This window comes from Hyposmocoma kahamanoa, unplaced genomic scaffold (genome assembly GCF_003589595.1).
Source record: "Hyposmocoma kahamanoa isolate Upper Pololo Valley unplaced genomic scaffold, ASM358959v1 66, whole genome shotgun sequence".
NCBI lineage: Eukaryota > Metazoa > Arthropoda > Insecta > Lepidoptera > Cosmopterigidae > Hyposmocoma > Hyposmocoma kahamanoa.
This window is the reverse complement of record NW_020653854.1, coordinates 19,794,356-19,866,444: the sequence shown is the minus strand read 5'-3', so window position 1 is coordinate 19,866,444 and position 72,089 is coordinate 19,794,356. Positions and strand designations below refer to the sequence as shown.

Here is a 72,089-nt window from a genome sequence, read left to right as displayed (position 1 = left end):
TGTAATGTCAACAGATCATTCTTTTCAGTTACGTCAACGCAATGTAAGTCATAACATTAAAGGTCGTTTTCAGTTGCACAAAATCAAAAACGGTTCATACACACAAGTTGAAAAAAGAATGACTTCAACCGTCTTTTGATAATCGTTCTGGTATATGTGACGAGTGGTTCATATTAACATTGTTATTATATTTCATCGTTTTTAGCGTTCTTCTAGACATGTCTAAGAGTGTACCTAACTAATATCTAACACAAATCCTGTTTCACTCCGCGTCATTCATAATGTTCAAGGGCTAATTTATACGAAATTCGCGTGTAGATCGTGTAAACCACATTCACGTACAATAATTTATAGGCCGTTAAGAGACATCTCTTATGTTATAAGATAGGCTGTTGTGGTAACTCTTTGGGTGTATATGCTTATATAATGACGTCACCGGTGATATGTTTGAAAAGTTGAGAATGATTATAACGGATTCATTTGACACTTTTGCACCGAAACCAACACGCACTTTTATAAATATGAATGAGGGATTATCGTGACAAAGTTTGTGAGCGTGCTAAGCATAGCCAGGTGAGCTCAGTGTATAACCTCCACCGTAATATATACAACGTATATAAAGTTAATATTTTCAAAGTATTTATTTTTGACCTATCACGTTAATGAAATATGCGGCAATTTATATGTTCCTTTCTGGTTAAAAAAAATTCGCACTGTTTACTTAATCAGATCATTGCCACACTTCATCATGAAAGTAAAGTTGTGGTTTTAATCTGTGTTTTACGACAATCATGTATTGACCTACAAATTTATTTGTAAGTCAATGCCTACAAAGGTCAATAGGAATTATGAGTTTATATATCTAATATTATTGCAACTAAGCCATAACCTTGGGACCAGTAAAGAGTCCGAATGCATTTTAGATTTATTTTCTTTTTTTTACTGTTCTGTCCGACTGTCTTTTGTCGACAGATTGCGTTTAGTGTTTGGAATTAAACCGCTACAAAATAGCTGCTAAAATATGGCTTTAGTGTTAATTGATTTTCTCAAACATGCTCGGAAATGTTTGCATTACTTTCAAAAAACGAGCACGGAAAGTTTGTCATTTACGGACCGTGCGACTTCTTTCCGGCCAAGGTCAGCAAAGTAAGTATGAAAATCCAATAATGTTCACTACTCTAAACTTTTAAATCTATCTAATACTAATAATGAACTATATAAACAGGCAAAAGATAAATTCATACAGCCAACTGCCCAGTGTTCGTGATTGCGAGAATTGAAAATACCTGCCTGTACTAATTACTTTTTTTTTTAAAAAAGGCTGTAAATAAACTTAAGTACTTTAGTATTCTTTTCTTTTTTTTTTCATCTTTTTTGTATTTTCGTCGAAAGAATAGTTTTAGTGAGAAGACCGATAACATAAAAATAGTAATTGATTGTGCTCCGCCTAATTTAAAACAACAGGTAATTTTAGCCATGGAAACTTATTACTGGCTATGAGCAAAAATTTACGAAACTTTCATGCACTGGAGATTCAAGCGAATCACATCATCAGAAGTTCAGTAGACTACTATAGACTACTAATACGTGCCTAGAAAAATAACAACATATTCTTTTAGCAAATTGTCCTAACATGTCATAAATTATTTTTATTCTTTACTATTATTCTTCCACCTTGATCTTTTAGTATTTCCACGCATTGTTTAAGAAAAGCACTATTGATGCTCTTTAACGCACACATTCACTTCATATTAATGTACATGACCAGAACCTTTTTCCAATCCGTCCATCATGCGTGAGTAAAGAGGGCGAGATGTTTCTATGGAATAAGACCTGGAATCCTTAATCAACTGAGCTTTAATCAGTTTTCATCAAATAATAATTAATTATAGTACGAATTTAATGCGATTAAAATAGATTTCGTGAGACAGACGATCCGTCGTTAATTTTCGCTGTTGACAGCCACACGTCCATTCGAAAGCGAGTCTCGATCGATCACGGTCGCCGTCTTTCAAAAAAAGAATGACGTTCCGCCAGAGTGACAGTTAAAAGTCACTTTTGTCTGTGGTCGTATTCAAGAAATTGAGTGGCACTGGCTACGCGCCGTCATATATATACATATATATATATATATATATATATATATATATAAATACGTTTCGTCACTCTTTGCACTTTAGGTGTGGCACTATGTACCCATGGATATATTTAGAGAAAGCTTATATATAAAGGTTGAGTTACGATAACATTGTTCATAATCACTGGTGATATGTACCAGAATCAAGAACGTTTGTGACTGTGTGACCTCCTTACACCGTCATCTCACCTCTTTGTATCGCCTCTCTCCGCTTGTATCCTATCATTTTTTATTTTACATGTATTTAAATTTTAAATTTGAATTGTTCCATCCTCCTTCACTTTCTCATTTTGTTTTCGTACCACGGTCACTCCCAGCTCGACCGCCACAACAGTCGGAGCTGTTTCAAATTCCATCGCGAATAATCGCTAATTCTGGTTCTTTGCTACGTTTGTAATCATTTAATAAGCTAAATCACGTGTAATAATTTATAAGTCTACAGCCTTCATGTACCTATATCTGTAATTCAGTTACTCGGCCCATTTAGGGGTTAATAATAAAGTGTAGGGAGTGTTTTATACTGTTGTACGTGTTTTTTTACATTTACCTTTTTATTGTTACAGCCCTTTCTTTAAACTTTACTTCTTTAATAAAATTTTGTTGACCGGAAGTTTCCCGTTTCATTGCCGTGAACCTGTTCACGGCTAGTTAGGATTACAACCCTTTCACGTTTAATCAAAATCAAAAGACGATTGAAGTCGTTCTTTTTCCAAATTTAACGTTCTGGTGTATGTGGCGAGTTTCTCATATGAACATTGGTATCATAATTCACCCTTGTCTAGCGTTCCTTTAAATATGTGCATGAGTGTATATAAGATACGTATTTTAGTATAGTATGTAGGTAATATATACATGTAGTATATATTATATGTATATAATACCCTATATGTAGAAATAATATCACGGGTGAAATTATAATATTTTTATTAACATATTTAATATTTGAATTTTTCGCATCGATTTGTATCAATTATTACATTTGACAAAGGTTGACAGTTTATTTGCTCATTTGTGTGTGCTCTTGAATGAGTACTTATCAAACTTAGTGTTCGAATGATAGCAATAAGGCATTCGTGAGGAATAGGAATGAATGAAAATGGTTCCGGGCACAATTTCTCGTTTATTTCAACTAATACCAGCAAATGAAAATCGAGTCTAAAAGCTTTTAGTATCAAATTATAGTTCGGACATAAAAAAGTGCGGATTGTTATGAGATCATTTCAGATCCCTAATTATTTAGGCCAAACCACTTAGTCGAGCTTTGCGTTCAATATTGGATTTCAAAGCTTAATTTGCCGCGTTGCTTACTGCTGCTAATGCATAACGCCATTCCGAATAGTTGATGATATAACATTTAAATGAAATCCACGTATTAATTGCTGAAACCCTCATCATTCTATTTATCTCTAAAATAGGTAAATATCTTATATTTCAATCCTCTTTTCCTTTCAGCGCACACAATTTAAATTCAATTCGGATGTCACAATATTCTCGTAGTGTAGGTATAAAAAACAAGAGGCTTCGCAAAATTGGTGCATAATTATACCTGTTGTATTATTCATGTGTCCGTGTTACAAAGACCCTTCTTTTCGACAAGTAAACAATTTTTGAAAGGTCCACATTGAATGTTTATTTTCGATCGGGCGGGAGCAAGTATAAATTATGAAAAACACACTTATTTTCGACCTAAACTGTCATTTTTATTGGTTTTTCGTTGGTACATAAGTTATGACGGAAGTTAGAATATTTGGTCTACTATAAATCAATGTGTGTACTACGTAACCCACCAAACCTCCAAAACAGAAAAGTAACCTTGCAGTAAAGTAAAAAGCCTTGGTAACCTAATGGTTTGACCTACCGGCCCTCAAACAGAAGCATTGGGTTCGAACCCGGGGTCGCACCTCTGAGTTTCTCGAAATTTATGTGCGAAATCTAGCTTGAAATTTATCTATTATAAATTGGGTGAAGGTAAACATCTTGATGAAACCTGCACGTCGAAGAAGGTTCACAATCCTCGGAAAACATGTGAAGTCCCCATATAGCGTGGTTAACCATGGCCTAAACCCTGAGGGGAAACCAACATTTCAAACCTTATTTACCTGAAATCAAAATACTATAGCCTTGAAATCATATCCGCCATTAGACGGCCTACATACCCACAATGTCACGTAGCAGTCACGTAGGAACGTACGGCTCAAATAAATTAGACCATTTCTCAGTCCAGTGCCGCTATAGTTTAAAGTGGAAGTCGCAGGTAACCACGTAAAGTATTTGTCACAAAAAGAACTACGTCGCCACGTAACGGTCACTTGAAATCTCAGGACTGTAGAACAGAGCCTTAGATAAAAAGTTGAGAATATATATCGTCAGTTTATATTTAAAACTCACTAGAAAGCCCAAATTCAACAAATTGTAATAAATGTAGAGTTTGCGTTTTACCTGCAAAGGGCTTATACCTTATTTTCTCAAAGTTGTATCTTAAAGCACAAAATTATTGATAAGAAATTTAAAATCAATGAAAAGTTTTGCCATCTCCTGAATAATTACTCTCTATAAGATACGAGTTTGAGAAAGTAAGGCATCGAAATGTCTTTTGTGATTTACTACAGAGATGTGATTTGGAGGACATCGAGACGAGTAGCACTCCTTCACCGACTTGGTTAAAAAAAAGAAACGGAAATTGCGTTCAAAGATACGAATAACGTATCTTTGGCCCACTTGAGGTCAAAACAAAAGTGCTTACGCAAGCTAAACCCAGCTTACACAATGACCCTTCTGCAGGTTCCGATACCTGAAGTAGGCCATTGTGTAAGCTAGGTAAAGTCAATAACACAGGGCTTACATTTAAGTTTTAATTCCACTACATATCACTTACCTTGAAGGTGGTCCAAAGTATAAGGTTTTATATTAAGGGCGCTGGTCCAAAGCATAGGGTTTTTCATTAAGAGCTGGTAGATTTTGACAGTTCATAGCAGCCATGTTGTTGAGGCTGCTTTTGTCAAATATGTTGTTTATTTTTCAGGCACTAAGGACAAATAATTTTAGCAAGTTTCAGCGTCGAGCAATAAGTGCAAATGATAAAAAAATATTATCAAAATTCTATTGTTTATAAAAACCAACGTACCGTCGTCAACTGTTTGCCAACTGTTCGCATATACGAAAATCAAAAGCAAGTTTTTGGCTTTATTATTATTATAGTAACAATGAGGTCAGTACACAGCATACAATATCTAGGAAATATGGAAGATGACGTTAGGCGTGACTATGTCTGACTTGCAGTCAAACGTAGTTTGCATTGCGTTGAATCTAGGTTAGGTTAAATTAATTTTGAATCTAAATTTTTAGCATTGTAATATTGTTATTACAATATTTTATATTATATTCTATTATTGAATAAACTATAGCTAACATAACATACACTATAAATAATAATCTATTAGTTATAGGCCATAAGGCTGGAATCCTAATAAAAAGTAAGGTAGGTAGATGCTCACAGCGCATTAATAACATTTAAAGTAGTGGCTCCACGGTCGAGCTATACCGCGAGTGTATCGTTAATTCGTGCGTGAATGGATAATCACTTTAGTCGCTAAATAGTGAGGATCCTACAATGCTCGTCAAGTATCACAAACGCGTATGCACTCAGCCATACATTTAATAATTTCTATGCAAGCACATGTAGAGTGCATACACTCAGACGCACACACACCCACACACACACGCACTCACTCACTCACTTACTCACTCACTCACTCACTCACTTACTCACTCACTCACTCACTCACTCACTCTCTCTCTCTCTCTCTCTCTCACACACACACACACACACAACACACACGCGCACATGCACACGCACACGCACACAAGAGTATCGTATATGTTGACATAAAACATTTATTTGCTAAATCAGTTACGAACCTCTACAGTGAATTAATTGAATTTGACACCAAACCCTCCAAACGTTTTATTTTCAAGTCTTTAGTGTCTCCTTAAACAGTAAGAGGCATTTAATTAAACATTGAGATGCCTTTTACTTAGTACACGTTCTCACTTAACAGCGTCTATCGGATGACAAAGTAAGTTTACACTTCTTAGATGATGTAGTTTCAATAAACGGGTAAGCAGGTTTGAAAGCATACTATAAATCCTTCGGTGACTCGTTGGTAAAACTATAGATCAAGGTTACTAATTATGTTTACAAGTAGATCATAGTCTAGATTCTTTGTCGGCAGAGTCCTTTAACAATATGCAAATATAACTTAAATTACAATTAAAAAAACGCCTAACACAAAACAGTGTACTCCAAAAAGTCATTATATCGGAAATGTTTTTGTTAGCACGTACGGTCGAGTTTCCTGCTGTGCCTAGAAAGAGTTTCTTCTCTTTATCAGAGAGTGCTAGACACTACTTATAGCTTTCTTTTTGGAATAAATCATGAAATTGCCGTTTCGTACTGAAAAATTAAAACATGTTTTGTAAGTTAAAATATATGTGTTTAAACAAATTATTTACCCTCCTTGTCTATACATCACTGCCATATAATTGAAAGGTCATTTAAACCTTTGCGATAGAACTCTGGGAACCTGGACTCCACAAGCTGTATGAAGGTATTTTGTACTGCTTCCTGGGAAATTTTTTTTTCCGTAAAAAAAATAGTCCAAATCGCCGAAAAAATGGTAGTCGCTTGGGGCGAGGTCCGGCGAGTATGTAGGATGACGGATTCTTAAAGACAAAATTTCGAAAATTGTCGAAAACGCACACAGCATTGACATTACGAGCAGTTTTTGCTCCGTTAACCCCATGAGGTAACTCGTATTCGCAAATTACTCTGATTTTCGCTGTAACCCGTTCATTTTTTATTTTTTTTTATTTATTAAGGCTTTGGCAAAGCCATCAGCCTAAACATGAAGTTTAATTATGTCTCTGTAAATATGGCCGCCACAAAGAGGATAGGCAATTTGAGGCGGTGTGTTTGGATTGACTCGGGATTCCTTAAAACGGGACGATACGGGTATTTTAGTTCGAGATTCGTATAATTTCGCGTTTTAATCTTCGATTAAGGCACAATAGCACTATCCTATTCCACTTTAAACTAGATTTCACAAAATAATTGAAAGTCAAAATAAAAACGACACTTTTCCCTCCAAAAGGTCCAGAGCGAATCTGTAACCCGTTCACGTTAAAAGCTGAATGTGAAAACAATTGAAAGTTGAACAATCAAATTTTAAATTAAGAATGTTTTAATTTTCGTGTAAAGAAAGTTTTACTCTGAAATCTGACACCATGTAGGTTTAATTTTAATTCAAAGTGGCCAGTACGATAAACCGGCAATTTCGTATTAGAACCGCTATTGTATTTATATTGGTATTCTATTTTTTTATAGCTGCTAAAGATCGAATGCCATTCGTCTGTACTGCGACATTGGATGTCAGTCATTAAATACTTATTATATTGGGATTGTTATAAATTGTTAATAAGTTACTTAATTTCTGTTAGATTTGTTATGTCTGAAATAAACATTTATTATTATTATATACTATATTCCATATATAATATTGCATATAATTTCCCAATAAATTACGGTTAAAATCAACGTGCGTGTCCAAGACTCAACTCACACTGGCGAAGAGTCGAAGCGTCGCGACGCGTCATATTTTTCGCCTATAGCTTATTCATCTATATTTTCTCATTATTAAGGTACAAATTTGTGTTTTGCAAATATGGAATCGAGATATCAGAATAAGTCTCTTAAATCTGCCAAAGGCAAAAATAGTCCTATGTAAACAAATACCCATCGAAAAGTTTATCGGGTTTTCAATTTGTTCTTTTATGCTTTCTGTTTGGTCTGTGAGCATTGGCTCTTTGGAACTCCTTTGAAGTAAAATTAATTTGTCCTGGAATAGAATACCCTTTAACCTCTGTAATCTACTCTGTAGAGATGACTCGTACCTAGCAGAAACGTACAGAAATGATGCAGTACACCGTACAGAATCTTATAAGAGGGAGCGTTTGGCATTTCGATTTTCGATTTTCGATTTCGACTACCATATTACAACACGTAAAACGTAGGTCTACAAACCGGAGCGGAAAAGATAGGTTTTACAAGGGTTTTACCAACTAAACAATTGTCACGCGACTGTGTGGCAGCTTCTAAAAATTATCATTTTATAAAAATGATCATTTAAACCAATTGTCTGTTCAAAAATTTACTGTTTTAGCGAATAATAATTAAAAATTATTATTTCTTAAAAGGTTTACATATTAAAATTGTCACTAATATCATCTCAGTACAGAGTACTAAAAAAACCGACCTCAAAAGTACGTGGAATTACGTCTATTTGCTATGTTTTATTGAAATATCCCCTAGTTCGCCACTATACAGGACTTGACACTGGAGATAATAATAATCGATTCTCACTACTCAAAGATATCGAGAGAAAGCGCCTTGCATTGGAGAAATAGCACAATCAACAATTAAAATAATTGCTCCTAAATTAAAGTTAGGCGCTATTTATAAAAATGAATCTTCATGCGTGAACAGCCACCCATAAAGGTGGATGATTTTTTTCAAAATAAAATGGGACCACCATGGCAATACCCCCTTTGCAACAAAAAAAGAATCATGAAAATCGGTTCACAAATACCGGAGTTATCGCGTAACATACATACAAAAAAAAAAATATACAGTCGAATTGAGAACCTCCTCCTTTTTTGAAGTCGGTTAAAAATTGAAATAATTGTTGTCCATTTCTGAACTATATGATGATATCGTTTGCTAATTAACCCGTCACGCATCCAACTGACATAAGTGTGTTCGTAACGATTTTAGTAAAAAACAATTTGTAATGTTTTATATATATTTTTTAATGTGATTGAAAACACAGCGCGTTAGAGGCACAGTGTGGCTTTTGTATGCTACGGTATCAAAAGCGTTAGGTAAACCGTGTATATGTAACGATTGTACACAGTTGCGTGAACAGTTCAAATAAGGAAATACAATTGGTTGTTGAACAGAAGCCCACAGCTCAGCTCGCTTTAGTAAATAATGGGATTTATGGAACTTACTGACATTGCCAAACACGTCTGCCAAGCGTAGCAGGAACTCGCATTTGCATATTTAGTTTGTTCAAAACAAATTCTCGAAAAAATATTGCAAGTAACAATAATTTAGATGACATATTTTTTACTTAAATTATGTTATTTTTGACGTAATACCAGACAATAATATAAACATAACTACGCCTTAAATATATACTATTTTATACAGTTTGGCATAAATCTTAATTTGCGATAATTCGCAAATCTCATTTCAATGAATTTCAGTGTACATAATTACATACATAATATTGCCCGTAGATATTTTATTATATAATTTCATATTATTTTATTGATATATGATAATTTGCTACAATTAATTTGAATTGCGCACTAAAAAATCAAAATTAAGTTATAATTCGACGTAACTTTAAGAAAAAGATAAGGTGAAATCAATTGAAAAAGTTTTAATTAATGACGCGCCTTGAAATTGAAAAAAAATGTAGAAATTTTCAGCTAAACGGTCTTTAATAAAGACTAAGTTAAAAAACTAAAGTAATTAAAAAAAATTACCTCAAATTCAGTCCAAACAGGATAACGAACTTTTAAATACAATTTAAAACAAACAATTTGAAGCACGAGGTTTTGACTAATTAATAATTACATTTACTCTGAATTAACAATAGGCATTGTCAGAATTTGCACTTGATTAATTTTTTTCACTAATCGACAACGTAAACAACAATTGCTTCAGGAAAGCTCCCGACGCGTGCTGAAAGCTCGACTACCTCAGTACGACTGACGCTGGGTTTCAAGCCACCGCGCTTTGTTAAAATGCCACTAAGGTTTCACTCGCTTTTAAGGGTTTACTTTTTAAGCCTCATTTTAAAGTCATCGGATTCTTAAAGCTTTGTTTATACTTAGGGACCTTACCGCAGTTTGAAAAAAATTCAGGGTTCTCTAGGGCCGAAGGATAATGAACCTTTGTTATTCTTGCCTCAAAATGTTTTATCAAATAAAAATCAATTTAAAATCTATTTAAAATCTGAATTTATTACATAAAAGTTTTAATTTTATGTAAATTTAGTTCAAAAAGTTTTCCTAAATTATTTCTTTTTTATTAGTTTTAAAATTATTTTTTACTTTTCCAACTGTGTTTAAACATTTCTTTTTGCGTGAGGTGCTCACCTATAATTAGTTACGCAATTAGACTAAGTTTTTGAAATGTATTACCTACTTGAAATATTGTAGTAACTGTTGGTGTAACTAATAAAAAAAATAAAAATAAAAATAAAGTATGTTTATATACTACATTACGAATGTCGTGTCAAGGAATACTTCGTTAATTCTTAACTTGCCTGTTTTCTTCCATATCCATTCAGTTATCCTCTTACTATATTATTTTCCTGTATCTTTCCTTTATAAGTATATAAGTTATATTACTTATATTGTTCGTAATCTATATTTTTTTTAGCAACACTCACAACCTCGCACTAGGGAAAACCTGTATCGCGGGAGCTATGGACACATATAGACAACCACAAATTACACCCAAACTAACGAGGGAAATAATTGTAGGCCATGTAAATATGTTTTCTGGCCCAGGAATTGTACTCGGAATTTCTACGTGGCAGATCAGCATGGGTGACACGTTCGGCCACGGGGGCATTTATGTACGTAGAGTATTTATTTATTCAACTTACTACTTTTTGTAGCGCCCATGTTGCATTTTCTATTCTATCCCACTTATTGCTTAAGTTTAGCTTTTGGTTTCGTTTATCTAATTGCGTATTAGATAAACGATAATATTAAGCATATTCATATTTATTGGAAGTTTCCTTTGACACAATGACATAGTTTTTTTTTGCTCAAGTTTGCATAGTTTTTTGTTGTTGCTCACAAGATTGTATCGATCGAAATTGGTACTAATTTATTAGAATACCAATTTCTAAAAAAATTCTTTACTTTACGACTTTTACTTGCACGAAAGGAGGTACATCGTCATCGTTATCATTATACAGTTCACTGTTGGACACGGGTCTCCTATAAGGAGGCTTGCCGGTTGGGGCCTTCACGCGTCATTACTTCATCGTGCATGTTTCATCACGATATTTTCCATTATCGTTTGGCGAAAGGTAAAACCATAGTTTATAGAAACGTAGCAGCACGGCATGTGTATGTGCACGCTCACCGCGCGCCTTACATGGACGCACACATTTGCATAATCTCGCAGTGCATTCTCGTTGCATAGCGCGTGTCGTCCCACGCGTCATTCGTTATATAATTGAAGAGTTTGCTCGATGTTTAAAAATTGTATCACAAGATGTAACAAACAAGATTGACTCAAAATCAGACTTGTTCAGCATTTAATTTCTATTTAATAATCATACCCCCAAATTATAAAAAAAGACTTGAAAAGTTCGGGGAATTACATCTATTTGCCAAGTTTTATTGAAAATCGCTTACTGGAAAGTGCGCGAAATCAGATTCATTCTTTAGAGTTGGAATATTTCCTTCAAATTTAAATAGGTACCCTCTTTCTAACGAATAAGAATTATCGAAATCGGTTCACAAATGGGAGTTAATGGGAGTCGCGTAAAATATATGTAAAAAAATTGAACTTAGAACCTCCTCTTGGTTTTTAAAGTCGGTTAAAAAGGTGGACGTGGGCGAGGCACATTGCGCGAATGGACGAGAGGCGCTGGACAAGGTGGTACTTGAGTGAAAACCCAGAGTGGACATCAGAGGGCTCGGCAGACCACTGAGGGCACAAGATCGCCAAGAGTGGACGAAGAGGGAAGAGGCCTGTATCCAAGAATGGATAAGAAAACGGCTGCCATGATGATGATGATGAATCCTACTCCCATAATCGAGATGCCGATCCACAATCCTAGTATAAAAATATCAATACATAAATACTGCATTTAACAAAAGTTATTTATTTATTTATATCAATATAGCACGAAAATACTGTGATGAACAAGTAATTTTTTTAAATTAAGTATATTACAACCTGTAAGTACAACTAAAGTAATGATGTAAGAACCCTAGCTAGGTAGGCATTGCTGCGCTGAACAGACGAGAGTTGCCCTACTTATCTCATTATAATATGATAATTATAGTATTACTGCTAAATCGATACTTCCAATGATCACTACGCCAACCACATTTTTTTTATCATTTTCTGTTATTTTTGTAAAAAGCCATATTTATTTACTAGTCCCCTCCCCGAATTTTGTAAAAAAGGAAACAAAAAACAAAATTCGGAAAAAAAAGCAAAAAAGGAATTTTGTGTAAAAAAAAGAAAAAAAAACAATATGAAAACAGAACAGGACCAAATATTAAGTTCCTAGGACGTATTGCAACATTCGCAAATGTACATCAACTTAGAAATTAAAGTCTTAGGTACATGCCGCGATATTGAGCCATGACTGCCGACATAACGTAAGTGACAATTTTACCTAAACAGCGATTTTTAATGCAAATGATATTTTAAAGTATATGGACAAGGAAGCGTTGACATTTCCCGTTAAAATTACATCAAATAGAAATTATAGCAAAAGTTTATTGTTAGCTCAACTATTTTTTATATTTTAATGTGACCGACAGAATCCATTTAGTATCAGTAGTGCTCCTTGTGAAAGCGTTCATCCAGGGAGTTATTCATACAGAGCCGGCACGAAGTAATGTGAGCATTCCTGTGTTCCGGTTATGAAGGTTAAGGGTGCTGGTGAAATTAAAGACACATGGGATTTGTCAACTTATGGCTCAGAGTGACGGACGCAGTGGCAGTGCCCCTCAGATCATTGTGATTTAAAGCACTAAGCGGTACTGCAACTGTTATGGATAGACGTGTCACTTACCACCAGGCGGGCAACTTGTTCGTCCCGTCACTTGTACTAAAAAAAAATAATTAAAAATATACTTATATACTTACACCACGAAAAACATATTTGCTAAAAAAATTTTCAAGTATGATGGCACACTTTGAATAGGTTTTTAAATGTTAGCAAATTTTAATTGCAAATTCACAAAAATGTTTTCCATCCAAAACGTTTCCACAAAATTCTAGACGTGAAAAAAATTTCGAATTTAGTTTAAACTCATCCAAAGTTTAAAGATGAAACGTAGGTATATTTTTTTAACTAGTAAACAAGTTTAGATCATTTATGTTTATGTTACGTTATTTATTTTCTTAACTTGATATTAGGGGAGAATCTAATAATTATAGTACACAAAAAGTTTTGAAATATTTTATTATTTAAAATCGAGCAAATATTGCAATAAATAAAAATTATGCAAGCGTATAAAAACTCTCATAAAAATTATTCATTGGCTAATCATTCTTAAATTACTATACAAACAAAACCTTAACCTATTATTACCTACTTTTTCTAATTAATGTAAATTGGTCCTTGTTATTAAGTAAAGTAGAATCAAAATGAAGTACTAGAATCAAAGTAATATCTCCAGAAAATGAATACGTATTTCTCAATAATTCAAGAATCCTTAAATAATAACAATAATTAACAGTTAAGCTTCATAGTGCCACTGTTGGGCAAAGGCCTTACATCATGAAGGGTTTGGATAGTAGTTCCCAAGTTAGCTCAATGCTTAACGAGAACTTTACACACGTCCTTGGATTGCTTTGCAGATGTGTGCAGGTTTCTTCACGGTGTTTACTTTAACCGAAAACTTATGGTAACCTTCTAATTATATTTCGCACATAAATTCCGAAAAATTCAAAGGTGCGAAATTCAAAGGCCTGGATCCGAAACCACGACCATCTGCTTGAGAGGCAGTAGGTCAAATCTATAATACTATGCTATCACGGCTTTTTTATGAACTTTTTGTTACGTAGTATAAATTTATGTGTTTATGCATATACCATATTTTATTTTTGTATAAAATTACAGTATTTGGAATTCCACAGTAATACATTTAAGTCATATAATACAACTACAATAGTGTTATCTAAAACAAGTAGTAATAAGATACCTAATGACATTTGGCTTATAATACAATTATTAGAATAAAACAATTCATTCTATTTGCAAACGTAAGGCTAAAGTGATATAAAAAAAGTAGAAACAAAAAATTTTACTATGGCATCTTATAGACAGCAGTCGATATATTTATTACCTATTCTTAAAGTGCTATGTTTATTATACAAAACAATCAAAGATATTTCTTTGATGTTTGTCGATAGCCTTATTCTTATCTCATTTAATTTTTCGCACAATGGTGATAAATTGGTAACCCAACTAATCGACTTTAGTACTCTTCTTAATTTCCAATAATTTCAAAGTATACAAACACCAGAACATAGCAGAAATGACATAGAAGATCTGTAATACGGTGCCGACTCCTGGACTAGTAACACTTCTTGTGAGAAAGGCGAGTGCCGAACAACGAAGGACTTCGAGTACCGGAGCGTGTTTGTTATTGTCGAACAACATTCCGATGATAGTAAGAGAAGCGATGATGTAGAGGACAAAGATTAGCACTGAGATTGGTGTCATGCCCTGAAACATAAAGATATAAACATCATTTCCCGTTATTTACGCGTTTTTAGCACGAGGAAAAAATTACATCGAATAAACATTGTACCGTCAGATACATCTTTCGATATGTAGGTAAATTGTACTATTATCAGCAAATTTGAAGCCTTGCCAGTCCCAAAACTGTTTTATTTGTAAGCGTAGATTGTAACTGAACACTTATTTGTGATATTTTTAAACGCCATTAGTTGACAAGAACAAATAAACTGTGGCCACTAATTGCCGTCGTTGCTGAAATTATAGGTACAATTACTTACAGGCTAAAAGATGTACCTAAAGGTACAATGTTTTTTGGTATATAAACCTGCATAGTTATTCGTAGTCGTTATTAATAGTACTTTGTAGTGTTGTGATAAAACTTTTACAAACAAATCGGTTGTAATTAACTTGTTTGTTCAGACATATTGCACCTTCAACTTAACCTACGAAATTAGCTTTATGCTAATTGAATAATTAATTTCCACGTAAGTACGTACAGTCGCCAACAATAATATTTATTCTTGATAACTATTTTTGTAGCATTATAATGGCCAATGTTCTGTTTTGAACTTTGTAATAGGTATTGTGTGTCTCTAACAGTACAAATAAATCTATATATCTACATCTATATCTCTCTAAAGTATTATTTTATCTTATCTGGTAAGCCTTACTTTTATCATAAATAAAACACAATGGGATAAATAACAATTGACGATTCAAGTTAAACAAGACGTCTTGACAGAAATATCAATAATAGAACAAATAAAGCACAGTCGGCTGAATTTATATGAATACCCGTAAATCCAATGAAGTTATCACCAAAAAATTTATCTAAACGTTCGTTTGTTGCGATGTTTTACCATATAAACTTCTGCCATTTATTATTTGTGAAAAATATGATTTGGTTTCGATAAATTTTACCCATATAGATCGAATTTTAATTTTGCTGAATGTTGACAACATTTTGATGCAGGCGACTGTACTCGTATTATAAAACTTATAGGATTAAAAGTTATTTACTGCTTTATATTTGCAAAATCAATGTTTTTGAATTCATTCTTGCATGATATCTAGTTAAAGTGTATTAGACGGTTTACAAAACATTAATAGTAAACGATAGTACCTATATCATTTCATTCTTTGTCAGATCTTATTGCCAAGAAAATGAGCTTTGCCACTGACCGTAAATCTAATATATTGAATCCAGAAAATGCTCCTATACGCTATACTGGGTCCAAGTAGAAAATTGCATTGTTGTAGCCAAGAAAATGAAGACTGAATTTCTTTGGATGTATGGTGCGATTGTGGTGCGACCACAACTCGAACTCAAAATTTTACATAATTATAGTATTATATTAAAATGTAGGTAGTTAGTAGAAGAAATAGTGTAGTAAAAAAAACATACAAAAAAACACCTTATACTTCTTCACCTACATGTACAGGGAACTATAGGTTTAGTAATATGCTACATACGCAAAATAGGCGCCTTGACGTCGAGTTGCGGACACCAGCCCGTTACACCACGTTTCAAGTAATATGTTACATGTTTTTTTTATTTTATAATTGTAAAAGACTGTTTGTTCCTCAATAAAAAGAAAAAAAAATACAAAATACTATGCGTGGCGTTAATTAGCTGAACAATACTTTATTATAAGTTTTTTCACTAAGTCTTTTGTACGGTATCCAATGTGGTTAACATTGGATACCGTACAAAAAACTTAGTGAAAAAACTTCTTTCTATCGTATCGATGGCATATTATATTATATTATCGCGGCCCAGAACTTAGCCACGCTGATCACGCCACAAGTGGCCGCCACGCTGAACTGTACATGGGATATCTTTGCCATCGTGGTGAAAGATTTGCCAAGTGGCGTGAGGCACTCGTCGATTGTTGCTCAGGGTACGTCAGACGTACTCCGTTCGCACTGTTAGGCGGCGGTGGGACCAGTCTTCAAAAAAACTCACAAAATTTTCTCAAAAAATATTTATTGGGCACTTTCGCTACTAACTTTTACAAAATGTGACCCACGGGATAACGGTACTAATGTCTCTGCTCCTAGTCAACGCGTGTTGCGCGAGTGGTGACTAACTGCCAGGCCACACGGCTGCATTAGGTTTTATTAGAAATGCTAAGCCAGCATAATATGCGGAAGAAAACCTGGTTTTAACTTATGCGTCATTGCGGGGCTTTTTTCGTGCACCCCCTTTAAAAAACATAATAAATAAATAATAAACATAATAAAACATAATAATAAACATAATTATGACTATAATTATTTTACGTTCACATGCCATGAGATAATAAATAAGCTTAAAACAGGAGTCAAAGAGCTCATTGTTGCTTCACAAGACTATAGAATAAACGAATGAAATATTCTTTATTGCACATCAAAAATAAGTAAGTATCATAGAATAAGCTAATGTACAAAGGGCGGCCTTATTGCTAAGTAGCGATTTCTTCTAGGCAACATTAAGATAGAAATTTAAGAGATGGAAAAGGTTCAAAATAAGTACTATAATTTCTTTTCTGGATTTGAAAGTAGAATTTTTTTTACAAATTAACGTAGTAAAATTACATAAAATGTCTGTGTACCGTACAAATATGAATCCATTGTTTTTTATTTCGTCGGGTTTTTTATTACAAATTATATTCCACTCGATTATGCCATCACAATTCACACGAGACCACAATTTCAAATAAGATTCAAGATCACAATTTAAAATAGACATAATAGGAGTTGTGTAGTTATAGGTGAACAGTTAACGTATTAAGCTACAGAGACAAAAACAAACAGTGATAGCCTAGATAGAAGATCAGTTGCTTCTCAACAGAGAAGATGAATGTTCGAATCTCTGTTTATAGTGACATGTTATTGTGACTTTAGTTTTTAAGTTAGGTATGTTAGTATAAAGCCGGATTTACATTTGTCTGACGTGTCGTGTCGTGATGCGTCAGAATGGTATCAGTTTCATATACACAGCACCAGCCGTCACGTCAGATTGCGACACACTAATATACTCCCGGACACATAATCCGAGCCACCTCGCATTTTTGTCGTAAAGGGCTGGAATACAAAAATATTGTTATCATCGAAGAAAAAGTTTTCCCCCGGTTTTGCAAATACAAATTCCCAACAACGACTTATGGAAAAGACGTTTAGTATACTAGTTTCAAATTTGCGTAATAATAGTTTTTGATCAATCAAACATTGTTTTAGCTTATGGCATTATACTGAAAATGCGTTGTGGCTCGAATTATGTGTCCGGAAGTGTATAAATCTAACACATTAAATATTGACCTACCAAGAAATGGACCTCGGGTCAAAAGGCCCATTTAGATGGAGAGAGTTTATCGTCTCGAAGATACGATTATCGAAAGAATATAAAGAACTTTCCTCGTCTAAACATTTGCGATTATCGACCGTCCACGTGAGCCACAATCGCCTCGCCTTTCAATATTGAACGTCTCCGTGTAAACAGAACTCGAAAGCAAAAATCGTATTTCGAGTATCTGTGCCAGCCGTTTCTACCACGAGTGCAGTGCGCGAGGGTGTTTTGATTATCACTGCTTTTCTAAGACAAGAATTAATGAAACGAGAACAAAAAAAAATTTGGATTAAGAAATGTTATAAAATTTGAAAAAAAAATGTATATTTCTCTACAATGCAATTAGGAGATTCTCGCACTCAAAATGATTCCAACCGATTTGTACGATAATGGTATGAACTTGAAAAAATGTCATACGAGATCGTGTTTAGACAAGTCGAAAACTAGTAAGCAAGAATCTCCTTACTACATATTTCTCCGTGTAAACAGTCGAGGAGGCGATTAAGTTGCTTGCGAATCTCGTATGACATAATCGTAGGCGAGATTTTAGTTCTTGCCTGAATGTAAACATTATGATACGATAATGTTATGGCGATTATTGCTTACGATAATCGCCTACGAGTTTTCGTCACGAAGCGTGCGAGAAACTCTCTCCATCTTAATGGGTCTTAAAACAAAAACCACGAAAAAAATGTCCGAAGTTAACCTATATAAACGTAGTGACATGTAACGAAATATAAACAATTAAAACATTTAATTTAAATTGCAACGTCATTGCAGTACTGCCTAATTTAGCTTGCAACAATTTAAGGGCCCAAAAATACCATATTTAGCTTCTACTGGAAACTTAACAAAATGCACCATATTTAGCTTCGACTGAAAATTACTTGAACACAAGAGTAAGAGAGCCTTTCTCGTAAATATTAATTAATTTTTATTATATATTATTATGTCGAATTTTGTACAAATTCACTTAAAGGTATAATAAATAGTTGGGCAGATACATACATACAAATATTACTACAAATGTAAAAATAAGCATATACTATAAGAAATGTACCGATATTCCAACTAAACGTAAACTCAAATATCCGTAATTCCGAAAACCGATTTATAATAAAACCGTTACACTTTCGAGTAAATTTGATGCTTACCACAAAGACAAAATAAGGTTTTGTTTTGTAATCTTCATAAAAAAATACATTTGACATTATGAAAATTCGAGCTAACGTTATTTCGGGCAAATATATGTTCTGACTTCTGATAGGTAATCCCAAGCCGTAAAATGAGTACAACAATATTTTGTTAGTTATTGCTAACGTATAATAAAAAAATCATTTTAAAAGTAGGATTAAAATCATACCGACTCTATAGTTATTTTGTTCTAAATATTTCAATCGCTTGTGGTTCGAACAATTGAAAATGACCAAGAAGTTTATATGACCTTCTTGAAACTGACGTAATGGGTCTCTTTTCATCTTTTGCGCATTCAATATGTAGAAAAAGGTCAGTTAGCTATTTGATTAAATTGTGTGCTTTTTTAAATTAAATAAATACCATAAAACTGTACAAAATAACACTTTTAAATGAGAACTATGATAACACAATATATTTGTTTAGTGAAAATATGATACAAAATCCTGTTTTTAAACTTAACTGCAGTAATTTGTACAAGTTATTATTATTGGTACTGCATGATCCACAACCGCGCTGTTACTCGAATAAACGAAGACTGTTGCGCTATTGACGCTCTGTATGCGATTTTAACGCCCTACAGTTGCGGACACTTTTTAGCGCGAACCCGACGTCCATTTTTTATTAGATCAATGATATTAAATGTATGAAACCGATACCGTTCTGACGCATCACGACAGGACACGTCAGACAAATGTAAATCCGGCAGAAGTAACATCTTTCGCAAAAGGCGTATTCGCTCACCTACACGTGACTTTTAGCGGCGCGTGGCATCACTACACCAACGACTGCACTCCAGTATAACGACTCACTCGATATTCGATGGTCCGTTTAACATGACATAATATTACGTTCTAATTTTATATAAATTCATAGTAAAGCCAAAATTAAATCACTGGACGTGTTAAAATAAACGACTTTGTCGAATAGACCCTACAAAGCCACAGGATTCTGTACGGGGTGAATAAAAACATCATGATTTGCGATAGGTACATCGCACGCGCCAAATAGTAATATTAAATTTATATCAAGTTGATCACGAGTAAAACTTTTATCAAGTTAGGAGATAAAACGGAGGTTGCCATAATCCCAAATGTTATCCTCAGGGTTGGCACTTTAAAAGTTGGAGCATTAACATTTCTATACTCATTTGAGAAGTTTGTTCATAATTTTAACCGTGAAAAGAGCTATTAAAAGTTTTACAGAGTCTAGTAAATGAGATAAATAAGCCGTTCACTAGGTAAATTGGTCTCAGATAATTCTATAGGCAAATAGATAACAGTGCTTCTGTTATGAGTTCATAGTAACAGTTATCGTTAGCGACAGCGTCAAGTATTTGTATATAAAGTGTGACTTCTTCCCGGGACCGCTAGGGGCGCTGTTTAATTTGCCATACAAATTGTCAAACATTTTACAAAGTTTAGCAAGCGACGTCTCTGTAATCTCATGGTACAGGCACTGTTTGCATAAACGGTCAAGTCATTCTTTTACAGTGAACCGAGAGAATACCAATGCCATATCTGATTAGCAAAATATACTAAACTGACCTAGGTCGATTACTAGGTGATTTATTATGTAGGTAGGTAATATTGTAAGATTAGGTTAGTCAGTGATCATAAATGGTAGACAATGTGGATCAACTATTTGATAGAGATTCTCTTTTGTGTGGATCACTAAGGTTTTTTTTTAAATTTATATTGCGGCGGAACGGTATGTAAGCGAATTTTTGTAACGATATTGTACATAGCATAATGAACTTTATGATCAATTGTGTAAAGTACAAACTAGATACGAAACAAAATCTTCCGCGGAAAGCGCGATTATTCTCGAGCATGCGCGAGCATTCTAGCAGTGTAACAAAAACTATATTTTGGTTTGACCGCACACCGGCGACATTCACCATCTAGGCAAATAAATTAGTACTAACAAACTAAACAAATAAAAAACAATAACAATAAAGAAGAAACAAAAATTACTAATTACGCTAACAAAATATTGTAGTTGTATTGCTGGGTGCAATTAAAGATTGGTTTGTATTCAATAATGGTTATTTACTGAAAATGTATTGGTAAGCACAACTTAAGCCGTTTGATCGTAATTTAAATTGCACCGTTTGTTACGAATAATTAATACCGACGACGGCGGAAATTTTCAATTAGCAAATTAAATGCAATTTTAATGATTAGTTAATTAATAAAATTTTGTTTGACGTCAATGTTAATGGATTTTATGGAAGTAACACTTTTTTGATATAATTTATTTAAAACTAGCTGTGCCAGGCGTGCGTTGCTATGTGCACTGAAACGTGTGAAGTCCCCAACCCGTATCGGGTAGCGTGGTTAACCTACTCCTTAGAGGAGGCCTGTGCCCAGCAGTGGAACTAAATTCTATATTATACTAAACTTCCCGCGGGTGTCGTACAAGGCGACTAAGGGAAATCGGGCGATCACCAATACACTAAGTCTGCTTGATTGTGGCAGGCGATCATTCGCTATCATGATCACATGATGCAGCTGGGTAATGCGAAACATCGTGAGGATCTACCAGGATCCATGTAGTGGTTTACGACCTTTGCCGATCGTACTGTGTTCACAGTCCATTGGACCGCAGAGGAAGGGACGTGAGAGTGGATTTGTACATGCGCAATTGCTTATTCACTATAGTAAAACTCACGTGCATAATACCCTAGCTATTTATTCCGGATCTGAGCGTTTAATAGGCCCGTGGCGATGGGTTGTCGGTGGTGGAGTTATTCGGTATGGCGAGTCATATTAGGGTACAGGCTAGGAAATAATCGTAAAGGGTCGCTGTTATACAAATCGATAAGGAGGACTACATTGCCGTCGAATTAATAATAGTGAAATGAATATGGGAGAAACTAAGAAAAAAGTTTCTTTATATTCAGGGCGCCTCATGAAAATTACTTTAAATAATGTAAAATTGGACACATTGTTGTATATTCTCAAATAACATTTCGAATAATACATTCGAAGACTTTTAAGTCCGACCAAATGTGGAAAAAGACATCCTATATTTTTATCTTGCCTTGTCTATAAGGATTATTTGCTTTTTAAATTACATAGTATCTTAACTTAGAGGGAAAGGTTACACAAAATTTAGGAAATTGCACCCGAGGTTTAGTCTAAACAACGATTTAAAACAGAGTTTTTGAGCGGAGGTGTATCTATAACGTACGTGTGTAATAACGTTATTTCCTCGAAATGAACCCAACCTCTACTAAGCCTTGTTATTTCAATTAATAAGGTTTAGCTGCTATATGCGATTTTACACAAGAATTATCTACGGGCTATAAATTGCCTTTGGTATTTATTATTCTTTAGATGAGCATTTGTTTTACTTCATCATGACTGTGGTACGTTAATTCTTTCATGGTTCTTTGGTTCCAGTAATAAAGAACAATAACAAAATCATAATTAAAAGAATTCATTAGCGTCTTCAAATGTTTGAATGAAATAAATTCATTAGGTTTTTTAAATTGCAATAGCGAAATCTTTAATTGCTTATTCTTCAGTTGCGCATATAAGATTAGTAATTGGCGGAATTATAACTTTAAATTATTGAGGGTTTATAGGTTCATATTTATTAATAATTGGGCATGGATTATGTTCTTCTGGGATATTTTGTTTAGCTAATATTAATTATGAACGATTGCACAGACGAAGATTGTTTATCAATAAGGGTATAATAAATTTTATACCTTCAATAAGAATATGGTGATTTTTATTAATATCCTCTAATATAGCAGCGCCACCAACATTAAATTTAATGGGAGAAATTAGATTGATTAATAGATTAGTAATGTGAATTAGTAAGATGATCGTGGGTATCTATAATTATATTAATATTTATATAATATTATGTCCTAGGAAATAAAATCATATTTAAAAGAAATTCTAATGACTAATTAATATATAACCGGACTGATATCTACCTTGCGGCCAAAAAAGGAACTTCAGTACGTACGTATGGATATCATAATCACATTTAGTTCACGTAATAACAAATGTTCTGATTCGATCTATTTGTAATAAGCTAATAAAAGTTTAACTACTTCATTACAAAAAATAGTACAAAAAAGGCGAGAATTTCTTCTCCCAAACGCCACGCGATAAAATGGTAAAACTGACAAAAAAGTTCCCAAATCAAGGAGAGATGGCATGTTTTACTAAAAATAATTTGTGTCCGAGTTACCAGCAATAGTCTGTGGTATGTAATGTAATAAACTCAGTTTTTTTGCTATGGCTTAACTTCAAGCCCTTGATCCATACCATTAGAAAATAATTTCCTCTGAACTTTCGTCACGTCACAAACTCACGACCCTATTCAGCTTGTATTTACTCTGTTTAAGGCTTCTGTACATTGACTTACAATTATATGGACGTCGGGTCCGCGCTAAAAAGTGTCCGCACTTGTAAGGCGCTAAAATCGTATACAGAGCGCGACACTCCGCTTTAGTCTTCATTTGTTCTACGGACAGCGCGATACTGCGATGATATAACAATTTAAATTTCGAATAGGTTGACTTGGGACATTTTTTTCGTGGTTTTTGTATTAGACCCGTCGTCCATTTATTTGTAAGTCAATGCTTCTGTAGCTTATTTTGATATGATAGTACATCGAATATATTTTATTCAATTACGTAACACATAACCTCAAAAACTTCAAACTGGAATATCTTTAATTCCTGACTTCTCAGAATAGTAAACCCAAAACAAAATTGGTTCAGGAATTTCAACTCTATAATTTCAAATATTTTTCATAAACAGACGTATACAAATTATGTCAACACAAATTTGTATGGGAGTTTGCTATTGTCCTTTGTGTTGAAAAGTAAACTCTATTATAATAATAGTTTGGTAACTATCTCAAGGGCTTAATAAAAATTGTGTACTCTTAATATCAGTTACATTTGTACGCTAATCTTTCAACTAACCAAAATTGTAATTTATCAATCAAATTTTATTTATTTTTTATTTATTTCTTAATTAAACATAAAGATAAAATTATTTTGTATTAACATTTAACCTAAATACATGAATCTTATTAAATAACCTTTTATTTACGTATACATATGTGACAGTCTATCGCAAACAGTGAAATTATTATATGTTTACATAACTTTAATGAAGGATCGCAGTGATGCCTAAACTAAGTAAAATTGTTTACTTGTGTCTTAGGTATAATCGGCAGGGAGCAGAGCTGTTTTATCGACATGGACACATTAAAACCACGAATTTGTTGCCGAGACAAATTTTCTCTATATATCTATATAGATAAGATTCTTCACTCGTTTTTCTAGGTGTCTGCGGTGAGGTAAACTAGAGAATTATTGAGACGAATCGGAAGCAATTCGTCTTGCCCCGAAGTTTCGCTAAGAGGATTGGTCGCCCGGACGTACTCTACAGTGTTAATAACTCATGTATGGTAAAGTAGTACTTACAAGGGTGTGTAGCCCCTGTGAGTTTTAATAACGAACGAACAGGAATACTATATAGTGGCTTTACATACTATATACATAGGGCGCACTGTAAGTTTCCGGAACTGGCCACTAACATAAACAATGTTTAAAAAATAATTACAACATTTGAAAATTGAACTCTTTGGCTGTAGAATGCTGTTTGTTTCACCTGACTGTCACTTGTTTTTACAATGTGGCGTCATTTTAGAAATTACTTGTCTACATCACCGTGGATTTAGCTCGTGAAAATGTTCATAGTATGATTTTCTAAGACGTTAAGTGTAATTTAACAGCTCAGCGAAGCTTCGCTCGGCTTCAAACTGCTTTTGGCGATGAAGCACCATGCAAGACGAATGTTTATAGCTGGTTTGCAGAATTTCGTGATGTCCGTCCACTGTTGTGAACAGCAAAGACATCAATGCTGTGCGCCATATGATCAAAACAGACAGGCATGTGACATACCACGAGATTCGGGCATCTTTAGGCATAGGCATGAGTCAAATAAAACAAACAAATGCCAAGCTTACCAGATTCCACGAAGGGGCGTGAAGTTTGGTGTGGGACATAGTAACAGGTGACGAAACATGGATTTATAGTTACGATGATGATGATTTACTATTACGTATGAACCCAACATAATGATTTGCAACAAGCACATAGAAGTTCGTAAGGTCTGTTAACTCGACTACTCAGTTGGTAAGAGTGGTAGCCCGACGTTGATTTGAGCGAAGTCGAAGGAATTGTTCTTTATATTTGTTCGATCTTTGTATCAATAATAATAACAATTTAGTGGAGTATTTTCACAAAAAACGTATGATTTTCATAATAGTTAAAATATCACTTTAACTGCCTCTGTGACCGAACGGTTACCATGCCGGACTGCCACGCAAAGGTCCAAGGTTCGATTCCTGGGCCGGGAGAAATATTTGTATAGCCTACATTTATTTCTCTTGTGAGTTTGGGTGTAATTTGTGGCTGTCTAAGTGTGTGTCCACGGCACCCGTAACACAGGGTTTTCCTAGTACGGAGCTATGTTGAGTGTGTGCATGCTATTGAATCAAATAATTATTATAGTCCATTTCACATAGGACGGGTACTGTGACATTTCAAATTTTTACGTTGCATGCATAATATTTTTAATTAATCAGGTTACAAAAAGAAATAGTAAAGAAGACTGCATGGACAGAGTGCATGGACTTTGCCTGTATAATTTTGCGTTTTATTTTATGCCTAGTTATCAATATATTTTTGTATATTTTTAGAAGTTGGGAATAAAAAAAAATGTAAAATATTGTATTTTAGAATAGATGCAGGAATAAAACGCAACTGATTCAGTTCGATCATAGATTTGGCAGCGTTTTTGTATGCACGTTTCATTTTAAGCATGATTGAATGTTTACCTACCTGAAGTATTGGTTATTTTATAGTACACACATAAAACATTAAAGCTATGAAATACGTAATGAAATAATGATCTATAGTAATGACATAAAGCAAAGAATAAAATACATTGTGACAAAAACATTTAGACATTATTATTAAGTTGCAAAGGAACGTTTTGACAAGAGACCTCTTGCCAATATCAATGTCACATTGATATTGAGAACAGTGTGACCATTTGTGGCAGTTTTCTGCTATTTGGGCACATTTAATTTTTATTCATTTTCATAGCTGCAGAACATGATAAGTCATATCAAATGTGGCACAGTTTGGCAAATTTGGGAATATTAGGAAAGTTCTTTATTATTTTTGGGAACAAACTGAAAACTTGTTCTTAGGTTTTCGCGATTGTTACACATAGGAAATGAAACTATTTTTCCGGATTTATATCGCGTATATATGTTGGGTCATGTTCACGGTTGAGTCAACCGTGACCTGTAAAGGGCCCGAAACGTCGGTTTGTTTGAAAAAACAAATATACGCGATTTAAATCCGGAAAAATAGTTTCATTTCCTATGAAAACTTGTTGTTTTTTTGCTACTACGAACAAAGAGCTGAAGCGAAATACAGGACAATGTTATAAACGTAACCTATATCCACTTTATAACTCCGGCTTCTACAGGCTGTACTCAATTAGCTTTTTTGATGCTTTGATAATGAATCACAAGTATAGGTCTCCTTAATGCACATCGTCAAAAACGCTGGGTCACAAAATGCACGGGATGTCGCCACCCTTCTTTGTTATATTAAATCAAAATCAAACAATATTTGTTTCAATAGTAATTTTAAATAAAAATTACACTACATAAAAAAAAAGAAATTGAAACGATAAATTTGAAAATAAACTACCCTAACTACTTGATGCGTATCTGATTCACCTTGTATGCTTGACGGTTTCCGTTGTTTTGAGCTTTGTGTGACGTTTTTGGGGTAATTGTACAGATTTCGTTTCGTTGCTGTTGGTTTTATGCTTTTTCGTTGACTTTTTTTTGGTTATTGTTGATTTTTTAATTTGTTGTGTAGTCTTTTTAACTGACTTCAAAAAAGGAGGAGGTTTTCGATTCGACTGTATGTTTTTTTGTATGTATGTTACGCGATAACTCCGGTATTTGTGCACCGATTTTCATGATACTTTTTTGTTGGAAAGAGGGTACCTCCATAGTGGCCTCATTTAATTTTGAAGAAAATTATATACCTCTAAGTGTGGCTGTTCACGCATGAAGATTCATTTTTATATATATTTTATATAATAGCGCCTAAATTTTATTACAAGGAGCAATTATTTTAATAGTTGAGTTTGCTATTCTCTTATTCAAGGCGTTTTTCTCTCAATATACTTTGAGTAGTGAGAACCAATTATTATTATTTCCTGTGTCAAGTTCCGTATAGTGGCGAACTAGGGGATGAATCCGGGTTTACGCACTTTCCGGTAACCGATGTCAAAAAAACTTGGCAAATAGATGTAATTGGGCGTACTTTTGAGGTCGGCTTTTTTAGTACTCTGTACTGAGATTATAGTAATTTAATAACATAATAATTGTATACTTAATATTTTGTTTATTAATTGTTCTTAAACTATAGTCTCTAAGTCGATTCTCTCTTCGTTTTAGTTCGTTAAAGATATTTAAATCGATTTTTTTCCATTCGATTATACATCACTACATTTCTCGAAACTTCAAATCTCAAAGGTCACCGTACCCATGCCATGTGAAACGAACTATAATAACTACTTTATTAATATTTAATTTTTCTAAGTTTTCATAAAAAAAGGGCTGAAATAGTTAATACTGGTTTCTAGGGCCAGTTGAAAAATGTTGAAGTTCAATTACGATAACAAAAAATGTTCTATTTCATATTTTTCGTACCTATTCCTCTATTCAGGTTATAATTTTCATAGCTAACTTGACTGTGATACGTGATAACTATCGCCCTAATAACAAACTATCATAAATTTGAAAGTCACAATTAGTTACAATTGATTACCGATAAAAGTTTTGCGATACAACTAAAACTAGTTGTATTATTACGAACATTGACCTACGTCAATGGTTACGAAGTTAAATTTAAAGTATTAGTTAATCACTTCAGTTTTACTTACCAAATATTTAGCAGATAGTTCGAAGAAACCATAGAGAACTATAGCATAGTGAACCACCAAATATGTATTGCACCAAGCGGGAAGACGAACGTCGTAGATTTCCCGAGTTTGGTCCACCTGGAGCAAAAAGAAATAGATGTCATTTTGGTGAATCGAATGCCGTTTTGAGAACATATTGGTTTTGATTTTTTGAGTGCATTTTTTTTTATAATATCAAGTGATGGGACGAACAAATCGTGCGCCTGATGATAAGTTACATGCCTATCCATAACAGTTGCACTGCCACTCATACATTTAAATCGCAAAGATCTGAGGGGTACTGCCACTGGGCCCGTCATTTTGAGACATAAGTCGACAATGACATGTGCCTGTAATTTCACCAGCACCCTTACCTTTCAAAACCGGAACACAGTAATGCTGACATTACTGTTTGGCGGCAGAAATAAGTAAGGTGGCAGTACTTACCTGGACGAACTCTTTCACAAGGAGCTCTACTGCTACTAAATTTTATTAACTCCTCATCATAATATCAGGCCCCAAGTCCGTTAATTTTAAGTCATCTCAGTTGTGTGTCGATAGTGTCAATGGCTGGATTTTGTATGTTTGGTATTCTGCTAAAAGTTAAGAGTCTACCTCAACTCGGATTCAAAAATTTTCCCGTGCTAATTACGGTTCATTTCGCTAGGGTCGAGCGGTAGGGACACTGGCTATATTTCAGAATTATTTTTTTTTCAAAGAAATTAAAGTCATTTGAAAAATGCATATCGTATAGTTTACGTGTACCATTTAGTTCAGTTAAAATAAAAAAAAATGGTGTATGTACAGTAACTATTGAATATAGCGGTTTTCTTGTAAAATTTCGAGGTAAGTTTGTGTTTTTTCTCTATCGTGAAAATTTTTACGAATCGTGTTTTCACACCATATAGTAATCAGTGTACATCCTCAATTGTACTATATATTTTTTTCCAAAGCGATTGATTCAACACTTTCAGTGCGGAAATGCGTTTATGCGGAATCAACCAAAGGCATTTGAGGTAGTACAGACTTTTAGAGTAGGGACTTGTCAATGGCTAGCCACTATTCAACTGCCATTGCATTTTTTGATACATCGATGATGTAGTCTACTTATTATTTGATATAAAAAACACATTTAATTTGAAGATTAAATTGCTCATTAAACGAGATAAAAATTAAGACATGAATGAATGCCGTCACTGCCATCCCACTGACGATGGTCTATTGACACTCAACTCTCATTACAAGTAGATTTTAGCAGAATAACAAATATCATCGTATTCGAACCGACGTCTTCTACCAAATCGTGCTTGACGCTATGCCAACTAAGCCACGGAACGAACTAGCGGATGTCAACCAATTTTTCTATGTGCTTGTCTGTCGGATCTTTGTATTTGGTTTTAAATGACTTTTAGCCGTAGCGCCATCTATGACAAATCTATCAAAGTATTTCTTCACCCACTTAGGTAACTTTACAGCTACCAGCCCTGGTTAGAAATGTCGCTATTAATTGTAATTAAATTTGTATTCAATTATTTTTTGTGAAATTACCACACAAGTTGTTATAATTATTAATACAAATATCAAAAAACACATAGAAAAAGTTCCTTCGACCCGGCCGGTTTCGAACCGACGTCTTCTAGCAAACCGTGTCAGACGCTATACCAACTAAGCCACGGAACGAAATAATAGACCTCAACGAATTTCTTTATGTGCTTGTTCGAAGGATTTTTTCTAAGTGTTCGATCTTTGTATTAATAATTATAACAAACTGGTGGAGTAATTTCACATAAAATTATTGAATATCAATTCAATATAAATTTAAATACCAACGTAATTGCAATTCAATAGAAAGACAATGATCAGTGGTTTCAAGAAAATTATTGGACGTGGGGCCCTAAAAAGTTACAAACATTTCAATGATTTTAATATTTTACTTTGAAAAATTACCCACCGTTACAAACTCACGTATAACTTTTGTGGGTTAAGGTAAAACTGTCGCAAACTTATTCTAAAGCAAACTATTCTAATAGCAAAGTTATGTTCGCGAATTTTCAATAGCGTAAACTCAATAATGGGTTGGAAAGTTCAATCGATAAGTTCCTGGAACTTGTGAAGTGGAAATCCAGTACTCAGAAGAAGAACTAACAGGTATCGACGTTGATTATTTAGCTAACGATATGTTTAAAGCTTCGATTACAAACAGATACCGTTAAGTATAAGCTTAGAAAACTCAACCCGAGTGTATGTGAAGAAACAAAAGCATTTGTGACTGTAAATGGCAGTTAAAATTTGTTTTTTTATTAATAATTATTAATACAAAGATCGAACACTCAGAAAAAATTCCCTCGATCCAGCCGGATTCGAACCGAACGTCTTCCAGCATACCGTGCCAGACGCTATACCAACTAAGCCACGGAACGAACCAGCGGACCTCACGAATTTTTCTGTGTTTATTGTCGTGTCTTTGTCTTTCTTAAAAAGCAACGACTTTTTAGCCATAGCGCCATCTATGAGAAATCTTAAGTATTTCGTCACCCAATCAGATACCTTTACAGCTACCAGCCCTGGCTAGAGACGTCGCTATTCATTGTATTTAAATTTTTATTGAATAGATATTCAATTATTTTTTATGTGAAATTACTATACCAGTTTTTTTTTTTTCTTTAAGTATATACCAGGGGTGCACACGGAAAGAGCTTCTCCGCACGACATAGGTACCATTGCCTATATCCTGGGCAACAATCGGCGAGTCTCTTATGCTGATTGGCAAATCCTTTCACCATGATGGCAAGCATTACAGTGTGTTCCATCAATACGACAAGAAGATCACTGTATTTTTATTTTATAATTTTTCTAGCTAATTAGAAGTAAATAACCACGAAAATCTTAAAATATATACAGTTGACTTGTTCTCAGGTTAACGTGTATTGGGTTGTTAGAAATGTGGGTCCCACTATGTTTTCCTCATCGATGGTTTTCCTATACCTACTGTTACAAAAGGCAATAATAAAATTTATACTTTATCGGTCTTTATTATCTCTTTGTGTGCTTTATTTTTTTTTTTTTGTTTATAATACCAAGTGGCAGGATGAACTAGTCGTGCGCCTGGTGGGAAGCGACACGCCTAACTATAACAGTCGCAGTGCCACTCAGAGCTTTAAATTTCAAAGATCTTAGAGGCACTACCACTACGCTCGTCACCCTGAAACATAAGTTGACAAGTTCCATGTGCCTGTAATTTTACCAGGACCCTTACCCTTCGAAACCGGAACGCATCAATGCTCACATTTACTGCTTGACGGCAGAAATAGTTAATAAGGAGCTCTACTGCTACTAAAATTACGGCGTTATGGTACATTTATACATAGTCTGGTATTATAAATCTTTTCTGATTGCGTTACTTTATTGTAATGTAAAGAAATAAACTGATATTTTAGTCTGGAGATAAATTTATTACCTACATCCTCATCAACCCATTGTTGGGTTTTGTGTGTTTATTCAAATATTCGTATAGGTACCTACATAAATAACTAAACTGAGTAATAGTAATTTGACTTGATGTATACATACATGTAGGTACAACATGTCACTCACACACACGCACAATATCTAGTTAAATATTTGTAAGAATGCATTTGTGAACCAGTCTAAAATAAAAAATCAAACGGAAGGGTGCACTTCTATCATTTACCAAAATTAATTAGGGTTCTGAACTTTATTATCTTAATACCCATTTATATGTTCTGCTGCTGCGCACGGATGTCTTTTCAGGAGAGGGTTTAGGCCATAGTTCGCCACTCTGGCCCAATGCGGGTTGTGGACTTCACACGTTTTCCGAGAATTGTGAACCTTTTACAACGAGAAGGCCTGATCACCATGTTTCCATTCACCGAAAAGCTTATGGTAAATATCAAATTAAAAATAAATTTCGAGAAACTCAGAGGTGCGAGCCCGGATTCGAACCCACGGCCTATTCTTAAGAAGCGGTAGGTCAAACCACGGCTTTCGAATAAAGAAGAATCACTTTGAAATCAGTCCATCCATTTGGGAGCTATGATGCCACAGATAGACATACAGATACACAGACATTAAAGGCTTCAAAATTGTAACTCCCCTTTTTTGCGTCGAGAGTTAAAAATTGTATAAAAGGTTGTTAAGACATTTTTAAAAAAGGTTTATCCTCATGTCGTTAAAGTTTAGTACATATTTATAATAAAAACAGGCACAAGTACAAGCAAAAGATCGCCCATTACAGATAAGTAGAATTACGGGCGATCAGATTAAAGTGCGAATTATGTTAGAAAAGATAATAATGCTTTCTGAATTACAACAAACATTTATTAGCAGTCGTAGAATTAGACAATGAGTCTTAAAGAAATGTACCATAACTTAAAATGATTAATTACATTCATTATAAAATTACTTTAATTCCAAGCATAATTTATTCAAATCAAATGGAATCACTTGTGTAGAAAAACATTTTCATTAAAATGACACGACGAAGACGTGTAGCTTGTAAAGGCTGCTTCCCACGGCCTGTGTTTTTACGGGCCACGTTGCGCGGCGCCAATTTGTACGGACGGCGTGCTGGCTGGCGCCACAGGTCTGTGCGTGCGAGTCCGAGCGAGTTGGCACGAGCTTGCGCGGCGCGGACCGTGAAACCACAGGCCATGGCAAGTCGTAATATACGCAATTTAAATCCGGCAAAATAGAGTCATTTCCTATAAAAAACATTATTATTCTATTGTTTAAACTCTCTCTCTCTCTCTTTCTCTCTCAAGATAACTCTAGTGTTATCCATAAAATTAGAATTATGTATGCATAAGTATCCCTCCAGGAGCCTTGTCTCGGCACGAGTCAGATTTCTGAAGAATATAATATCTCCCTTACTTATCCTACATTAATTAATATAAGAAAATCCTTACATCAACTTTTAAATGTTCGTCTCCAGTGCGGCATTGTCCAGGCTCCCAGCTCGGTCCCCAGAAAATGGCCTTCAGTTTATTCTCCCAACCTTCAAGTCTTCTAAACTTTTCCATCACATAACCATTGTAGAATACCTAAAAATAAATAATAATAAAGCGGTCATCACACATTACAACAATGAATAACACAATTATATCATAGTATAATAAAGCAAGTACTCCAACTCCCGCCTGTTCGGCGCATCAATCTTATTTTAGTCGTACCTACAGGTCCGTCACAGTATTCTCGTGCTATATTGAAATAACCTTTATCAAATACAGCACATACATATCGATATTGTATACCAGCATCGCAGATTGGTATTTCGATTATAGGACTATCATCATGAAATTGAAATGAAATACGAGTTTGCATACATATAAATAACACAACATTTGTAAAATTTGACATAGGAAAACGCTTGACGCTTCAATTCTAAAATATAATCAATGGCGTGTGGAACCTGCGCTATGCAACTCGAGTGCACCGCGAGACTGTGCAAATGGCTATGTTATACAGAGTTATTTTTGAAATGCTAACAACCTCGCAGGACTATATTACTTACATCATTAACAACAACTTTTGTTCCGTAACTTTTCACAAAAGATAATAAATTTAATTAATAGATACAGGCGTTACTTCGCGGAAGTCCATGTTAATATTAAAATGGAAGTAATTTGCTACTCTGCAAACCTAGTGAAGGTTAAATCGTGCAAAATTTATTTAAGTTGAGCTTGTGTTGAATATTTTTTCATGCAGTAAATTTTCCCACCCTCCCTCCGCATAAAATTAATAAAATAAATAAAACAAACGCAACTGCAGTCACAAACACCACCACCAAATATACCCGACACGTGTTTCGCCTCTCCACGAGGCATCCTCAAGGGCTGTTGATTGGTCGACACTCGGCTGAAGAATCAATACATTTTTAAGATTTTCTTGTACTATCCTACACGTTTTAAATCTGCATTTGGTAGTAAGGTAAGTTCAAACGTGCAAGAGTCCACCGTGTCTCCCAAGTAATTATCGTTTAGAGCGATCTATTTAAATATATTTATTTTTGTATGAAAGTAAAATTTTATGAATTATTAAAAGTCATGGAACAAATGTTGTTATTTATGGTATTAGTAATATAGTCCTGCGAGGTTGTTAGTATTTTACAAATAACCCTGTATAGTGAGCAGCGGGCGCGCACACCACTTGTCTTATTATAATACAAGTATACTTTGTAGCGTTAGGGCGCGTTCCCATTATGTCGTGACGACAAATAGCCGTGCAGTTTAGAGTGTCGTGACATGTATATTTAAATGAAGTTGTTCACATATAGTACAATACGATTAACAGTCAGTAACAGGAAAGAGCCAGAACGATTGTCGTCAGACGACAAATAAAACGTCACGATAAAAATGTGACAAATAATCGCAACTTCAAACGATTCTGTCGTGCCGGCATGACAAGGCGGCTGCCGTGAACCGATAAATTGTCGTCACGATCTACTGGAAACAGCTAGACATGATATTCGTTCAATGATATATTAAATGTCCATGATACAGTTATGACAGATAGTAGTGGTACGGGAACAGGTTAGACGCGGAAGTCGTCCAACGTTACGACGTACTGGGATCGCGCAAGGGCGTAAGGACGCCCATCATCATCTTCGTTTGTTTTTGTCTGCACTTGCATTAGAGTAGAAATAAAATTAACCTTTTACTGTGCTTAGTGTACTGTTACTTACTTGTAACTCGAGAGGATTGAACGATGGATTATTGTAGATGAGACCGTAGACGATCTCCACCTTGTCTGTCTCGGGTCTGAAAGTCCCAAATATGCGGTCCCAGATAATTAAGACACCACCGTAATTTACGTCTAAGCAGTATTTGTTACTTCCTGAAATGAAAATACTCAGTTTAATATCACGATGAACGGGAACTTTTTCGATAGGTTTAATCAATAATTTAAACTCGAAGAATAGCTATTTAGAAGTCGAGTAAACAAATATTTTGAAAGGCGAAATTTTCAGGATTTTCTCTTTACAATTACCTTGCTTCACTATTAGGTGCCATCAAATTATGTTATGATACCATTCTACGCATGATATGATGATGAGGAATCAGGTTTATCTCATTCAGAAACCCATCTGATATCGAGACTACCCGATTGTATCGATTCCGCTGTCGCCAAAACCCACACGAACAAATGATAAACACTATGAAATCTTGATAATGATTGGTCGTAGTTTCTAATTTAAAACGAAATAAACCTTCTAGACTGTTAATATAATTTAAAATTGACCCAGTTTCTATATCGTTGAAAGTTCAATACCTGCTTTGCAAGTTACGAAGTTTTGATTGTATATTGAAATTTTATTTAACATGTTGCCATCTTGCGGGCAGTAGTTGGACTACGACGAACGACTAATATCTGAACGAATAGAAAGTAGTATCTTCTTGACCACAGATGTCTTCTTTAACGCAAACATTGAATAATCAATGAATGAATTTATCTCGTTCAATTAAGTTTAAAATTAACAAAACACTCATGAAGCATTTTTTCGGTAAACTTTTGTTCGCTACTAGCGTGGAAAATTCATCATTTTAGCTTTCATAAACAGATAATAAGGTATTTTTCTACGATCTTAGAGAATTTGCGCGAAAGAATTACAAACCGAAAATGGCGAACTGAGCTCAAGTAGGCCTAACTAGGCCTACTGTTGGCACGCGTGCTAAGCGAACTAACCAATTCTACTGCATTTATTGTTCTGTGAGATCATCGAATACATAAAATAAAGTCCAAGTTCTATGAACGACTTTTATTTACGTTTATATATCGAAAGCTAGTTCGCAACAATCTTCTACTTTTGACTTATTGGCGGTACCTTTTTTAAGATTAAAGATCTATCCACACATATCCGGGCCGTGGCCGGGACGTGGACAGGCCGTGCTCCGTCAGGGGCTCAAAGAATATCGTGTATATTTTGTATGAACTCGTTCACACATGTCCGTGTCCGGACCGGGACCGGGACGTACACGCCGTTCATACAAGCTAGCACGCCCCGTCCACGTCCCGTGCACGGCTTGGATATATGTGGATACTCCTTTATTCATTCGGAATTATATGGCGCAAAATTTGGTAAGCGCCAGTCACTCACGCCACATGTCAATGAAATATGGCAATTCAATAAAACCTGCCAATATTCCAACATGGACGAAAGAATTTGAAAAGAAAGCATAAATAGAGATCGATTTGGTTTTTTCAATGTTTACTTATAAAATGTCTGTTCAAACTGGCCAGTGTGAAAATACGCCAATAATTTTATTTTGACATTGTTTTTTTCTCTAGATATGATATAAAGTGACGGGACGAACCGAACAAGTTTTAGTAGTAGTAGAGCACATTATGAAAGAGTTCGTCCAGGAACTGCCACCTTAATTATTTTTGCAGCCATGCAGTAATGTGAGCATTAGTGTAATCCAGTTTTAGTGCTGGGGACATAGGATTTGTCAACTTACATCTCAGAGTGACGGCCGCACTGGTAGTGTCACTCAGTCCTTTCCGATTAATTGCTCTGAGTGGCATTAGCACTGCTAATGGACAAGCGTGTTGCTTGTCGTTAGTGATTGAATGAATAAATGAATGCCATCACTACCGTTGCACTGGCGGCCTAATGAGACTCATCTGCCATTGCAACTATATTTTAGCAGAATAACAAATATCAAGGATATAACCATGAGCTACGTAATAAACACAGGGTTGCACCCGTACAGCATATTCTGTCCAAATCGGGCAAATTATTGGGCTCGACAGTATATACCCGGCTGCCTCTTGAAATTGTTGATTCCGCTTCGGAAAACTTATGTAAATGTAGATTTAAGCGCTGGCCCGTTAAGCCATCAATATATAACTTATCACATTGGTTATATAAGATTTAATTATAATTTTGAATGTAACTACAATAGTAATATAAGAAAATAATAAGAATATGATTTGTAACTTTTTATGACTTGTAAATGTTAATTTTACCAATAAAGAATATATCTATGTCTATATCTACGCCATCGTAATCGAAATATAATGTTGTCTGTCCATAACAGTTGCAGTGCCGCTGAGTGCTTTAAACCGCAAAGATCAGAGGGGCAATACTACTGCACCCGTCATCATGAGATATAAAGATCACAATTTCCATGTGACTGTAGTTTTACCAGCACCAAAATCCTTCAAAATCGTGAAAAATATATGCCTGATTTATGAAGAAGTGAACATATTAATTGTCACTTTTTTGTATGAATTACTGGAGTTCAAAACCCTTGCGAATTATTCTAATAGCATTTTGTTTTCTTCAAACGCGACGATTTAACAATTCAAATAACTTTTTTAAGGCAAAGCACGAAACAAACTTGTCAAGCACAAATTAAGTTAAAAGAAAGCTCTCAATTTAAAAAAAAGCACTTTGCATTAACATGCCTCTTTGAAAATGCCAGTTATTCGTAATTTGATTCGCTGCTAATTTTATTATGAGACTTTTCAATTTTTCATCTCAAATTCACTATACAAAATTGAAATAAAGAAAATATTTAAAACACAGAGGCGAGTTCAACCTTCGGTAATTGTTTTGTAACGTTTAACAATTGCTTAACGTTTCAGATTTGCCATATATATTTATTTTATATGAAATCGTTGGTACATCTGGGCAAGAGCTCGTGAAAGAGCTCGTCCAGGGAAGTACTACGAGTACTTCCGGTTTTGAAGGGTAAAGGTGCTGGTGAAATTACAGGCACTTTTTCAACTTATGTCTCAGGGTGACGGGCGCAGTGGCAGTGCCCCAAAGACCTTTGCGATTTAAAGCTCAGAGTGGCACTGCAACTTGTATGGATAGGCGTGTCGCTTATCATCAGGTGCACGACTTGTTTGTCCCGTTACTTGGTATTATATAAAAAAAAATATTTACAGTATTAAATACATAAAGGGTTAATTTCAGGTTTTGTCTTGACGTATGAAGAGGTTTTACAAAGTCATGTTTTACGTCCATGCGTTTTGTTAAAAAAAAACCTCAGAATGGAGAATAGAAGTTAAACTAGGTTGATTGTAAAGAAGACCTGAAACCCTTCGAAGTAGTTAATTTTCCTGTGAGAAATGGACCTGTATTATGTTACACGGTAGATGCAGATTGTATATTTCTCAAGTCCCAAGCATTATTATTATTATGTAGTCAACCGGCCCGCTGAACTTTCCATGAACCATCTTACTGTACGTTTTTAAAGATGAATTTAAATCTCCAGCACACCTAAGTGAGATGTACTGTACTCAGTACTTATATTTTGACGTGAAAAATATTTTTAGAAGAAAGCTCAAAATTCACAAACCAAAAAAAGATACTGAGAGAATTTGAATAAATTATTTTATTTTGTAAATGAACCTTTCATTCCATTGAAGCTTCCTCCACTTTGCAAAGTGTTTTTGTTTTTGGAAGTGAAAATTACATTTCGCCGCGTAATAGAATTACGGTATTAGAGTGTGTAGAGAAAGGCAGATTTGAAATTAATTTATTGTTTTGTTTTGAATGGTGGTTACACTTACTGAAAATAATTCATGATCATTTGTGTATTGAATAAACATAATATAAACATCATTGTGTTTTTAAACTTTTACACATATTATCGCCTTAAAAGGATGCTTAAAATTTCAGCGTTAATAGGAAATATTGTCGTACTTCTATAAATTTAATATGAATACAATAATCATCCATTACGATACTCATTGATATAACTGACAATAACGAAAATGAATTATTTACATCGCGTGATGGCTTGAATAATTTAAAATAAATAATATTTTCCGTTAATATCGTAAGTTACGTCTATTCACACCGAGGTGGCTATGTAAAGTATTTTTATTGACAATTTTTTCATCACATGAGTGACTGATATACTATAACGAGTTAAAATAACATCCTTAAGAAAACAAAGCTTAAATTTCCTATACTGTACTTTAAATATTCAGTCCCTTCCTTGATTTGAAAATCAAGGAAGGGACTGAATATTTTCAAATAATCTGAGTTCTTTTGGAAACTTTTAAGTACCAAAGAGCTCTAGATTCCCTTACAAGGAATTTCAGGATTCGGAGAAAGGGTGCGTAACAAATAATATTAACGTTGTATTTCCAAGTTTTGCCGACATAATAAGTTTGTCTTCTAAGGTGATTTGGACATCGATTTATTTTATCTGTACAATAAATAAAAAAATAAAAAAGGGTTGACTGATGAATTTTGTAAAAAGAAAGTATTTCGATGACTTTACGATCAGACATTATTCTCCATTACAAATAAGGCGTAGGTAAGGGCGTAGATACTGTAGACAAAGGATGTAAAGTAAAAGCATTAATAATTTAGCATCTACTTTGAAAACTAAAAAACGAAATGCGTACCTTTTCTATTGGATCCTAACATCTCAGGAGGGATATAAATCACAACTTCGTTAGGGCAATTCCTTAGGTGATACTGGGTTCCATGTACCGTGTTACAGTTAAAACTTTCTCCAGTAAGTAACTTTCACAGATTTCAAGGAAAATAATAACAGGCCCTAGAGATTTAAGACGTCTCAAATTAAATCAACTTGTTGAACCACTTTATCTTACCCAGTAATAGCACGATAAATGGCACAGAACAATAAATACAGTAGAAGTGCTTAGTTTGCTTGCCACGAGTGTCAACAGTTCGCGGAATTCCGCAAACTTTAGCTCAGTCTCCTATCTTCGTTTTATACGTTATCAATTATCTCGCACAATCTCTCGAAAATCGTAGAAAATGCCTTATTTCGCTACTTTGGAGTCCAAAAATGATAGTTGCACTTGTAATATTAACTATGATGGCGTTTCGTATCATCATATCATCCAGTCTTATTTTAGTTAATTTTAATAAATTTTCAATTTTCTGTTTATCGTAATCATGTTTTTACAAGATGCGTAAATATCGCAAACAAGTAGTCGCTTCTTGTTTGGAGAACTCAGTAAACATTTCGAATTTGTCGTCGTTCAGCTATTAACCGCTAGATGGCAGCACATTGATTGAAATTTCAATATAAAAATCAAAGCGTCGTAACTTGCAATAACAATAGGTATTGATGGTATTGAGCTTTCAAGGGTAGCCAACAGGGTGAAGTTTAAATTATATTAACAGTCCAGAATTTGTTATTTCTTTTTAAATTTGAAACTACGATTATCACTTATTATCAAGGTTTCATCGTGCTTTAAATTATATATATAATGTGTGAGTATTGGCGACAGCGGTTCCGATAGTAATCGAGACTTAACGCACTTCCATTATTTTTTCTTCCGTAATTAACCACGGGGTCAACATCGTGCGATAGAAAACAATTTTTGGTATTCTCAGAACTTCACAATCGAAACTGGTCGGCACTTAGCAATAAGTGGACGTAGGCAGGTGTCCCACGTCAACTCGTATGACAATGACAGATATGACAAATTAGTGGCTACAATTCGCACCCTCATTGTAATGAGGACACATCTGTAAAATGCCAATTTTTGCAGGAGAGGCGTTTAAAGTAAGAGAAAAAAGAGAGAAAGAAATTAGTCGTTAACTTCTTTGTGCTAAAAATTAGAGAGTTATACATTTCGTATATACATAATTCATTTCACATTATTATGATAAAAGTACTTTTGATGTACGATTACATGAGAGATAAATACATGTCATTATTTTTACACGGCTGTGAAGAAATAAAAAAGATCTTGCAAATTTTTGTTTTTGCGTTAAAAATCTTTGCCGATTATGTTACGAATACAATCGAGAATAGGATTGTTTATTTACAAAGGTCTTAGTGATATTTACTGTAGACTTTGAGTCTTTTTATCGTTAATAGAAACGACTTAGGTGATAAAATAAGTAACATACTGGAGAGTCGCCATACTTTTCAATGTTAACTAATACGTTATGGTTATACTACATTACTAATACGTATGGTACGGTCCTAAGGATTAGATGGCATTGTCATATAATTATCATTATCATCTTCAACCCATTCATACGTCCCACTTCAGTGAGAGATGCTCAGGGACGGGATTAGGCCATAGTCCGCCACGCTGGTCCCGTGCGGGAGGAGACCTCACGTGTTTTCCGAAGGTTGCGTACCTTCTTCGACGTGCAGGTTTCATGATAATGTTTTCCTTCACCAAAAAGCTCATAGTAAATTTAAAATTAAATTTCAAACAGAAATTCTGAGAAACACAGAGGTGCGAGTTCAGATCCGTACCCACTAATTTTAATTTTATTTATTTTATATGCTACCAATAGCTTATATCGCACACAACAAGCAAAAATTTTCGTCTGATCAAAATTCAAAACAAGTTCCTATTTTATTTTTGGCTTCAAAATCTGCAGTCAGTCGAACAGATTATGATCAGATGAGATGGAAGATATGGAACGTTCCAGAAGATGCAGGAAAATTACCTTAATGGTACCCTTCTCCCTTTTATTACATGGCCTAGCGGCTCTTTTCAGTCTCAAACTAAATAAAGAGAAAAATATATTCACACATATACCTTGCTTTTCTTCGAGTACATTACTTCGTAGTACTAAATGTTGGTGTGATAAATTTAGACATATTATCTTACCATGGTGCACTCGATGATGACTAGGCGTGTTCAAAATATATTCTAAAGGTCCAAGGCTCTTAATAGCCTTAGTGTGAATCCAGAACATGTAGAGGTAGCTGAACTGATGGTGCATCACGAACTGCGATGGGGGTATTGCCAGCGCCAGTGGGAGATAAAAGACCTGTGAAAAAATTAATATTTCATTGTAATCATTAACTCTTAACTTGCGGAAGTTATTGGCCGTCCATAAGAAGCGGAAATAGGTCCGAACTAGCGCCTTCGTTTTTCTATGTGTTTGTTGCGATCTTTGTTTTTGGATGACAAATCTATGCACAAAGCATAGCACAAGGCTCGATTTTTGGGCCGACAGAATATTTACTTTACGTGAATGATATGTCGAATGTCATTAAAAGAGGTTCTGTATATCAGTTCGCTGATGATGCTTGTCTTTTAGTAGTCAATAAAGATTTAAATGTAGCCCGGACTGATACGAATGTGAATATATGTGAATATGATTTTAATCAATTATTTATATGGATAGGATTAGTGATAAATGCGTAAAAAACAAAACTTATACACATACGCTCATCACATAATAAAGTACCTTTCAAGCCGACAATCATTTCTCACATTTATCTTTAGAAGCAGTAGATAGTCGTATGTATATAGGGGTTGTGATCGATGACAGATTTAGCTGGGGACCACACAAAAACTATTTATATGCAAAATTGAGATCTGTTCTAGGAAAATTTTCAGTGCTTAAATATAAGGTATCTTACAAAACTCTAAGATTAATGTATATGGCCCTAGCCGATTCTGTGATCTGTATAAGTAGTTATGGTTTAACATATAATACGTCTCTTAAGAAATCTATAACTTACAAATAAGAATCTAAAAAACTATTGTTTTAAATCGCATTAAAAATAAATATAAATATAATAATGTTGGGTTATTTAGCTATTGTCAAGTAATGAGTGTTTTTGATAAAGTCAAACTTTCAATTTTGACTGAATTTAATTATGTACATAAATTATGTGAATACCAGGGACCAAAAAATTTAAGAATCTTAGAAACCAAAACATATTTACTACCTAAAACAAATAATGTATATGGTACTCAAAAATTAGATTATATAATTCCTAAATTATTAAATGAATTGTCTGCGTGCATTCAAGATCTATATGTAGAGGGAAAATGTAAAATGTAAAAATAAACTAAGGTAACATTTGTTAGAACGAATCGCTGTGGACGGATAAACCCTTAGAGCTACAGCTGCATGTATGTAATAAACCATTGTAAAATATATTAGGGGTTAAAGTATGAAATTGCCGTTTTATTGCAATAGGTTCTTTGAATTTTCATAGAATCTACATGGTTTGAGGTTTTCGAATGAAACTTTTTTCAAATGGTTTCTGTGATTTTTTTTTTTTTTAATTTGAAACATTTGAATATCGACTTTCAATTGTTTTTGTTATTCAATTTAGACAAGAAAGATGGATACTGCGAAAATTCGAGTGATTTTTGAATACGAGTTCCGACGCGGAACTAACGCGGCAGAAACAGCCCGCAATATCAATGCTGCGTTTGGAGAGGGGTCTACTAATGAACGCACCGTGCGATTTTGGTTTAAACGCTTTCGTGATGGAAATTTCGACTTAAAGAACGAGCCACGAGGAAGACCGCCCACACAGGTGAATAACGATGAATTAAGAGAGATAGTGGAAGCCGATCCTAGTCAAACTACCCAGGAATTAGCGGCATGGTTTAACGTTACCTTACCCACAATATTGACTCACTTGCGTCAAATCAATAAAATAAAAAAATACGAAAAATGGGTGCCTCATGATTTGACTGATCTGCAGAAAGAAACGCGTGTTGAAACTTGTGTTGCCTTGTTGAACCGGTACAGAAATGAAGGAATATTGGATCGAATTGTAACATGTGATGAAAAGTGGATTCTTTATGATAACCGGAAAAGAAAAATGCAATGGCTGACCCCAGGTCAAATGCCACAACAGTGTCCTAAAGCAAAACTTACCAATAAAAAGGTAATGGTAACTGTTTGGTGGTCTCAGCATGGTGTTATTCACTATAGTTTTCTCCGATCTGGTCAAGCAATAACGGCAGATGTCTATTGTGCCGAACTCCGAACCATGTTGACAAAACTAGCAGTAAAACAGCCCCGACTCATGAATCGATCTTCACCATTATTGCTCCACGACAACGCGAGACCTCACACAGCACGAGAAACCATTTTGACCCTTCAGGAACTGCAGTTAGAAACTATTCGTCATCCTCCGTATTCACCAGACCTTGCTCCAACGGACTACCATTTTTTTCGTGATTTGGACAATTATCTACGTGACAAGAAGTTTTCTTCCCAGGAGGCAGTACAAAATGCTTTCACACAGTTTGTGCAGTCTAGATCGTCGGAGTTCTATCGCAAAGGCATTAATAACCTTCCCATTAGATGGCAGCAATGTATAGATAATAATGGCAACTATTTTGATTAAATAAATTTGTTAAAAATTTAAAAAATAAACAATTTAGATTTTCAGTACAAATCGGCAATTTCATACTTTAACCCCTATTATTAAATAAAAAAAATAGTTTTTCTTCACTCAGCCAGGTAACTTTACAGCTACCAGTGGGTGACAAGAGAAGTCGCTTTAATAATTGTAATATTAAGATTATTGAATACCATGATGTATTACTACCATTATACATTACATTTATATTTGAAATATGGTTTTCTTGACTATTCAATGTACTATCTTTAAGCCCGAGTAATGTAATCGTATAATTGTACACAAATTTTCTGAATGTAATTAAATCCCGAAATAGCGCCTAAATGTTGGCCACTTCTAGTTTTGTTTCATAATGCAATTATAATGGGCACCTACGAGTCTTTCGAGATAAAGTACTAGTGTAGCTATCTTCGTAGCAGTAGAGCTCCTTGTGGAAGAGTTCGTCCAGGGAAGTACTGCCACTTTTTTATTAAAAATAAGTGCGCATTTGACTTTGACTCTAGCCTTGAAAAGCCCCAACTTATGTCTCAGGTGACGGGCGCAGTGACAGTATTCCTCAAATCTTTGCAATTTATGGCTCTGAGTACAGCAACAGATATAGGCAGGGTAGGGGTAGGGTACCGTGTATCACCAGACGCACAACTTGTTCGTCCCGTCACCTAGTAACATAAAAAAAGTGATATCTTAATGCAACAAAATGAAATAAACATGATTAACGAAGATTTTAAAACTTTTGGTATGGAAATTAGCCTTTGTTAATTTGAATTTTTTCCTAGTTTTGTACTCAATTCTCCAACAAAAAGTGACCTTTAACTGACAATTATTATTGTCCTGCAATAGTTACAAAAGAAAAATGAAAATTTGAATCAAGGAACCTTAACGAGATGACTTCTGTAATTATTCGTGGCATGTTTTGAATAAGGTTTTTTTATGATTTCTCGAGGAATACATTCAAATTTGGCAATAATAACAGTTTCATGGTCTCGGATATTCTGTAGGGTTGGATATACTGCTCTAACACACAGGGAATTGAGGTCGGGATTTCGTGTGGTCAGTCTAAACGGCGAATCACAGCGTCAGTCAGGTAAGCGTCTACTTTATCCGCTCGGTGTGCGCAAGCATTATCGTTCATGAAGACAGGAGCGGTACATGAGATGGCTAAAGCTATGGTTTATTGCTTGTTGCGCATAATCATCATCAATCCAATTATACGTCCTACTGTTGGGCAATGCGGGTTGAGGACTTCACACGTTTTCACACTTTTGTAGCAGTAGAGCTCCTTGTGAAAGAGTTTGTCCAGGGAAGTACTGCACTGCCACCTTACCTATTTCTGCCGCCAAGTAATATAAGCATTACTGTGTTCCAGTTTTGAAGAGTAAGGGTGCTAGTGAAATTTCAGGCACATGGGATTTATCAACTTATGTCTCGTGACGGGCGAAGTGGAAGTGCCTCTCAGGTTTTTGAGTGGTACTGCACTGTTATGGACAGGCATGTATCTTACCATCAAGCACACTTGTTCCTCCTGTCACTTAATATTATAAAAAAAAGTTTTCCGATGTTTGTGGATCTTCTTCCACGTTCAGGTTTCATCACTATGTTTTCTTTCAACGAAAATCTCATGATAAATTTCAATTACATTTTGCACATAAGTTCCGAGAATTTCAGAGGTACGAGCCCGTATTGAGAGGCGGTAGGTCAAACCATTAGGCCACAGATTCACAACAGTGGCGCTTCAAGTGTTGCGTGTTTATTGTGTCTTGTGTTAAATGTATCCAACACAAGACACACGTTTGCGCGCAATGTATGCACAAATTTTGAACTCCGCGCTGAACGCGCCACCCTGTTCCGAATTTGCGACCTTAGGCTACCACGGCGTTGCAGCACATAAAGGTTTAGAACTTCCAAATCCATGTAAATATTATGCATACAAAACTTCTTTTCTATAAAATTTGAAAAGTTTGAAAGAAAAGATTTAGGCACCCATTTATTTTACAGAAGTGTTTATTAGTTCTAAAATTCTAGTCGACTTCAAATTAAATAAATGTTTTTAGTATAAAATTCATATTATTTTTATTTTTTCAAATAATAATATCTTAAGATTTCAAATTTTGAAATTATGTTTTTTATTTGTATTTATTTTAATAAATATACGTAACTTTATTGGCTATTTTTTATTTAGTGCACACATTAAATTTAAAATCGCCACATCTGCTCACTTTACAGATGACTTAAAAATGGTCAACGCCATCTAGGGGCATCTTTCAAACTAACAATCCGCTACAAATATAATTTTCTATTTTTAAATTTCTCTTACTAAATACCATCAATTTCATATTTTGGTGCTATTATTAAATCTATTTTCAAGTTTGCAATGAGCATTTATTACAAAAAAATAAGATTTTTTTCTTTTTATAGTACCATGTGACGGAACACGCCTGTCCATAGCACTTGCAGTGCCACTCAGACTTTTAAAATGCAAAGATAACCAGGGAGACTCCTACTTTTCCTGTCACTCTGAGACAAAAGTTAATAAGTCTCATGTGCCGGCAATTTCACCAGTATCCTTATCCTTCATAATCTCAGTACAGAGTACTAAAAGAACCGACCTCAAAATTACGTGGAATTACATATAATTACCAAGTTTTATTGGAATCGGTTACCGGAATTCAGGATTCATCCCCTAGTTCGCTACTATACGGTACTTGACATAGGAGAAAATAAAAAACGGTTCTCACTACTCAAAGTATATTGAGAGACAAAAACGCCTTGAATTGGAGAATAGCAAAATCAACCATTAAAATAATTGCTCCTTATAATACAATTTAGGCGCTATTTATAAAAATGAATCTTCATGCGTGAACAGCCACCCTTAGAGGTGGATGATTTTCTTCAAATTTAAATGGGACCACTATCGAGGTACCCTCTTTCCAACAAAAAAATAATCATGAAAATCGGTTCATTTATCGGTTCAGTTATCGCGTAACATACATACAATAGAAAAACATACAGTCGAATTGAGAACTTTCTCCTTTTTTTGAAGTCGGTTAAAAATAGGAAAGCAGTAATACAAAATAAAGAAATCTCTCACAAGGAGCGTACTGACTACTAAATTTGTTATCTATGCAGTTAAAATATGATGAAATCTTAATTCACCATTAACATTTAGGAATTTTAAGACTATAACGTAAACTAATTATAATAAAGGACAAACACGTATAAAATGTTCTTTTTAATAGGGTACTTTATATTCCTAAGTAGATTTTCATATAATATTTTGAAATATTCTGTCTACCTTTACACGCTTAAAAAAGTACGTGACGTAAATAATTACATACCGACGTAAATAATTGAAGAGTGTATGGAAAGGTTAAAAGACTGCTTATTCGTTGGTCTATGAGTTTTTCAGCGATTGAATGCTTCAATAAATCTATTTCCTAGTGTATCCACTGCCATCTAACTCCCAAAACTAACAGCGCAATGTAACTAAAAGTTAAGCGGGTAACTTCAAAGACTAACATAGCAACTAACGGGATAACTAGCAGCGTAACATCGTAACTAACCAGATGACTAGTAATAGGGTGATGTTTATACTATTTTAAATCGTAAATAAATATTGAAAATGAAACTAAGTATTTTTTCGGAACTAAATCGCGTATATTTGTTTTTTCTAAGAACCAAAAAAAAACAAACATACGCAATTGTAGCCCGAAAAAAATATTTAATTTCCAATGTGTAGCAGTACCAAAAACGTAAGAATAGATACGTAACGTATATTACTTTGATTTCGACTTTATTTGAATTTCTAAGTAGACTGCCTTTTGAATTACTAACATTATTATTAATACAAATATCGAACACCTAGAAAAGTTCTACGTTTCCTAGCAAACAGCGCCAGATGCCAACTAAGCAACGGAACGAACCAGCCACCAGTCACGAACTTCTCTATATGCTTGTTGTCGGATCATTCTTTTTGGTTTTTAACGAAGTTTTAGACGTAGCCCCCATCTGTGATAATTCTATGAAAGTATTTCGTCACCCAGTTAGATACATTTACAGCTACCAGCCCTGGCTAGAGATGTCGCTTTTAATTGTAAATAAGTTTTTATTGAATGTCAGGATGTTTCACCACCAAGATATATCATTATTTTTTGTGAAATTACTCCACTAGTTTGTTATAATTATTAATACAAAGATCGAACTTTCCTATATCTATGGATCGAACCGACGTCTCCTACCAAACCGTGCCAGACGCTATGCCAACTAAGCCACATAATAACATAGCGTATAATAAATATATTCATATTAGTATATTTATTGTATGATTTTTTTTAAACGCACACACTCATAGCCCCGCACTAGGAATACCCTGTATCCCGGGTGCCATGGACATACATATAAACAACCACAAATTACAGCCAAACGCACGAGAGAAATAAATGTAGGTCATTAAAATATTTCTACCGGTCCGGGAATCGAACTCGGTACCTGCGCGTGGCAAACCAGCATGGTAACCGTTCGGCGACTGAGGCGGGCAGTTATATCACATATTTAAAGCCGGTGGGTGATAAAGGTAAGACTTTGATAATTTTTCATAACACAAGCAAGAGTATCATATGCAGACATGTATATCTGTACCTATAAGTACACATACTTAGATGTACAAATATTTATGTGGGCTTCCCTCTTCTCCTCCCCTATCATTTATTACCTTAATGGATTCATGTGCACGCTGCGTGGACAACATTTGCTTAATTCCAAAGATTTATTTCAGTAACGTTGGTAATTTGCGACGAAAATAAATATAAAGAGAGAAGAATAAATATAAAGCACGCATAATGACGGACTACTTACTTTACATTATACGAAATTATAATGTACGTTAGAAATAGTCTTTCTTCATTTACTGTAAATGTTTCTGGCATCCCGTTCCGCCGGTCATTTGAGAACAGTCCCCCGACTCTGTAAGTGCCATGGCACTTGCAGAGAAAAACCCGCATGTCATCGGACCTACATATTATGAGTGTCTATATACCCGCTACTGTCAGACTTGAACATCTGACGAACCATTTAGGCGCCGCCGGCTGAAAGACTTTTTCTTGGAAAATCCTTTATACCTGCTTTATACTCTGTAAATGAATTCATGGACCTAAAAATGTAACGCTATTGAGTATTTTGTACTTTTTGTAATTCATTTCAATTTTTATTGCACTGACATATTTATGTATATTTATTATCAACTTAATACTATCCTTGATGGAGAATGATATTTCATATGTAATTTAATGACAACAATATTATTACTAATGAATTTTCTAATTTAATATTGTGTTTTTTTCATCTTATAATTTTAATTTGTGTTTGACAATCTCAATATAATTTCTTATACTTTGAGATATTTTGACAATTAATCTTATCATATTTGAGAAATAAATGAATCTGAATCTGAACCATGCCCAGCTTAAGGATAGAATACAGAATATAGTATCAAGTGATTTAGACCACACACTGGTAGGCAGTGACTGCCTCAAACTAAATGGTATACTTGCCACTTAGTGCACTATTTTGATCCAAACAAGCTTGAAGACTATACAAATCTACTAAAGCCCGGCTCTCACTAATGTGAACGGCACGGCTGGGAATTTTTAGGTGGCGAATAGTAATATACTTTAATGTTATGACATAGTAGTTTAAATTTCAGTTTTAGTGGTCGTAGCTATAAAAACAAAGTGTCGGGCCTAAGAATTTTATGTCATTTTCTTCTCTAAGAAGCCATATGAATTTCTTTCCATATAGCTTGTTAGGTTTCGTGAGAGTTTGGTACCATTTTTCAACTTCCACGTAGTTTATTAGTACAGTAAAAAATCTAAGATGTGGGTACTTACAAATCCACACCATCCTTGCAAAACTGATTGTCTGATCCCAACACCCATGTTGAAGTCTTCAGACGTATGATGTACTTGATGTTGCGCCCATAATATGTGCACCTCTGTGGAATAAAAATACAAAACAATGACAAAATAAGTAGATATTAATTAAGTTGAAATAATAGTTTCGGCATTAAAATTATAATTCAAAAGCCTTGTAAAAAGAAAACAAAATTGGCGGGTCGCAATTGAAGAAAAAAAGCGACAGCGAAACAAAACACGACTGCGTTCCCTTTCTGATTTAAATGGTTCCGAAAGTCAGAATTGAATAAAAACTTCTTGAGCGTTTGCTAATTGGACCTCTTTTGTTTAGCTGTCCAAAACAGTTGTAATTGAAATAATTTGTAGCATTCAAAAACTCTTTACAAAACTACGTGTTTTACGGTTTAGGTTTAGTTATTAGAAGACATTGTTAAGCGACCCAGATTATTATTCCAACATTCAAGTTTGAATTTCAAACCATTAAACGCGGTTTCCACCCTCAAACAGATTAAATTTTGGGTAACTATGTCTTAACGTCTACTTGAATTATTTACGGTCGTGTTCTTGCGCCCCTTAACCTGTCGTAAGTTAAACTTATCAGGTTAGTCTATGTGATGTAATCCAAGCTGTTTGTGAAGTATATCAATATAAAATTAACCACTATAGTTTTGACAAGCATCAACAATTATATGCTTTTTAATATAGTCTTCACAAATGGATATAAACTCCATTGTGAAAACATTATTGTCATTGAAAAATAGGCATGCATAAATCAGGATTTAGGAAACGGTAACCGCCGTTCGTGACGTCACGCCACTAATGGCGCTATCCAAGCTACATGCTAACGAATGTTTTACAAAAAAGGGATCGGAGCATCCCGCACCACCCCGGTTTGAACGTAAATTTATTAATATCGCTCTCTGATGTTAGTTAAGATTTGAATAACGAATTCCAGACAAATTTTCAGCATGTTTATGAGAACTGACTGAAGCCATAAACAACATTGAATCATGGTAAGAACGAGATTAGTTTGCTAAACAAAATATGCTCAAAAATCCAGTTTAAAATGGATTACACCTATAAAATCTAGAGTAATTGTCATTATATATAAAATAATTCAAATATAAAACATGTTTCGTAAACAACATTACATTTATTTGATGAAATTATACATCCGTGTCACGAATATACTTCTGTCAACTTGTTTCAAGCTCGTTTACTCCTTTGCCGTAGGATAATGGAGAAGGGAAATCCACTTAGAACTCATTTTCGACTACTTCATGGGAACTAATTTGTTTTCTTTGTAGATAATTATCTTAATTGTGGAAAAATTTGTAGTCGGTAGGCGCCAAGTTGCTAAGGCTTCAATCTCCAACTCCGGTAAAGTGAAGACGGTTTGTTCGAAAGTGTGCATTCTGGGGTTTACATGTAGAAATAGCAGTAATCAGACGTCATGATCAGATAGCTACTACTATATCTATAAACTGGCAGAATACTCTACGACTGGAGCAGCAAACAGTTATCAACAATTTTTTCTGGGTAAGTTTTATATGGGCACTGTTTGTGTTTGTCGTTAGCCTTCATCACTGATCGTTTGTAATTATTATAAATAATACATATTTTATCATAAGTAATGATACAATAAAATACTTTTTAACCTTAGTTAACATTCATTAAAAAATGCCACAACGTAACATAAAAAATTACATATCTTTTATTGGTGGTGAAATGACATACTATCAATGTTTTTAGTAGCAGTACAGCTCCTTGTGAAAGTTCCTCCAGGGAAGTACTGACACCTTACCGCTATTTCTGCCGCCAAGCAGTAATGTCAGCATTACTACGTTCCGGTTTTGAAGGGTAAGTCAGGGTGCTGGTGAAATTACAGGCACATGGGACTTATCAACTTATGTCTCAGGGTGATGGGCTCTCAGTGGCACTGCAACTGATATAGACAGGCGTATAGCTTACCATCAGGCGCACGACTTGTTCGTCCTGTCACTTGATATTATAAAAAAAATATGAAATGCCTTCAGATCATCTTTTAAGAAATTTTTACTATTTGCTCTGTTGTCGAACGGAAATGGCTGCCGTGCTGTGTTTACGTGTAATCAGATCAGAGCCACTTTACTAATGGAATTAACATCCCACTAAACATCCATCTCACAAACGTGAGAACACATAATACATGCCCCATCAGTTCCGATTTTGTATGTGGGTTATTAACCACATGCCTCCTAACCTATGCGTACATTTTTATTACTTTTGATTTGGACTTAGTTGAGTTTATTTTATCTTTTTTTACTTGGGCAAAGCGACATCATCTCTGTCATTTTTCCGGCTTGACTGAAAACCAACGTAACGAGACATATTCCATCTCGTTACAAAAAGCTGACAAAAAGGAGACCATTATGGTAACATTTTAAATATAATTGTTTTTACATTGTGTTTTAACTTAATTTATTTTATTTTTGTTATGTTTTGTCTGTAAATCACCGTTTTAATAATATATAATATATAATAAATAATTTTTCTTTACTTCTTTATGGTAGTTCGATTTTTAAATTCTAACTTTAGGGTGAAATCGACCGGTATTGTGGACACAGTTACATCAAACCATTCTGCAAATTTCACTGTAGTTGGAATAGACAGCCGTTATTTAGAAATAGCTCGCAAGTCGTTAAAATTCCCACTGCGGAATCGGGCAGACCAAAAAAAATCATAGAGCATTACATTACATATCTGTTTGGGGTCGATTGCGCTGCTTTTGTTTTATGATTTTAAAACAATTGCAATATTGGCCAAAACAAATGAAAACGCCAAAATATATAAACATTGCCTTTTAGAAACAAAATAATACTTATACTCTACTATTGTAAATTGTCCCCTAACGTATTTTTACGGAAATCGGAAGAGAAAAAAATCAGATAAATTCATTCGAATTTTAAAAATAAATTTTTGCCTAGGTAATGTAGCAAAAATGTAAAATTTTGTGGAATTTCGTAGCAGAAATAGGTAAGGTGGCAGTACTTCTCTGGACGAACCCTTTCACAAGGAGCCTAGTGCTTCTATTACATTCTGTATATATATTTAGAGGTAATTTAGAGCACGCTATATTTTATTATGCTGTAAAGTTTGAATACAATAACTCACCGTGACACATTCTGTGCATCCAATAGTAACAGAAGTCTACGCCAATGGCCGTAACGTACCACGTTAATACACTATCCCAGGGTAACTCGATTAATCTGTGGTGTTGGTAAATCCAAGTGTAAAGATAGTATTCAGCTCCTCTCCAGAGTAACCTGTGAAGTACACAGGAATTTAATATAATTCAGGCAGTGTAAAGGCTGATTTTTTTTACACATTTTTGGAAAAAAACATTTAATTAATACAATTATAGTTAAACTTAAATAAGCGTGATCAAATGCCATTTACGAATTTCCACCTTTGGTAAACAACATAAAGTGCTTAACGAAGTCAAAGTAAAAAAAAATATATACAACTACAAAAAACTACTGAGTAATAAAACAAATAATAACAACTAAAATTAAAAAACAAATATACTAAGTTAGGGTATCATTGCCAGCTTATAGGATGGAAAAAAATAGACTAAGATCGCCAGTTACGAGATGTTTAAAAGTGACGTTTGGTAATTTCTCGCCTGACTGTGTCTGTTATATTTATTATAAATAAATAAATAAAATAAAAATAAAAATCTTTTATTTTCAGCCACCATAGGTCCATAGTTTGTTAGTAAGCAACCTTATACTATATTAGTAACAAATGAGTGTATGGTGAATTTATGGTGTATTGTATATGAAGTGTACATAAAAATTTTTAAAATTACACAGAACAAATCAAAGTCACAGTGACTTTGAGATGTATTATTAAAAAGTTTTTTTATAATATCAAGTGACGAGGCGAACAAGTCGTGCGCCTGATGGTAAGCTACACGCCTGTCCATGATAGTTGCAGTGCCACTCAGAGCTTGTAATCGCAGAGGTCCGAGGGGCAATGCCACTGTGCCCTCACCACAAGTTGGCAAGTCTCATGTGCCTGTAATTTCATCAGTACCCATACTCTTCATTACCGCTTGGCAGCAGAAGTAGGGAATGGGGCAATACTTCCCTAGACGAACTCATTCACAAAGAGCTCTACTGCTACTAAAGAGTAAGCAGTAGTCGCAATGTATGTTATATCATCATAATATAATATTATGTGTGTTACATGAAAAAAGAACTACACATTTAATATGAAAAAAATAGAAAGATCCGCTTATAATTTGTGACCTGTAAAAAGTCCCAAAACGTTGGCTTTTTCAAAAACAAATGACTAAATGAATAACTATTCGTAACAGTTTTATGTGGTATTATACTTATAGGAAATTTCCTATATCTATGATTATACTGAAGTGTTAGCAAAATAAAAATAACGAATAAGATAGGTACGTTAGGTGGAAGAAAAGAAACAAAGGAAGCACCTTCGTGACAAATAACAGATTGAAAAACATCTATTGTGGATAAAATATTAGTTTTACAAGTAAAATACGATATGGTTTTTGGTGATTTACTGTCACATGAAGGCGACACATAGAAGTAGGTAATTCGATGAGGTCTACATTACGTCACGTACATAAATATGTTGGCCTTCGAAAATAAATAAACGCCTTCGGCGCATATCCTATAATGTCCAATCAACAGTAGCCCAGAGACCCAGGCTCTGTGACGAAAGTAAACCCTTGTCAATTGATTGACGAGGGTGCTTCTCAGAACTTTCACCAGTGGTTACTATGAACACTATTATTAAATTTGAGACAGGAAATGCTTCTATTTTAATATATAATTTAAATTGTTGAAATACGTGCCATAACAAGCATATTATGAGTCTTCCTACATTTAGTTCCGTCGCTCACCGTTGGATGGCGTTAGTAATATTTTGAAACACCCAAGCAGTTTGCTAATTATTACATTAGTATAGATGAAATCATGTATTTAGTATGTGTCAACGACATATAGTTTTTGGTTTTTTTGTTAGTTTTTACTTTTGTTAATTCACAATTGTTTTAATGTTCCAATTTGCTTTCAATATATTTTTATCTAAAATTTAATTTTATTTATTTATTTACAGTATGTGCTTTCTATTACTAGTAGAGCTTATATTGCAATAAACGACACTCAAGCCCTGAAGGCGCTTCGCTACTAAATACGGTGCTTATAAGCTTATGAGACATTAAATTTGATAAAACACTCTTAACACAATGTATTAAGAGTGTCTTTTGCATTGCAAGCATCGGATTAAGACATACTTAAGTTTAGTGCATGTGAAGTGTTGGTTTCCCTGCCTAGCTAATATAAATTTTTTTAGCCACCTGATCTATTTCTAAGTCAAGCAGTATTGTATACATTACTGCGTTCCGGGTAAGCCTTGGTTCACACGCCATTGTCTTGTAATATTTTTTAACGTATTCGATTATAAACGGATAGACAGCGAGGTGTTCACATGATATATATTTTTAAGCGTTTATTAAAAGACGCATAGCCTCAGTATTCACACAGCAATCGCCCTGAGAACACGCCTGTGATTTAAAGCACTCGATGGTACGGTAACTGTTATTGACAGGCGTGTCACTTATCGCCAGGCGGCCATACAATGTATATTCCTTTTATATTAGTATAAACGTCAAACGTGACTTTTTATGGTAAAAAATGTGATTATTGATGTCAGTTGTGCCTTATGAGCTTACTGTCTATCCAATTGAGATAGATTTCTACAAAAATAAGGTAGATTGACTTTTTTCCTGATCTCAAATATATATATATATATATATATATTATATATATTATAGTATATATATATATATATATATATATAATATATATATATATATTATATACATGTAAATTATGTAGAAACATAAGCATATAACTCAATTTCGATAAAAGCTATTTGTTATGCAAGGCTGCAAAGTCGTGAGTGGTTCAAAAATAGATTCCTGAGCGTAGCGAGCGTTTCAAGGTACGAGATGCAGAACAACTTTGCTGCCGAGCGAAACACATAACTTTTCATCTCCGAAGAAAGTGGTAAATGAAAAAAAAGAGTTATACTATAACAAATATCTTTAGTTCTTCGACGAATTAGAATAATTTAATAAACAATATTAGTTACCGTTGTCAATTTAATGCTAACAATAATAGGAATAACATATATCAACGGATTCATTAAATAATGTATGAGAAATCGCGTACTTGAACGTGTCATTATCTTTTTTTTCATCGAAAGAAAAGTTAGGTGCGTCATAGTCCATCATCAACCTTTTCCACTCTAGCGTGGAAAAAGCACATATTTCTAATATAAGAAAGTCTTTCCTAACGTTAACCGTTACGCGTGCAAAATATTAGTGGCACAACTGTTTGCACTTTGACTGCTGAATGTACCTGGTTCGCCTCTCGGTAGGTACAGCGAATTACCTATTTTAAGATAAGGGTTAGTATGATCCGCTAATACATTATTACTTTTGTTACATTGCTATTATTTCAAATAAAGTGATTAAAGAATAGAAAAAAAAATCATACCTGCCACATTCCTGGAAGATTCCAAGTGATATGCTAGTGATGCCATCATTCAGTCTAATTCCTTTTTTACCTTCTAGTCTTAAGACTATGTGTTCTAGGATCATAAATATAAAGAAGTAAGGCCATGACTGAAACAAAAGAAAGAAAATGTTAAGATAAAAAATATATCTTTAATTATTCTTACTTATTTTAAATTTGTTGTTATCATATAGTATTTACGTCTTAATTATATTAAAGAATTTAATATAAGAAGCTTATTGCTTTAAACGAACACGTTTGTTAAAGAAAAGTTGAAAATAATTCGTTGAAATGAATTTATGAGAACTATTTTTCTTTTATCATCATTCATAACGTTAGATAGAGGTGAAAACATCGTTACTAGTTCCATCGTTTCGGTGTCAAAGCTAGTTTTTAACGGTCTTCAAAAAAAAAGAAGGAGGTTCTTAATCCAACTGTATTTTTTTTGTACATATGTTACGTGATTATTCCGGTATTTGTGAACCGATTTTGACGATTCTTTTTTTGTTGGAAAGAGGGACTCCAGTATTGGTCCTGTTTAAATTTTAAGAAAATTTTCTATTTATAGGGTGTCAAACTAGGCGATGAAATCGGTTTCGCGTAGTTTCCGGTAACCGATTTCAATAAAACTTGGCATACATGTAATTCCACGAACTTTTAACGTCTGTTTTTTTTTACAAAAAAGTTGTAATTTATTATTTAATAAAATAGATACTATCACTTGTCAACTTAAAAACAGTCTTGTTTGCAAGCTGAAATTTGAAATTGTAGCTAGCCTGATCACTTGTTCTGTTGACCCTTTTTTTTGGAAAAATCTTTTCTTAATATTAAAATCGAACAAGCAAGCTGCGGGTTGCTCCTAATGTCTGCCGTTACCTGCACACAAATATTACCCTTAGGTGGTAAGGCGTCAACGTTGCAATGAAATGAATACACGCATTTGAAGTCAAGTTCCGTAATTTCGGTATCCATCGGTTTTTATGTACATATAATGTTACAGGCGACGACTGTACGTATTAGCTAATAATTACATCGCAATCTTCGACAAAATGTAGGAGGACACAATACCTTGTTGTCAAGGTAGTAAGCAGCATTTCTAAATATTAATAGAGTGGAGAGACCATGTACCTCTATCTGCTACTCTCCTGACAAACTTCCATTTGAAAAGACATGCCCATTTATTCGTGGTATTTTTAACCCGGCCTTTTTAACGACTCCCAATCAGACCGAGATATCTCTACGCTCTATAAATTTATGCCGTCAATTTACCAACATTGTTTCTTTCTACATGTGATGTTAGTCTTGGGCCAAATTTGAGCAAAACACAGAAGTATCCTCTCTATACTGGTCACTACGTAATCTTTCATTAATAGAGTTATATTAAACTCAAGTTAATATTATTTATACATTTACCATGTCGCTGGCCGTACATTTGTGTTCAAAGTATCAAATTCGATTTTGTGTAATATTAAATTACATATATTTCAAAGTCAATTGATCCAATCAAGTCATGCATTAAAGCCTCAACCTAAATACTTGTAATTTTAGTAAACCAATGTAACTTAATACCCGTTATGTCTGTATTTTTCAGACACAGCAACACAATTACTCATCCATTCATTCAATTACGTTCCATAAGGTGAAATAGATATTTTGACGTAAAATGGGTTTTGCGATGTAAGAAATATGTATTTTTTTTTAAATAAGCGCGTATTTGACCTCCATCTCATTTGATGGAAAGTGACTATGAGGTCGACGATGAAGCATGCACACCTAAGTAATGTATTCAACTTGTTTTTTAATTTGATTGATAATGTAAACGGAAGATACCGGTAGTGAACTTCGCTCGATAAAAAAAAAAAAAAAAATTCCGGAAAATTTTAATTTTTTTACTACTTTCATTTACGGAAAAATCATTTTCATTCGATTGTAAAGTTCTTTAAATTTCAATTACAAAATCCTGTTCCCCTTCATTCCTTTTCTCCGATTTCAAGGTTCTAATTTGACTGTATTTTTTTGTATGTTACGCGATAACTCCGACAGTTTTGAACCGATGATTTTATTATCGGAAAGGAGATATCTCAGTAGTGGTCCAATTCAAATTTAAAGAAAATATTCCACCTCTCAGGGTGGCAAATTAGATAATGAAACCGATTCATTGGATTTCACCCACTTTCTGCTAACCGAGTCCAATAAAATTTGGCAAATAGGTGTAATTTCAAACCTTTCAAGGTCGGTTCTTTTTAAATTTATAAAAGTTATAATTACATACAACCCTGTACTAACACGTTAGTTATTCAAAATTATTACCAACAATCTCAATAAGTGTTCAATTACGTATATAGAAGTCCATAGATTATTATGTAATCATCAGGTGCTCTGTGCTGTTTTGTCCTTACTCAATTGGTAATTCGATCCTGAGATGTGTCAACAATATTATGATCTCGAATTTAAGTCGAAGTACACTCGATCATATTTCATCCGACCACTGACCTCGCTATGAATTAGGCTTCCTGCAAACGTGTCGATCGATTTTTCATATTCCAATTTGAATAATATGATGATTGATTACAAAGATAGTAATGCATACTATATTTTACTACTTTATGTGCTTAGACACACGAGCCACATTTCACTATACAACAATATAAGAGAGTAATTTTGCAATGGCGATGAGGTCGGAATGTAGGTCGTGTGAGCTAGACGAGATTGAAGGGTGTAACCAGGCGATAGTATTTTTTTTAAGTAAATGGGAAGACTTGCTTTTAACTACTGCCTAGCCCTGGATCAAAGATAAGGTCTGCGATGGAACGAGGTCGCCCAACTGTATGCCTTCTCGATAAAGCTATTATCCACATTTAGCTCTCAAATTCGAGTGTTAGACCGGTATTTTAAAATTTTATCACAATAGCTAACATCACGAGCACCGTGACGTTACATTTTTATGTTGTCGCGGGCACCGCGACCAATGACAGCAAAAGATTAACGTGCCAAACTTAGCTGCAAGGTTACAGCTGATTTTAAAACATTTTGACAGTTCTTAACAGTAATTTTATCAACGTAAAAATTGAGCGCGATAAACGAGATGAAAAGAAATAATAAAAACAAACAAATTGATATATATACATTATTGGAAAGAGGTGAGGAGAACATTTTTAATACAGTTCGAGAGTTATTAGAAATAAAAAGTAACGTAATAAAATAAAAACGTAAATAATAACTAATATAATGCAAAAACGGAAACCACAAAATCTCGACATTTTTTGTTTCATCGTTTTCGCGGCGATGATTAAACGACAAAGATAGGTATATATGCAATTTCATATCGTTGTCCTTGTTCTTCAAAATGTATAACAGTAGTTCATTACCAAATAAGCAAACTTAGTTTTATCAACTGAAACAAATATTGTCACAGGGAGGTTTATCACACTTATACTATCCTAATAAAGATAGAATACAGCCATTGTTGATCGTTCTAACCCTATTACTTTACATAGTTATTTATGTAGTCACTATTATATTTATTACACATATAAAAAACAAAGATTAATTTTTTTTTATTGTATAATAAAGCCAACATGATGCATACATAACAATAGCAAAAGCAAAACGGTTACAAAGTTTAAAGGTAGATATAGACCATATTTATTGGCTAACACGGCAAGCTATCAGATTCAAGAATATATGAAAATTAATCATTAAATTACTCTTTATAATTTATAATTACAATTTTCTTTACAGTTAAAAAAGAAAAAGCAAAAACAATATAATCTCTACGTTCGAATAAGATTTTAAAATTTTAAATAAATGGCGTGGAACAAAACAGATTAGTCAGAGTTTTTAATAAAATATTTTTTAATTTTTTTTAAAGGTAGCTAGCGAATCATTAAACAGCTGTTCTATGCCTCAAACAGACTGTCCAGTACTATACGGCCAGAATGACGCCAGTATACGCATGCTTTTTGGCATTCGATTTAGTGTCATATAAATAATACCTTGTGGCGAAAACTGCATTGTGATACCAAAGTGTCCAAAGAAGTTGTGTCTATGCTGGGATATTGGTACAGCAATCAGAAGAATATTGTCAAGTGGGCAGGTACGCACTCGGAAGTATACAGGTTGGAATGTGGGGTGAGACAGGGAGGGTTGAGTTCACCGCGCCTTTTCAATCTGTATATGAACCGTCTCATCGGAGTGCTCAGTGGCACTGGAATCGGTTGCCATATCGATGGAGTCTGTATAAATAATATTAGCTATGCTGATGACATGGTGCTACTGAGCCCTTCGATTAGTGCCCTCCGTAGATTGTTGCGTATATGTGAGTTGTATGCAGAGACCCATGGACTTAGGTACAATTCTAAAATGAGCGTGCTTATGATTTTCAAGCCAGGCACTAAATCGTATTCTGTTGTGCCTCCGGTTAAACTTGCTGATATTCCCTTACAAAAAGTGGAACGGTTTAAACATTGGGTCACTGATGACAAATGATAATTTAGATATAGAACGCGAGCGCAGGGCGCTGTCTGTACGGTGTAATATGTTGGCACGGAGTTTTTCACGTAGTAGCGACCAGATTAAGGTTTTGCTTTTCAAAGCATATTGCCAGTCCTTCTACACGTGTAGCCTGTGGGTCAACTTTACGCAGCTTGCATACGGCGCACTGCGCGTCCAATATAATAATGCTTTTAGGGTGCTATTTAAGTTGTCGCGTTATAGTAGTGCCTCCACTATGTTTGCTGAGCCTCGTACAGATTGTTTTTATTCAGTCATACGAAAGCGTTGTGCCTCACTCCTGACTCGGCTACGAGGCAGCACGGATGGTATCCTTAGCACCATTGCCGCTAGATGGGACTCTCCGATGGTGGGGCGCTGGATGCAGCTGCACACGGCACCAAGCCGGTAGCTGCGCCTCGAGCCTTTCTACAGGGGAATCGCATTAATAAATAAATATTAAAACATACTTTTCCAGTTGTTACTAACACTATATAGAGCTTTTAAACCTAAATTTATCGTAGAAAATCTGTGTTTAGTCATAAGGGACTTGCCAACTTATGTCTCAGCGTGACGGGCGCAGTGGCAGTGCCCCTCAGATCTTTGCAATTTAAAGCTCTGAGTGGCACTGTAACTGTTACAGACAGGCATGTAGCTTACCATCAGGCGTCCCGTCACTTGATACTATAAAAAAAAATGGAATGTGGAATTACATCTTCTTGCCAGGTTTTATTGAAATCGGTGGCCGGAAAGTAAACGAAACTGATTTCATCCCCTAGTTTGACACCCTTGCAGCTGGCGTGTAATCGCGTAACATATGTATGTTATGCGATTGCACGACAAAAAAAAACAGTCGAATTGAAACCTCCTCATTTTTTGAAATCAGTTGAAAAATGGTATTTCATAATCCTAATTTGAAATGATATTACGGTAATCATGTCCCAGTTTTAGCAATATGCTTTGAAAAGCAAAACCTTAACCTGGTCGCTACTACGTGAAAACCTCCGTGCCAACATATTACACCGTACAGACAGCGCCCTGCGCTCCCGTTCTATATCTAAATTATCATTTGTCATCAGTGACCCAATGTTTAAACCGTTCCACTTTTTGTAAGGGAATATCAGCAAGTTTAACCGGAGGCACTACAGAATACGATTTAGTGCCTGCCTTGAAAATCATAAGCACGCTCATCTGAAGATAAGTGCAGAGATGTTTATGAATATTTTTATTTAAAATATTTAAGTGCCTACTGACTTTTGAAAAAAAGTTTATATTTTTCTTAGTTAGCTCTTTCGTTTATAATTAAATACTAATAACTTTTCATACAATCAGTCTCAAAGAAAATATTTATTATGGAATAAATACTATTTAAAGTATTCTCTTTTGCATTACCAATCATATAAATTAATGTTGTCTATAAATGTAATTGATGAAAGTTTTTAGGAGTCTGAGTTAAAGTACAAACAAATTAAGTTTTCTCTATGTTATTAAAAAAAAAGAATCAAATAACAAATATACAAAAAAAGAAGCATCTTTGGAGTCCATTTTCAAAAATACGAAGATATTATGAGACCGTCGAGATATATTACGGCACTAGAAACTTATTACATCATGTAATGCTTTTCCAATACAAAAGTTCGGTTAGCTTACATTTTGATTTATGTAGGCGGTTACGATTTTCGGGCGGCAATATTTTAAACCTCACTCAGGTATCTTAACGTTAAGGCAGTCATAAATTTAGTCACGAATTTTTATCTAAAAAGCTCAATCGGTCTTTTAAAGGTTTAATGTGGGGTAATTTTTTATTCATAAAAGAAATTTAAAAAAAAATTGTATTTTTTTAACGTGTCAATGTTTTGCTCTTGCTTTTGGACAAATTTCACATTGAGCCATGACATATTTGGCGGGTTGTAGCACACTTAGGCTGTTGATTATTTAGGTTAGTGGTTTGTTTTTTATGTATTTTTAATTTAATTTATTGTTGTTTTTATTCCCACTATTAATTTTAATTTCTCTGTTTCTCTTATAATCTATTTACTGTATTATGTTGTTGTGTGCGATGCAGGACATAAACGTTTTATTTATCTATCTAAGTATGCAAGAAGAAGAAGGAATGAATATTTATTAATTTATTATTACCAGGGACACCAGCAGCATTTTATATTACAATATTTACGTAACTTAATACAAATTTTGAACGTAATTCTGGTATAATAAGCTAATTTCAGGTGAACACAACATTCGTTGACAAAATATATGTCATATACACATATTATTTGTTTACTGTTGATTTATGATCCGTATGAATCTATGTTAGTTGTTTGGGTTACTTTTTTAATTACTTATAAATGTGAAATTTCGTCTTGCGAAATGCTCGTGTTTTACAGTAAGAACTTTAGAAAAACAATCTTCATTCTTTTGCATTCGACAGAAAGAATTTTTGAGCTTTTTATCGAGCATTTCATTCTGTCTTTTGTAAACAAAACGATTGAATAAATGTCGTAAATCAAAAGTCTCTAAGATGAGCCAGAAATAGAGACGAAATGTCGTTTAATTTGTTTGAAAACTACTCCGCCAAATCACTACGGTGACAACTGCGTTCCGATTGGCCAGCCCGAATTCGAAACAATTGACGGGTGTCATTAATTGTTTCACTTCAAATCGACCAGTTTAACTTAAGCTGTGCTATAATGGACGAAAATTTAAAAAATTACATTTTTAATATTTAGTTATCGATGAAATGTGATTTCTGGTTATATATTCGATATGAAATTACTTCATTATTGTTTACTCGTAATGATCAGTTATCAGGTATTTAATCTAATTAAATGTAAATTTTCTTTGTGTACATAATATAACTCACGACCTTTGCAATATAAGGAACTTGAAAAAGCAGAGGTTACTAACGTTAAACGAATCTTTTTATAAAAATAAAATAGTAATAAAAATATTATCATATAATAACATTTAATAAATTCTCACATTGTTTTCCTGTACTGTGATGTTTTGTCCGAAGAAAAAGGTTAGGTAAATTCAAATCTAGGTAATTCTTTCCTTTATATGCATTTTAAGTAGGGCTTAGCACCCACAGGAGTCACAGGGAAAGGATACGAGTACTTACAATACAAACTGCATATAGCTTGGAGTAATATTTCACTGTTTGTGAGTGATAATTTTATTGGAGCTAGTTGTCGTACAATTATTGCTATACATTAATAATAATAATCAATTTTAGCGAGTTTCAAAAAAAAGGTAGAGTCTGCACTACAGCTTAGGATTTGATTTACGACTTTTTCCATACAGTATACATACCTTCAGATGTCCTTCCAGTATATAACCAGAAATAGAGACGAAATGTCATTTAATTTGTTTGAAAACTATTCTGCCATATCATTACTGTGACTACTGCGCTCGGATTGGCTAGCCCGAGTTCGAAACAATTGACGGGTGTCGTCAATGGGTGTCGTCAACTGTTTCACTCTAAATCGAACTTGAGCTTTGCTATAATGGACGAAAATTGCAAAATTACATATTTAATTACCGATGAAATGAGATTCCGTTTGTTTTGTAATTAGACGTTTTGCTGTTTTTCCCACACCACCAAATAGAACAGCACGCCATTGTTAGAGATATTATCTTTATTACAATAAATACAGAATATTTTTTGGAAACGTACGCACAGGTCAGTAGTTGACCTGTCTATATTTCAGTGCAAACGGAAGTTGATATTTATAAGAGCTTTATCGCTAATGTGTTACCAGGAATATATGGCCCTTATTTCGTCTCTATTTCGGGTTATATACTCGATGTTTAAGGCTAAACTATCATGACAATGTACATAGATACTCTATCTAGGAAACTTCTTCTTGGCATGTCGACTCTGACATTTATATTTGTGAGGACCAGTATTTAGCGACTGAGAGGGTTACCTGCATTGACTTACAAATAAATGGACGACGGGACTAATACAAAAACCACGAAAAAAATGTCCCAAGTCAACCTATTCGAAATTTAAATTGTAATGTCATCGCAGTATCGCGCTGTCAGTCGAACAAATGAAGACTAAAGCGGAGTTTGGCGCTCTGTATACGATTTTAGCGCCTTACAAGTACGGACACTTTTTAGCACGGACCCGACGTCCATATAATTGTAAGTCAATGGTTACCTGTCAATAGTCCGAAATGACATTTTCCAGAAATAACGTTTGCTCGATTTTTCATAACCTCGAAAGTAATTTCGAGAGGAAAATGTTTTTTCTTTTAAACCTAACTTAACATAACGTAACCGAACCTAATCTTATATTTGCGATAAACATCCAACATATCCTGAAAGAACAACGGTTTCGTTATTATTCGATTTTCGGTGTAATGAAAATTCGAACAAACGTTATTTCGGAAAAAAAACGAGTTTGTGATAGGTTACCAACTTTTGGGTTACAATTGTTCCACGTGGTACTGACTACATGGAACTACTGGGAATAAGCGAAATAAAATTGTATAAAATTCTATTCATTTCCCCTCATAAATACAATATCGTGTTATATTGAGCGCACTGTCACTTAAAATAAACCTAATTCATATGTTTTATGGATGAAAACTGTAAACTGCTATAAAAGTGAGAAATGTGTTTACATTTCTCGGAATGTTTACTAGAACCAGAAGACAGTTTAGAGAGCGCACAAAAAATAAGTCTAAAGATATTTTTAGAGCTCGTGATAAGTACATCGGCAAAAGAATATTGCATACATCGCAATCATATTAGTTATTTTAATAGCAGTAGAGCTTATTGTAAAAGAGTTCGTCCAGGGAAGTACTGCCACCTTATCTATATCTGCCACCAAGCAGTAATGTGAGCATTACTGCGTTCCGGTTTGGAAAGGTAAGGGTGCTGCTGAAATTACAGACGCATGGGACTTGGTAACTTACGTCTTATAGTGACAGGCGCAGTGGCAGTGCCCCTCAGATCTTTTAAGCTCTGAGCAGCGCAACTATTATGGACAGGCATGTCGCTTACAACCACGCACACGAGTTGTTCGTTCCGTATAAAAAAAAAACTTAGTTTAATTTTATTTAAGTTACTAAATAATCAAACTCGGCAACATTTTGTAGATACGATCCAGAAACTTCCATCGATTCAGTTGTCGTTTATTCGTCAGTTTCTCAATTAAAAGTTGGGGCTCAAAATTTCGTGACTTTCGAACAAAATGAACTGAAATTTTTGCTGTCTTCAAGACAGTAAAGCATTAATTTGATTTGATTATTAATACAAAAACGGAAGTAATGTATTAGTGGCAGTTCTTCCCTGGACGAACTCTTTCACAAGGAGCTCTAATGCTATTAGAGAACTGATATGATGGATTTGTAATTTTTACTGGAAAAATTCAGTGTAACTATAAAACTGGCAAATGTTCAGTGAATCAGTACGAATTAAAAAAACTGATGCTTAAGAAAGCGGTCCAGTAAAGACACTAGAAGATGTCAAGTGATTTCAAAGAAGGACACTAAGCTAATCTTGATCGTAGGACACAAGTTGTCAAAATTACACAGCGCTTCTTAATGTAAGCGTCATATAAATGTATCAACGCATATGCGGTGGGTGGTACATAGAATTACCAATAATTGTCCTTGTACACTTTTTTGTAATTTTAAAACGCATTGATTATTGGGAAATTCGTTGATTCGTATTCAACTTGCGCTGCTATAAGTGGCTACGAGGTAATTTTAGCTTCTTTTGAGTTGGTAATTTGAAAATGTTTACACGTTTTTTTATAAACCAAATTGACATGATGAGTGACCAATAAAATTACCATTTCAATTGTAACCTCAGCTATTTTCAGTTCATCTGGCTTAAAAAAACAGACTTAAGTGGTGACGATGGATGCCGCCTGCAGTGCAGTTTTGTGAAATTTGTAGTTTTTTGTTTTGGTTCTAAGAAATAAACAACCTTTTGCCATACAACTTGTTATGCTTAGATTGAGAAATATAACCTTGACGTCAATATCATTGCAACATAAATATTGTTTTGTAATCACAAACTTGTGGCCCCATTTACGTTAATTAAAATAAACTTTACATAATGAATGTCAATTAAGTATTTAAGAAACTTTTTAAATACATACTGTGGTTACATTCAGTTGCACCTAATATAAAATTAGAAAAAAACATCGAGTGAACCTGATGAAAGAAAAAGTGTAACACTAAACAGGTTTGCGTTTTTAATAAATAATAAGAAATATCCAAACAGCGCAAAATCACATTGTTATGGTACAAACAAAAGAGGGCAGTGTTGAGAGACCTGCAGATTAACCAAGCGCTGTCGATGTTATGAATTGTAAACTGGGCAATTCCCACACGAAACGGACAAATTTACTGCTTTTTAAGCTATAGATTAGGATGCGACTGTTATAAGAATTGCTATTATATATTGTGTACAAGTTCCTAAACAAATAAAGAGAAAACCATCTCACCTGTCTAAAAAAATTAGGCACATCATCTACTTTTTCATACAGAGTAGCGCTAGGTGAATGTAAGTAGAATAATCTTCCCACAGCTTTGAGGTGTTCACCTAGACTGTCTGAGAAACCATTGTCCATCGTGGTGTTGGCGTAAGAGAAACCTGACGCCATAATATAGCACTACCTGAAAAGAAAAACATAAAAACATTGAATGAAAATTGTACTTCTAGTAAAAAAGCAGGGTTTCATAGATGCCAACCTAGGCCTGTTATGACAGGACTAAATTTATCATATTAAGACCTAAATATGTTTGGAGCCAGGGAAATAAAGTCCTCCAGCGAGAATAATTGGATTGCGTGTTTCGAACCTTTTAGGGCGTTGACTGTATTTATTATCGCTTTCTTATTTGTAAAGAAGGCGCTAAACCCTCTAATAGGCGCTAAGCCTTTTTATCATAATTATGAATAAGAACACTGAACGAGTAAATAAAAACTTATAAAATAAACCTACTACTTTGCTACGTTTTTTTGGGTCAAATCTAACTTATGATAAGTTTTTTATCATACAATTTCAATAGTTACATTATTAATACGGTTGATGTAAAATTGTTATGAAAATAGCTAGGCGACTAATAATTTTTACGTTTACTGCACAGCTCACAATTACCGTTTAACTCACATGAGCTTCTTCGTTAGATCGTTTTGTTAAATAATTTCTCATTTAATTGTTCCCCTTTATTTAATGAAAAATTATCAAATTTGTGGGGCTTTACCATTATTTTGCCGACTTCACGGTATAAGACAAGTATGGTAACTCTATATAAACGTAGTAGCGCGGCTTGTATGTGTGCGTCTCTGCCGCGCGCCGTGTACGGGCGCAACATTTGCGTAATCTCGTGATGCACTTGCGTTGCATAACACTGGTCGTCCTTTGTCCCTATCTACCGACCCGAGAGATAGGAGTTCTGGGGAAACTAAGGGCTCCTCGGTAAGAGGGTACGGCGGGCGCCCGGGCCGAGTCCTCCGCCAGTGATACGCCTTCGGCGACTTGGACTCGCCGGGGTTTGTTAGCTCCAGTGATGAACACGTTCGTCGGCGCCGGTGGTGTGTGGCCGGGGCGTGATGAAAAAATATGGGACTGGTCGTCCTAATACGCCTTTTATTATTATACGAATATCGTCGTACATGGCGTCTGTTCACGGCATCCGTAAACGGCGCGCGGCAGTCGTGTGCACATACAAACCACGTTGTTACTTTGCACCGAGTTACCATACTCCTCTTTTTTACTATGACTGTTGAAGGAGTATGCCTAGCGTATATGTCCATTTGATGGTTGTAGTGAGTATGATATGAAAATAATTTTGTGATCTTTAATTTAGTTAAATTATAAGGTGTCTTTACGATTCTTGTCAAAATATAAGTGCATGAAACGTGTTTTAAGTATAAATAAATATAGGAAAAATAAGTCAGTTTTAACATTAATCTCAGCATAAAAACTTTAAAAACCACACGAATTATTATTTTGTGTTGTAGACAATAGGGTGTTTATTTCAAATAATTTTAATCAACTCTCAAGTACAGGCAAGAGCACATCAAGTTTTAGACCGCTCTTGTCGCAAATGACATAAAGTTGAATTAAAATGTTGTGTATCAGGCTTGACGTGTTCTTGAAGCTTCACTTACTTTTAATACCAAACTTAAAATTACTAAAGTTTCGGAATAAATTAAGCACCACGTATTCCATTTAAGTTTGATGACAGTTCAAGGGTAACTTCAAACAATCTTTTGCCGATACGATTTTTATAAATATAACGGCATTCGCAAGTAAATCGACATCAAAAACTAAACTTATATTAATGAAGTGAAACTGTACAACAATAGATACGTCTACTACGCCACTGCACCGCGAGATTTTGCGAATGTGTGCGTCCTTATACGGCGTGTATGCACACATACAAACCGCGTGGCTACGTTTGTGCAGAGTTACCATACTTTTCTTATTATACTATGATACCATAATGATACAAATTCGTAATCAATCACTAATTGATTATTTATTAACATGTAATGTAGGTACACAGCCAACTGTGCTTTTAACGTATCACCATTCACCACCTAGATAATCAATTATATAACAATCAAAACAAACAAGGGCGATAAGTAATTGCAAACGTTCTAAGCTCGAGCGAAAGGAGAGGGCTTTAATTGTCTGAACATTTGTAATTGCTGTTCAATCCGTATAGCATACAATTTTTTTGTTAACACTTGCGAGGCAGTTGAAAGAGGAAAATTTGATTTAATAACGTTATTGTTTATTCATATTATCAAATTTTTAAGTATCTAACATTTTTAATCTTATATAAAGAATATATTTTTTAAATTGTTCAGTTTAGATTTACGTATGAATAAAACTTCAAATCTTTTAAATTTGTGTACATCATGTACGAGTATATATATCTCATAAATGTAATATAGATAACTGTATTTATATTACTTTTTATGAATTAATCAAAAAGTCTACTGCATTTTGGGTCGCGGATCGAATTTGTCGCGAGGTTTATTTCGAGACTCCAGCGCTCTGAACGGACGGCGAAAGCTCATTACCACCCTAGGACCGTATGATAAAAATACCGCTTAGATTTGCTTCTTACGACCAAATAATTTCAACAATAGTAAATTAAACTATTGAAGTAAACTTGATGATGATAAAGACTAGATTTGGGCGTCTCAAATAAATCAACTCTTCAGTAAACTCACACAATGGGGCTCCGTGGCTATTATTACCATAAACAATACAGACGAACAACAATTTATCTCTCAATATTCCTTGGCCGATATATCAATGAAGGAACACAATCTTAATAGAAAGTACAGTCGCTGGCATTAATATGTACATCGTATTTTACGGGCGAATTGAAAAGTGCAATCACAGTAAATAATGGTCGGTCGCTTTGATAATGTTCGCTTCGAAAGAATGATGTCATAAAAATAGCATGATTAATCACCTTTGCCGAGTATCAATAATCACCACCCTACCTTGGTCAAAATAAAGAAACAAATGGTCTATAGAATCTTGGGTAGGTTAGGTTATTTATAAGTGCGGAATTAATTATTCATACTGCCCGGTCCAAGTGATAAATTAGATAGATAGAAGATAGATAGATAGAAATGAAAAATCTCTGTAAAAGTTTGTTTAATTTTTATAAATATATTATTTATGAAACACAACCACATGGACCAATATTTTTTCAAAATGTTTATTGATTTTAATGAATAATTTCTATGAAACTCGTATTGTAAATTTACTACGTGTACACATTTCAACACATGCGTGTACGCACGATTAAAATCATTCCAAATTGAACTGACGACCATTTGTCAAAGTTCAATATAAGTGAATTAATGTCAACATAGATCAAACTGTTCAATTACGTTTTATAAAAAGGTTGTGAGCATTCAACTTCGTTTTCATACTATTTTGAGATCTTTTAAAGTTCATGAAGGCTTTTCAAATGGTTTTTGATTTCAGAAGAAATGACCGCGGGTCTTCAAAAAATAATTATTAAATTTTGAAGACTCAAACTAGGGAATTCCCTATACTGTGAGTACCCGAGCAACATTATTCATTCTGGGGCACTTCCTAGAACACCTAGACTGGAACCAATTTAGAAAAATTCATTGTCTAATTTGGTCCTACCGGGAATCGAATCCTGGGACCTCCTCATCCAGTACCCACAAGGCAAACCCTTGAACCACCGAGGTTATCACGCATGTGGTGTTATAATTGACCAAGTAATGAAACACCCGTTCGTAACAGTCGTATACCGATAATCATAATATTTTATAATACTGCAGTGAAAGACAGAGACAGCTTTCTACAATTTGATGTAGCTTTGTAAAAAGTCATAATCTCAGAAATATCACTTTTACCCGACTTAAATAAAGGAAGGGGTTCTGAATTCAACTGTTTTTTGTGTGTATGTTACGCGACTTGTGAACGGATTTTGATGATTCTTCTTTGTTGGAAAGAGAGCACCTCATCATTGGTCCTATTAAAATTTGAAAAAAAATAAAAAATAGGAATATTTTATTTACATCTATTTGCCTTTTTGAGGTGGAGACCTCTAAGGGTGGTAAACTAGGGGATGAATCCGGTTTCGCGCACTTTCCGGTAACCGATTTCAATAAAACTTGGCAAATAGATGTAATTCCACCAACTTTTGAGGTGTGTTTTTATTAAAACTGTGATTTTAAAATCGCCTGTTGTTATTGTTCAA

The 72,089-nt window shown here is 34.4% G+C and overlaps 1 protein-coding gene across 1 annotated transcript; it reads right to left on the bottom strand.

The window, feature by feature from the left end:
* Positions 1 to 13,443: 13,443 nt before the first annotated feature.
* On the bottom strand, positions 13,444 to 67,984 carry LOC113231722 (alkylglycerol monooxygenase-like). The gene is made up of 9 exons (XM_026466205.1): positions 67,826 to 67,984; positions 56,851 to 56,978; positions 53,429 to 53,580; positions 50,252 to 50,355; positions 41,860 to 42,022; positions 34,970 to 35,121; positions 33,195 to 33,329; positions 28,252 to 28,368; positions 13,444 to 14,697 (listed from the first exon to the last, which is right to left on the bottom strand). Exons 1-9 carry the CDS (start codon positions 67,982 to 67,984, stop codon positions 14,437 to 14,439), a joined length of 1,371 nt encoding a protein of 456 aa, XP_026321990.1. The 3' UTR covers positions 13,444 to 14,436.
* Positions 67,985 to 72,089: the final 4,105 nt, after the last annotated feature.

Coding starts and splice junctions, on each gene's coding strand:
- LOC113231722 (XM_026466205.1), bottom strand. CDS start 67,984: ATGGCGTCAGGTTTCTCTTACGCCAACACCACGATGGACAATGGTTTC. Junction 53,581..56,850: donor ATCTTCCAGGAATGTGGCAG/GTATGATTTTTT, acceptor TGTACTTCACAG/GTTACTCTGGAGAGGAGCTG. Junction 42,023..50,251: donor TGCAAGGATGGTGTGGATTT/GTAAGTACCCAC, acceptor ATTTTTTCACAG/GTCTTTTATCTCCCACTGGC.